At 35.4% G+C, this 71,459-nt stretch overlaps 6 protein-coding genes, 1 long non-coding RNA gene, 3 other non-coding genes and 1 pseudogene across 11 annotated transcripts; 6 read left to right on the top strand and 5 right to left on the bottom strand.

Annotated features, from left to right (window-relative positions):
• Window positions 1-6,883: 6,883 nt before the first annotated feature.
• On the top strand, window positions 6,884-12,562 carry LOC141656519 (cellulose synthase-like protein G2). Its single transcript, XM_074463431.1, has 8 exons — window positions 6,884-7,648; window positions 8,241-8,348; window positions 9,007-9,141; window positions 9,695-9,907; window positions 10,630-10,723; window positions 10,901-11,079; window positions 11,171-11,518; window positions 11,791-12,562. Exons 1-8 carry the CDS (start codon window positions 6,998-7,000, stop codon window positions 12,334-12,336), a joined length of 2,274 nt encoding a protein of 757 aa, XP_074319532.1. The 5' UTR covers window positions 6,884-6,997; the 3' UTR covers window positions 12,337-12,562.
• On the top strand, window positions 8,834-8,920 carry TRNAM-CAU (transfer RNA methionine (anticodon CAU)). Its single transcript is given in 2 exon segments — window positions 8,834-8,871; window positions 8,885-8,920. It is a non-coding gene; the product is annotated as a tRNA-Met (tRNA).
• Window positions 12,563-16,024: 3,462 nt separating the features above from the next.
• Window positions 16,025-17,514, bottom strand: LOC141654726 (secreted RxLR effector protein 161-like). The gene is made up of 3 exons (XM_074461842.1): window positions 17,184-17,514; window positions 16,949-17,131; window positions 16,025-16,041 (listed from the first exon to the last, which is right to left on the bottom strand). The coding sequence occupies exons 1-3, from the start codon at window positions 17,512-17,514 to the stop codon at window positions 16,025-16,027; spliced, it is 531 nt and encodes a 176-aa protein (XP_074317943.1).
• An 11,613-nt stretch (window positions 17,515-29,127) lies between these two features.
• LOC141654725 (cellulose synthase-like protein E1) lies at window positions 29,128-35,083 on the top strand (annotated as a pseudogene).
• Window positions 31,003-31,089, top strand: TRNAM-CAU (transfer RNA methionine (anticodon CAU)). The gene is given in 2 exon segments: window positions 31,003-31,040; window positions 31,054-31,089. It is a non-coding gene; the product is annotated as a tRNA-Met (tRNA).
• Window positions 35,084-42,089: 7,006 nt separating the features above from the next.
• On the top strand, window positions 42,090-46,034 carry LOC141656516 (ethylene receptor 2-like). 2 transcript variants are annotated; one of them, XM_074463429.1, is made up of 4 exons: window positions 42,090-42,281; window positions 42,480-42,589; window positions 42,887-44,777; window positions 45,243-46,034. In XM_074463429.1, the coding sequence occupies exons 3-4, from the start codon at window positions 43,032-43,034 to the stop codon at window positions 45,774-45,776; spliced, it is 2,280 nt and encodes a 759-aa protein (XP_074319530.1). In that variant the 5' UTR covers window positions 42,090-42,281; window positions 42,480-42,589; window positions 42,887-43,031; the 3' UTR covers window positions 45,777-46,034. The 2 variants fall into 2 exon arrangements, with proteins under 2 accessions (XP_074319530.1, XP_074319531.1); XM_074463430.1 differs by lacking the exon at window positions 42,480-42,589 and having other exon boundaries at window positions 42,110-42,281.
• On the bottom strand, window positions 42,487-46,030 carry LOC141656518 (uncharacterized). Its single transcript, XR_012548520.1, has 2 exons — window positions 44,879-46,030; window positions 42,487-44,825 (listed from the first exon to the last, which is right to left on the bottom strand). It is a non-coding gene; the product is annotated as an uncharacterized LOC141656518 (long non-coding RNA).
• Window positions 46,035-52,057: 6,023 nt separating the features above from the next.
• Window positions 52,058-52,188, bottom strand: LOC141658350 (U11 spliceosomal RNA). Its single transcript, XR_012549241.1, has one exon. It is a non-coding gene; the product is annotated as a U11 spliceosomal RNA (small nuclear RNA).
• An 830-nt stretch (window positions 52,189-53,018) lies between these two features.
• On the top strand, window positions 53,019-54,209 carry LOC141656515 (enoyl-CoA delta isomerase 2, peroxisomal-like). Its single transcript, XM_074463428.1, has one exon. The coding sequence runs from the start codon at window positions 53,053-53,055 to the stop codon at window positions 53,776-53,778; it is 726 nt and encodes a 241-aa protein (XP_074319529.1). The 5' UTR covers window positions 53,019-53,052; the 3' UTR covers window positions 53,779-54,209.
• Window positions 54,210-54,431: 222 nt separating this feature from the next.
• LOC141656514 (actin-related protein 9) lies at window positions 54,432-64,222 on the bottom strand. Its single transcript, XM_074463427.1, has 20 exons — window positions 64,037-64,222; window positions 63,868-63,940; window positions 63,613-63,731; window positions 63,044-63,103; window positions 62,438-62,500; window positions 61,622-61,724; window positions 61,170-61,381; window positions 60,502-60,622; window positions 59,853-59,917; window positions 59,087-59,176; window positions 58,043-58,093; window positions 57,578-57,709; window positions 57,309-57,398; window positions 56,487-56,557; window positions 56,173-56,369; window positions 56,026-56,069; window positions 55,648-55,697; window positions 55,419-55,464; window positions 55,214-55,264; window positions 54,432-54,882 (listed from the first exon to the last, which is right to left on the bottom strand). Exons 1-20 carry the CDS (start codon window positions 64,037-64,039, stop codon window positions 54,739-54,741), a joined length of 1,785 nt encoding a protein of 594 aa, XP_074319528.1. The 5' UTR covers window positions 64,040-64,222; the 3' UTR covers window positions 54,432-54,738.
• A 534-nt stretch (window positions 64,223-64,756) lies between these two features.
• LOC141656513 (uncharacterized) lies at window positions 64,757-68,879 on the bottom strand. The gene is made up of 6 exons (XM_074463426.1): window positions 68,678-68,879; window positions 65,953-66,067; window positions 65,778-65,867; window positions 65,450-65,548; window positions 65,018-65,140; window positions 64,757-64,987 (listed from the first exon to the last, which is right to left on the bottom strand). The coding sequence occupies exons 1-5, from the start codon at window positions 68,743-68,745 to the stop codon at window positions 65,039-65,041; spliced, it is 474 nt and encodes a 157-aa protein (XP_074319527.1). The 5' UTR covers window positions 68,746-68,879; the 3' UTR covers window positions 64,757-64,987; window positions 65,018-65,038.
• Between the last annotated feature and the right edge of the window lie 2,580 nt (window positions 68,880-71,459).

The raw sequence follows: 71,459 nt of genomic DNA, 5'->3' as shown, positions 1-71,459 counted from the left end.
GGGTTCGAAAGTCGGTATCCCAAGTTTAATACCCAACTACCCGAAAACACATGTAATTCTCAAGGTAGCCTAGTATTGACTAAGGTCATTAAGCTCACGTCGGTTTCCGGGTCATCCCTCTCCTTCTCTCGAAGGTTGATTTCAAACACAAGATTAGGGGTGCCCTCCCTTGGTTCTCCCTCTCGGTCTCAACCTAGGTCGGCAATTAAACTTAAATATGGTAGTCCGAATCCCAACCTAATCGACTCCCGCCAATGGACAAGGGTCAAGAGTCAATACTTACCACAAATAAGCCCAAGACAAATCAAGTCCCTTAATCAACCTTTACTACACCTCAACAACTAATTAAAATAGGATTTAATAAAGTAACTTACACATGTCGGTGTTAAATCGAATCCTAGTGAAAATACTACTCACTAATCATTACTAATCCAACATAAGACACATTTATAATCATTCTAGACATAAAATTAAACAAAGTAAAATGATAAAGATTGAAACTTTAACAACTAATCTCAAGACTAAACATGAATAAATTAACACTAAACATGTTAAGAGTAATAAAGACTAAAACTTTAACTAATTAAAGAGATTAAACCAAGTAAAACATAACAATAATTAAATAACAATAAGAAAAGAGAGAGAGAGAAGAAATTAATAGCAATACTTGAATTTAAATGGAATTGAAATGATAGATCTTTATATAATTGTTGTAAATCATAATTACTAACTAAATTAAACTAAGAAAGGTAAAGAAATGAGGGATTTTGGATTATTTAGAAGAACAAAATTGAAAACCCCTAAAACAACAACAAAAATTGAAGGCTTTCTCTTCTCCCCCCACGTGCCCAGCACACCACCCCTAAATGAAGGCTCCGTCTTTTCCTTTTGTTGATGAATACAAGACAAACTTGAGATTGCCACTTGTTTCCACTAATTGTTGTGGACTATTTGTTGTGAAAGCCCACGTGAAGAGTGAACAAATGGCATCACAAACAATGCATCGTGGCCCAAACTCATTAGCTTAATTATTGACCCATCACTCGACTGCTCTGTTTTGTTTGCTATACTTGACTCGGGTTCACTTCGTTTAGTACCTACAAAACGAAGTTATGAAACGTCCAAAAGCAGTACCAATTTCCAAAAAGTAATATAAATTACGGTATATAAAACTAGATGACTAATATTTTATATAATACTAAAATGGGTGAATTAACTTAACTCGGGTTATTAATTAGACTAAATAAGAGATAAAACATGGGTTAAAAGTGCGTAAAATATTGAGTTATCAACTGTCATTTTATTCGTGATGAAATTCAAAAGGCGCCATTTCCACCAGCTATGTCCATACGACGCAGCAAATCGCCGACATATTTACGAAAACTCTTAATTCCTTATTTGATATAATATAATTAATAAAATTAAGAATTAGAATTATTACTTATCGATACGAGAATTTACATACATAATTGTGTAATATGATGGATTTGAATAATTTTGTGGATTTGAGTAATTTTGTGAGTGAGAAAATTAGAGAGAGTTTTTTTTTTTCTAAGCACGCAAAGGGTATACTATGGAAAAATAATGAAAAAAAGTACATGAATGAGTAAAAGACGTATATAAATGAGCAACTACGTATATATAGGCTAACATGTATGATGTACAAGAAAGATTTACGAAATACAATAATTGATAAATATTTCACATATACTCGATTCATAATAGGATTTTATGTCAAAAGTAATAATTGATCGAAAGAGAGAGTACAAACGGAGTATAATTTAGAAGTATAACAATGACAAGAAAACCATGAAGCCATACATGATGTCGTCCGAAATCATCCCCTAATAATTGGTAAAGACCCAAATCGATCAAGTGTTGGGTATACATGTTATCTTTGACACAAATTCTCATTATAAACAGGCATATCCATCTATAATAAGAGACGGTCAGATACCTCTCACAAAGAAGTAAGTAGATGGGTAAGTGGAAAACCAGGTGGGTTACCATTTGACCTCCCATTTACCTCTTTCTAAGAGAGATCCGACTCATCTCTTATTATAGGCGAATATCCCCATCTTCAATGAGACTTAATTATATTATGTAGTACGTAATCTTTAAAGTCCTTCCGATTGTAATCACGCTATCAACATATATCATGCCTGACGTAACGTAATTATATTATGTAGCACTTGTGTTCCAAGCATGCAGCATCCACAATTCCACACATTATTGACTTGTTCCTCTTATCAGTTTAGACCCCGTTTAATACATGCACGATACTTGAAGTTTAATACTTTTATAAAATTACTTACATAATATTGGTATATTTTAATTGTTTAGATTTCTCATCAATGTATTTTGCTTTAATAAATCAAAGCTGGAACTAAAAGTTAGGTAAAAGAATTGGGTAATGAGTTGAAATATATTTTAGCCAAAATATTTTTTATCATAAAGCTAATGAGTTTGAATTTATATTTTCTTTCAAATTTTTTTGTCACGAAACTAATAATGATTTACAGTTTTGTATTTATACAGATAATGAGTCAACTTATCATCTAATAATAGCATCAAGAGTTAATTAGCAAGTTATAATTTTATATCAATTTTATTTTATTTTTAATTAAAATAACATAATTTAAAGTTTAGTGAAAATAATATCATTTGATGAAAAGATTAATTTTAATAAAAATATAATCGATGAATTAATTTTTTATTATTAGTTTCCTTATTTAGTGAATGAACATAAATATCATTAGTTTCTTTTTTTGAGAATATCATTTTGGCGGAAAAATAGTAACAATCACCTATTCTTTTAGTAAATAGGAGATTTAACATCTTACTAATACTTCCCACAATGCTAAGTTGCTTTGTACACATTCTCTTGGCATCATTACACAAAGTTGCTTTATACGGAGTTAATCAGATTGCAATTCAAGACTGAATTGTCTTGACATTTTTCTTTCAATTAATTAATACATTATTTCATACATATGAATATAGGATAACAAGATTTGATTGGGGATGATCGACTATAGTCGTTGGTTGGCAAATGTAGTATGTCGATCTTTGGTGGGTGGGGTCTGGGGTGGTTGGTGGTGGTGGAGTGGTGGGGAAGGGGCAATTGTTTTTTTTTAATATTATTAAAAATAAAAGGGATAAAAAGGTAATTTGTGTATGTAAAAGAGTAAAATGCGTATGTGAAAAAGTAATACCCTTTATAAAAAGACTGACTAGGATACCCTTATTATGAAAAGTAGTAGAATGTGGATATTAGGCGAAAGTAGCAATTGACCCCCATAACCTTGTCTAATCGTGAGATTAAGCCCCTCAAGTTTCAAATGGAGTAATTAAGCCCCATTAGTTTGACAAAAAGTGTAATTAAGCTCCAATAGTTTGACAAAAGGTGTAATTCAACCCCTTATCCAAAATATCATGAGAAATTGAATATCTCATACTACAAAACAAATACTTAACCTAAAATATAATCAGATTTTGGGAAATAAATATATATATTTTTAATTTAAAATTGATAGTTTCGGAAAAAAATTAATAAATAATGTAAAAATATATATTTGAAACTAATTCACAACATATAATTTTTTATAAAAAAACTAATTCTTAAAAAATGTCTTTCTTTTGTAAATAATGAGTTTTTCTTCTAAATTTTTAGCAATTTTCAAAAATTGTAAAAAAAAAAGGAATAATTAAATTTGCCAAAACTCGAAAACCCCTTATAATAAACTTTATTTAGACTACAAAGGTGTTTCTTTTTTGGTTTAACTATTTTGGAAAAAATAAATAACGATCTTTCTATGAAAAATATACATTAAAAAAAAGTTGACGGTATAAAACATAAATAACGTGCTATATATATATATATATATATATATATATATATATATAGAGAGAGAGAGAGAGAGAGAGAGAGAGAGAGAGAGAGAGAGAGAGAGAGAGAGAGAATTTTTTCAGAGGTTTTAGAATTTTCATTTTATTTTCTAAATTTTTAGCATTTTCTCAAAGATATGATTTTTTTTCTAAATAATATTATAATTCTGTTATTTGTATTATTTTTCGTAATTTGATTATGTAGTAGGTTAAATATTTGTATTTGTGGTATGAGATATCAATTTCTCATGAGATTTTGGGTATGGGGTTGATTTCACTTTGTATGTAACTTAAGGGGCCTAATCACTCCAATTAAAACTTGAGGGGCTTAATCTCACGATTAGGCAAAGTTATGGGGGTCAATTACTACTTTCGCGGTGGATATTATTTTAATCAGGTATTTAGATAAAATATAGCTTAGTTTTACAATAACACATATATAAAACAATTTATTTTCATAGTACTTGCTTACAATAATTTCATAAATCTATTACTTTTGTAAATCTACATTTATGGCCTGTTTTTGCCTTATTTTTAAAAATTTTGTTTCTTAAAATGTTTTATAGGGTCCCATATTTAACATTCGCACAGAGGCCCCTAAAATCCCGAGACGGCCCTGATATAAAACAATTTATTTTCATAGTACTTGCTTAAAATAATTTCATAAATCTATTACTTTTGTAAATCTATTCCTTCAAATTGTCTTGATCGATTATTTGATAATAATTTCCAGTAACTTCAAAGACATTGTTTAAAATCAAATTATGACTCATATTTGAAAAAAAATAGTGATTCAAGAGTTGTATTGGGTAGGGAATGATCGGAATTCCGTTTTCATATTTTTAGACAAGGGTAGTAGGTAAGTAGAAACTTTAGTGAAAAATGTACTGCATTGGGGATTTTACCTACTACGAAATTAAACTACGTTAATTTATAGATTTACAAAGTCGAGTTGAACATAACCATAATAAAGACCAAACCTAGTGTAGGACTGTAGGATATTTTTATACCGCTAAAATACAATGTATAAGAGATTGTCCAAATCATAAACATATTGGACTGTTTCGAAAATTATTAATAGCGTTTCCAAGGGTAGAGTTCTACCTACAAACGTCTCTGGCTGATGTAAAGTGCCCATTCTTTTGTCGATGTTAAGATTATACTGAAAATATAACATTTTAAGACGACTGATGTCCGTCTTTAAGTAATATAACTGAAAATATAACGAGTTACGATAAAACGTTAATATTTTTTGATAAAAATTTACCACTAGTTTTATTATTAGTAAGTAATAATTTTAATTCTAATTTTTTTTTATTAAATGATCATTTTAATTATAAAATTATTATTTTTCTCGTTTTAAATTAGAACCGTCTTGAAGTGAGAATCTGTAATTTTACAAATTAATCACCTTACTAGTTTAGTTCCCGTGCAATAAATGCACGGTATAGAGAGTTTTTTTTAATAAATTACTTATATAAAAGTGGTATCTTATTAATTGTTCATATTTCTCGTCACGGTATATAACGGTTTTAAATTTTTTATAAATTACTTATATAATAGTGTTATTTTATTAATTTTTCATATTTCTAGTCATTGTATTTTGTTTTGAGGAAAAAATATGTAACTAACAATTAATCAAAAACACTAAGTAATGTGTTGAAATGTATTTTAAACAAAATAATTTTTTATACCACAAAGCTAATGATTTTAATTTTTAAATTCTCTTAATTAATTTTTTTTGTCACGAAAGTAATAATAGCGATTTATAGTTTTATGTTAATTTTTTTTGTCACGAAAGTAATATGGGGTCAACTCATTCTCAAATAATAGCATCAATAAAATATGTAGAAATTTATAGATTTTATATTAATTTTATTTATATTTAATTAAGATAATATAGTTTAGAATTTAATGAAAATAATATAATTTGTTGAAAAGATTAATATTAATGAAAATATAATTTAATGAGATTAAATATAATTATTAGTTTTCTTATTTAGTAAATGGACTTAATTGTAATTATCTTCCTTATTAAAAATAGGGTGCTGATTTTCGCAGTACACATTTTACTCATCGCAGTACACTGTTGACAATTATACCCTTCTCATTTCTCCTCCCATTTTCCCTCTCTAACTTCTCTCTAATTTCAAACTTCCATCTAATCCCAAATCCCTCTCTCTAATTTACATCGTTTTGCATTAACCTACAACATTGATTATTTTTAATGTAATATGTTTAATAATTCACCAGAGAAATGAAAATTCAGCAGAGCTAGTGGCCGACCAATTGTTACACTAATGTACTGCATCTTCATCATTGTAAATTGTACGGAGTAATATGTTAAATAAACCAATTATACGTAGAGTACTACACTAATTCAACAAGAAGTACGTACAACGCTTGATCTCCTACTCTAATTCAACAAAATATGTACTACTCTATTAATCACCAACGGCGGTTAACTGTGCCGAGTGCCGACCAATACTCGTCGACCACCACTACCGTCGCCGACTGTTGTCTACACTAATAACCCAGGCCACCATCCCACATCAATTAACAATAACTAATTTCAATATAAACTCTAATTAAAAAAATACAAAACAATAACAAAAGGTCAATTTGATTACTAACAATGGATTTGTGAATTAAATACATGTTCTATATTCGAATAATCATTCATAATTAAATAAATTGAAGGAGGTGGAGAAAGCTAAAATTTAACAATAGAGATAGAGAGAAGGTAGAGAAAATTAGGTTTGATGTTTTTTTGGTCAAGGGCAAAAAATGGAAAGTTTGGTACAAAATGTACTGAATTGAGTAAAATGTGTACTGCGAAAATAAATTACGTAAAAATATGCTTTTTAAAGGAAAAAATTTAGATCCACCTATTCTTTTAGTAGATATGAGATTAATATTGTTAAAAAAAGAAATGATCGTTAATTATTTAATTAAGACAACAACAAAATATCTTTTGAACTTTCAACATTTACCTCCCCAAAAGTGCAATTGTTCCTTGCACCCCACTCAATTATTCCAATTAAAAAATTAAAAATATCATATAATAATTTTAAAATACATATTGAGCCAAACTATATATGTTGTCTATATGAACCTTAGGGATAAAACATCAAAACCAACCATTAATTTAACTATGGAGAGCTCAAACATTCAATCTCTCCAACAATGTCATGTCCTAAACTTTAGGGCAACTCTTAACAAAATATATTCATTTTCACATTTCTTAGCATTAATTGCCATATTCTACTATAGAGGGTCCTTTTTCTTTAACAAAAATGACCCTAAGTTCTATAAAATTCCTATATTACCATGGCTAATAATAATTATAGCCGAATTATCTGCATCGACCTTGTGGCTCCTTAGACAACCTATTCTGTGGCGGCCTGTTACTCGGGCCGCCCTTATAGAAAGGTTGCCTAAGGATGAAAAATTGCCTGGAATTGACGTGTTTATATGTACGGCTGACCCAAAAAGGGAGCCTACTATCGATGTTATGAACACGGTTATTTCGGCCATGGCCTTAGATTACCCTACTAAAAAGTTGAGTGTGTATTTGTCTGATGATGGAGGTGCTTCTGTGACTTTGGATGGTTTGAAAGAGGCTTGGGAGTTTGCTACATGGTGGCTTCCTTTTGTTAGGAGGTATAATGTCCAAACTATTTGTCCTAGAGCTTATTTTGAGCTTCCACAAGAGGTTTCTCAAAATTTGGAGTTCTTAGAAGAAAGAAAGTTAGTCAAGGTAAATTTTAATTTAGCTTATTTAACTTGATTAATTTTCTTTGTTTTAGGTAATTGGTTCATAACTTAATTGGTTACAATTACGTACTGGTAATAAACAAGTCTCCTGAGAGACCGGCTAACATTAATTAGTAAAAAGTAAAATAGTAAATATCCATCATGTGGTAGCTCTCACGGTAATAGTATTGTGAGACTGTTTGGGGATAGATTTTAGATAATAATGATAATGTATGATTATTAATTTAAAAATACATTTGAAGGGTTGAAAATGAATTGGAAGATATTTTGAAATTAGAAACAACTTTTAATATTTGCGGAGTTAAAATGGTAGAGGTCATCACTAATACAGAAATATAGTAAACTTGAACAAAATTCAATAATTACTTATTTTTCATTGTCGTTAAGTGACAGTCCCTATTAACCTCTCAATTTGCCACTAGTCCACCACCACTTATCGATAAAAAGAAAATAATTATTTTACAATAAAATGCGACTAACTACGAGTAAAATATAAACTAGTCTACTTTTAGTATACTTTTATTTTGATATGATTAGTGTCCTTTAATTGAGAATTGGGATGGATAATGTTATAGGAGAAATTTGACAACTTTGAGTACCGAGTGCGCGAAAGAATGCAGAAAGATGAGGTTGATCAAAGTAATGCAACTACAAGTCCTTATAATCATCCGGCACTTGTACAGGTTTTCTTCTTGTCTTCTTCTACTAGTTACTTCCGTTGGTAATAATAATAGAGCGTTATTGGGTGCCTGGGTGGTATCGAGTGTTGGTACCACCCTCTCACATACTTCTTAAATGATTTATCATTTTAATGGAACCTGTAAAAGAATTCAATGACACTATCTCATTTACTTTACCCCAAATATACCCAATGCACATGTTATTAGAAGATTTTAATTTTTTAATTTTCTTGTGATAGATTTCGTTGATACAGAATATTACCGTAAACTCTATACAAACTTCAAAGGGTATACAAATAAGGAGTAGTAATTAGTAATTAGTTATTTTTGGGAAAATAAAGTTAGCAATCATTGGTGTTGAGCCAATGATTGTGCATAATACTCCAAAATGGTAATGACAAAGGTCTAACCAAAATGAGTATTGAGCGGAGTATGTCTTTAACATTAGCTCATGTGAAATACAGTTGGTAAACTAGAAAGTACAATAAGGGGTGGTGGCGCAGTTGGCTAGCGCGTAGGTCTCATAGCTTAGTTGAGTGATCCTGAGGTCGAGAGTTCGAGCCTCTCTCACCCCATTTACTTTTTGTTTTTCATTTACCGTTTTCTAATCAAAGCGAATTAGTAGTAACAATCAATCTTGTTTGCCATGGATTTACACAAGGTGGTGAATGAGACTTCAGTACAAAAGGTTGCATTAAATCCTGAACAAATCGATATGCCGTCACTCGTATACATTGCTCGGGAAAAAAGACCGTCTCAACCTCATAATTTCAAGGCCGGAGCCCTCAACGTTCTGGTACGTCTCCCACCAATGTTGTCAGGATCGGGATTCTACTTTGGATCGATGGGGAGGATAGGATCGAATCGGTAGAATCGGATCGTAGAATCGCAAGATTCTACAAACTCACTAAATATAATTTTTAATTTGGTAAAAACATATAATTGAAAATCAAAACACTTATTTATTAATACTTATTCATAAAATATTGGTAATTAATGATTTTAGTATCATTGTATGAACAACTTACACGAAATTTGGGTTTTACGGTGTCATTATATAAAAATATATATTAATTTTTTTATTATGGAATCGGATCGTAGGATCGTAAAATCGTAGGATCGTATTATGATCTCATCTCTAGAAATTTTCAAATTAATAGGATCGTAAGATTCTACAACTATGATAAAATCGTAGGATCCAGGATCGGTCAAGCATTTTTGGATCGTAAAATCGTAGAATCGCGATTCTGACAACAATGTCTCCCACATTACAATTTATATGCATAATACATTAATACGGAGTACATGTCTACATGGCCGACGAACTAATTTGTTATGTCGTTTTGCAGCTAAGAGTTTCAAGCACAATGTCAAATTCACCTTATATTCTAGTCCTAGACTGTGACATGTACTGTAATGGACCCACTTCGGCCCGTAAAGCAATGTGTTTTCACCTTGATCCTAGCATGTCTTCATCTTTGGGATGGGTTCAATTTCCTCACACCTTTCATAATATTAGTGACACCGATATCTACGATAGTCAGATGAGATCTACATGGCCAGTAAGTTGTACCGACCCCTTCTTTCTTTATGTTTTCCTTTGTGTCGTAGTAGTAGGATATGGGGTCGACTTGGTGAATGGGTCGATACGTGTTGAAAATAGTTTCTGTGCTCCACTGTAGAAACTGGACCGGGCCATATGTGATTGTGCTTGGCTTCTGAGTCCCATCACTCCACATAACTTATATGAGACAGTTTTACACGTAAGACTAACCCAATAACCTTATATGTATAAATTATGGAAGGAGAATTACTTACGAATTTGTGTTGGTCTCACATGTAAGACTGTCTTATTCAAGACTTGCTGAATGGCTGAACCAGCTTAATGGGGTGAATTCCTGAGCTTAAAATTACAAAAGCTCATTTTTGAGAACTTTGGATTGAGGTAATAGGAGGAAATGAATAGGGGAGTAATATGTGAGGTGTATTTCCCATGTTTTGGTATGCGGGTAATTATTCACCTCCTAATTATTACCCTTGTGAAGGGGTAATACATTACCCACCCTCCCCCCTGGGTAATGATTAAGGGAGTAAAAGATCTACTCAGTAATCATTATTCTTATGCCAAACATATCACCAATGAACTCATTACCCCACTAATTAATTTCCCCAGTAATTATCGCCTAATAAAACTTATTACTGACTTACCATAGGCCTGTCTTATCCGAGTTTTACCACATATCGTACAATACCAAGACATGGTTTATTTACCTTGGTTTTGCAGATACTTTATCCAGGGATGGACGGACTTCAGGGACCGGTGTTGTCTGGGACAAACTTTTTCATCAAGAGGCAGCCTTTTTACGGTGTTCACTCTAGTGCGTTTCTCACTTCCACATTTTCTTTCGGTTTTCCTTTTCCATAATGACCTCTCTATAACTTTACCGACTAATCTAGTTGTACTATCATCGTATGCTCTTAACAATTGATACCGTGGAGATCATCATGCATGTCTTTTGTTGAGTAATATTATTCGTGGATCATAATTCATGCAGGTAATGATATGAAAGAGTTGAAATCATTTCTCGGTTCTTCGAATGAGTTTATTAAATCAGTTAGCCAAATCAAAAAGCATGATTCAATGAATGGCAGAGAGATATCCTCTGTTTCACTACAAGAGGCTCATTTCTTAGCATCTTGTACTTATGAACGAGACACGAAATGGGGTGAAAAGGCAAGTACCAAGTTCGACTCTTCCTTCCTTCGTTGTGCCCGTATTCTGAATGAACCGATCTATATATAATGTTCGAATTCTTAAAATGCAGGTTGGTTTCCGGTATAAATCAGTGGTGGAAGATGTGATGACGGGCCTCAGCTTACAACACCAAGGGTGGACATCAGTTTACTTGAACCCGACAAGGCCAGATTTTTTAGGCTCGGCGACAACTAATCTCAATGATCTATTGACTCAAGGTTCAAGATGGACTGCTGGCCTTCTTCAAATCGGTTTATCAAAGCATAATCCCCTTTCTATCATTCCTTCGAAAATGAGCATTCCTCAAAAGATGGTTTGTTCTTGGATAACCTTGTTTCCTCTCGACTTCGTCTTTACGATATGTTGTGCCATCCTTCCACCCATATGCTTCTTCTACGGCATTCCCTTATACCCTTCGGTAAGTAGACGAAACAAGCTGTCTAAATGATGAGTGTCATACGAAAGTGTCTTGATGTGAGACCGATTATGATATTAATGGAATTGGTCTCACATGTAAGACTCTTTCAAGTAAGATTTTTTAAAAACAAAAGTTTTGTTACTCCTGGGTCGCACCCTTGGGTTATAAGCTAGATCATTCTTCTCTATTTCTCTGATGTGGGAGACCTACATGTGATTCTTCACAGAACCTTACTGACTCATTGTATCGTGTTCATTTGATTATTGATGCAGGTACTAGACCCATTATTCATACCATTTGCATTTGTTTTCATCTCATCAAACGCGAAGCACCTCCTTGATGTGATCTTTGTTAGCAAAGGGTCACTGAATTCATGGTTGAATGAAGAAAGAATTTTCATGGTGAAGGGTGTTACATGTTATTTCTACGGGACTCTCGAGTGTGTAATGTCGAATTTGGGGATTCGAGAGGCAATGTTCATTCCTACTAATAAGGCCAATGAAGAAGATACAACCAAGTGGTATCAAATGGGGAAATATGACTTTCGGACACCAACTATGATCCTTATTCCTCTTGTGACATCGGTCACATTGAACTTGCTTTGCCTTCTCGGAGGAGTTACAAATATGATTGTCGCCGGAGATTGGGACAAATTGTTTGCTCAAGTGTGCTTATCTATTTTCGTGTTGATGATGAGTTTTCCGATCATTGATGGCATGTTGTTGAGGAAGGACAATGCTCGAGTTCCATACTCGATTAGTATGATGTCTACCTTGTTGTCTATGGTTATCTTGAGCATAGGATATTTCATTCTTTAGGGTACGAGTTGTGTCAATTGAAATTATTGAACACAAGAGCAGTTTTATCAAAACGGGTATATAAGCTGCATTTAGTGCAAATAATGAGCTAAGTTTTAAAGGAATAAAGAATATTGTTTTCTGTTTTTGACATGAATTGTTCACCTTTAGTCTCCTAATTAGTCTAGATTGGAAATGCTTAATTGTTCTCATTGGCTCATTGGGTTATCAAAATTCAGTATTTCGATTACCTTGTAAGGGTCATTTATAGCTTAATCAGAGGTCTCGAGTTTGTGCCCAAGGAATGAAGTAGTGATAAAATTCATGAAGCGAGCATAAGTCGTGTAGTCCTACCTGACTCAAATACGAATTCAACCAGATGATATACGCCAAAAATCTGTTATCAAAATGCCGTGGTTGATTAAAAAAAAAAAAAAAAAAAGCTCAATAGCCCAAGAACAGATCCAAATAGCCAATAGCCGAAGATTCAGAAGTTCTTTAGCTGGGCCTTGTTTTACTCTAGTGTGTCTTATGATGGCAATTTGGCATCCAGTTTCTTATATCACATGACCTCTCTATATGGCAATTTAGCCTCAGAGCAGGGTACAACATGAGTTTTCCGATTATTATATTTTAGTCCAAACAGAGGTAAACAATACTTCCTCCTATTTATTAACATCTTCCACATTTCTTAAATCGGCAAGTCATAATGATCTTCCACTTTTCTTATTTGTCTATCATTTGTAGTTAATATAACATGTAACCCTACATTCTCTCTCCCACTTTCATTTTCCTCCACATATTTCCATCCCACTAAATATTTGTCTAAAACTAATGTCGAAGAAGATAGAAAATAGGAGGTATACCCATTCACGGGTAATTTAATTTTATACATTATTAATCATTATTGTAAACATCATATTGTCACGATATAATTTGAATTTACATAAATACGAGTATATCTAAAGGACTCTTTATTAATGGACTGGTCTGACTCATAAGATCGTCCTATAAAATAATAAGTGATTTCTTATATATTATGTGAAAAAATTGCAATGTTTTTTAACTATAAGAATGATTTCGAGTTCCGAGTCGTCAGGCTAGTCGATAAAAAGAAGTGCATAGCTTTTTTTTTTCTTGATTAGGTAATAAAATTAGATTGATCCTCTAAGGTAGGACCAACTTATCTCATCCTTTCGAATGATAGATAGAGGTAAGTTGAAGTCACCGGCTTTCAAACCACCTCAAAAGAGTTGGACATGAATGTCCAATAGAAGCCATAAAATCCGTATTCATTTCGTTGTCTTTCATTGTAAAATTTTGTGTGAAGATTTGGTTTCCCACAAACATAGCATACCAGATTTGGTTTCTGGATCTTTGAGGTAGGTTTGGTGAATTTCCCTTGACTAGCTTTCTTGGCATTCTGACCCTTCGATTGACCCTGACCAGCTTTAGCCTTTCCCTTACCCTTGAACCTATCTTCTTTTGAAGACCCACCAGTTTCAACAAGATTGGCTTTGACAGTAGTAAGAGACAATTGGACTGACTTATCTTTCAGACGATTAGCTTCTTCAGTCCTCATGTGGCCTACTAGCTCTTGAAGGGACAAATCTTTCTTCTTATGTTTCAAATGGTTCATATACTCATTCCAGGAAGGGGGGAATTTTTCTAGCAAAACATTAGCCAAGAAAATTTCATCTAGTTTCATTCCCTCATTAGTGACATCAGCACACAAGTTCTCATAAACATGAACTTGCTCCATAATTGGTTTGTCATTTACCATTTGAAACCCAAGCCACTGCTCGACAACATATTTTTTCTTACCCGCATCGTCAGCCCCATATTTTTTCTCTAACAACTCCCATATGGTTTTAGCAGATTTATGGACCGAAAATAAATCAAAGAGGGTATTCGACATATGAGTAAGGAGATGGAACTTAGCAGTTTGTTATCCTTATCATGTTTCTTAATAGACTCCTCGATTAACTTAACGACAAAGAATGACGAAGGTGGGGTAGTTTCTACACTAGCGGCGTTCTACGAATGGGGAGGGTCGAAAAATAAAACATAGTCGATTTCTAACTGTTCAAAATACATAAGCGAGTTTACGAGACCATCTTTTGTAGTTCATACCGTCTAAGGGTTCCAATTTCGACAATTCGCATGAAATTTTGTTTGAGACGCACACCATTGTTACGACAGAAATTATATTGTTTTCAAATTGTTGGAATTAAATCGTAACAACGGATGAAAGACAAAGTGTAAAACTCGAAACAAAAACAGGAGAAAACTTATCGAAACGAGAATAGCATTGTCGTGGTAATGAAGCCACCGACTTGAAAACAATATCGCACGACTCGGTGGTTATCGCCTACACGCCGTACGTTTCCCAAGGTTAACACTGCAGCTTTCGAGCCGCACCACCAAGCAAGAAAGCTTTGGAACAAATGATACCGTGCCCGGAAAACTTCGGAACGTAAAGAGAACATATTTGAGAGGAGAGAAAGAGAAGAGAGTTTGTGTTGTGTATATTACTGAGAGTGAACAAATTTCATTTATAGGGGAAAATAGAGCTGTTACACAGACAAAATCAGAGTAATTAAGGGACGGTCAAACGTAATTAAGGGATTAATTACGCTCCCTTAATCTCTGCAATTAATAGGAGTCCGTTTTTAAAATAATGTTCAAAAATAAAATATTTATCGTTTTGGGTTGGTTTTGAAAGTATTTGTCAAAATGGTGTCCACGTAGGTTCGGAAAATTCCGAACTTAAAACACGGGATAAACACGCCATTAAAAATGGCGTGTTTACGGTAAAACTAGAAATTGGAAAAAAAATAAATAAATTAAGGAGAACACGCCGTTCAGTGTGGCGGGTCTTCTACATTAAACACGCCAATTAGACTGGCGTGTCTCTAACCCCCCAAAAAATCTAAATCTCTGGAACATTGAAACACAAATCTCTCTTCGTCCTTCTTGATTTCATGTTTTATTTGCAAGGTACAAACCCAATTTTCTGGTTTTAGTTTTATTAATTGATTACATGCTCCATTGATATCAATAATGATTGCTCTCCTCTACCGTTTCCGCACCACAAGATCCGAATTAATCACCTTCGTCCTTTGCTCACTTCAACAACAAACCTGGGCACTACACCGACAAAAAATAATTCGTGAAACACCTCACCTTACACAAGAGCTTAATTAGTGATTGATATCAATGGGTTAACAACTAACGGTAATCGATTGGTGATTGAATTAGGATTACGTAGTGCGGAATCGGTAGAGGAGAGCAACATGAGGTAGTTTTGGATGATTGGGTCGGTGCCGTGCTTTGTGGTGAAGGTGGTGGAGTGGGTAGTTAATTGAGTGAGGTTGTTTTGTGATGGTGTTGGACGATGCTCCATGCTATTCAAGAGTTGCAGGATACGTGAAGAGGATACGTGAAGAGAAACTCAGAAATGCAATGAAAAGAGACACGCCATTCTAAACGGCGTGTTTTCTTATTTTATAATTTTTTTTTCAATTTCTAGTGAACACGCCATTCCTAATGGCGTGTTTATCCCGTGTTCCAAGTTCGGAATTTTCCGAGCCTACGTGGACACCATTTTGACAAATACTTTCAAAACCAACCCAAAACGATAAATATTTTATTTTTGAACATTATTTTAAAAACGGATTCAATTAATAGTCATAAAATATTTTGACTATCACAGATACACTGAACCTGGACAAAGACCAAAAACACACAGCCCAAAAAGAGAATAAAAGAGGGCCTTTGGCCCGCCCCGTAGGGGCTATACCCAAACCCCAACCCGAGCCCGAGCGCGAGCCGGCGCGCGCGTGTGTGTGTTTGGATTAGACTCACAGGCCCAACACTCTCAACAAAAGTCTCTTTGGTCCAACTCTTATCCACTTGGGGAGAAAGTAGATATATAAACATCATAAAACTATTTTTCCCCACCGATGTGGGAGGATGGCAAAACTCCTTTTGACTTTTTGGCTTTACTTGAAGCCATTACTACCAACAATCCCCCACTAATGGCGAAGAGAAAGCTAAAGAGATATTCCGGGTAAGGAAGGATTGGATACTTAAACGTTCAATGTCTTTCGACTTGAATTGACGTATTAGTGAAATGAGGCAACAACTTACTTTCAACAAGTGAATATCTTTCGATTTGAATTCCTCATCGGACTTCGGCCGTTGTATTCCCCACACTCCCAAAGGTAGCTCAAGTGCTTCTCAGTAGCACTTCTCACAAGAGCTATTAAGGACAAAGTCCAACCTCAAATAAAAACACAATCCATCAAGTGCGTCTCGAAAGCACCACCAGAATTGACTATGGATATCAAATGCCATAGGAATGAGCTATAGAGTCCATCAAGTATTACACTCAAACTTGATTCAAGGACTTAAGCCCCATTCCCCTCGACATATCAAGGACTACTCTCCTTGTTAACCCTTTAGTAAGGGGATCAGCAAGATTGTGTTTTACCACACCGTGCCTGATCCGAATATGTCGTTTCTTACCATTGTAGACATTATTCTTAGCAACACTGATAGTTGCTTTACAATCACATAGAAGGGAGACTGGTGCAACCTGTCCCCCCCCCCCCCCCCCACACACACACACACAAAGGCACGTCTGCTAGTAAGTTCCTCAACCAATCTGCTTCTTGACCTGCCAACTCAAGAGCAATGAACTCAGATTCCATGGTGTAGCTAGCTATACAAGTCTGTTTTGCAGACTTCCACGATATAGCTCCTCCACCCAAGGTGAACACATAACCACTAGTGGAATGAATTTCATCATTACCTGCAACCCAATTTGCATCACAAAGATCCTTCTAATACAAAGAGAAATTTACCATAATGCAAGCACAAATCAATTGTTCCTTTTAGGTATTTAAGTAAACGACGAAGTGCATTCCAATGCTCGGCATTGGGGTTATGTGTATATCGACTCAGCCTACTAACAGCATAAGCAATGTCTGGTCGAGTACAGTTCATGAGAAACATCACACTTCCTATAATTCTAGCATATTCTTCTTGTGAGACACTATCACCCAAGTTCTTACACAAAGATATACTAGCATCATAAGGAGTTCTAGCAGGTGTAACATCAAAACTATTAAATTTCTTCAACACTTTTTCAACATAATGTGACTGACTAAGGGATATACCACTCGGGGTTTTCATAACTCTAACTCCAAGGATAACATCAGCTTCTCCTAAGTCTTTCATCTCAAAACGTGATGACAAAAATTGTTTGGTTTTATTTACAACAAATAAATTATTACCAAGAATTAACATGTCATCAACATACAAGCATATAATCACACAATCTGACCCAAACATTTTAGAATAAACACATGAATCAGAATTGTTAGTTATATAGCCATCATCAATCAAAGTGTTGTGAAATTTCTCATACCACTGTTTAGGTGCTTGTTTAAGACCATATAGTGATTTTCTCAGTTTACACACTTTACTCTCTTGACCCTTTACCACAAACCCCTCGGGTTGCAACATATAGATCTCTTCATTTAGGTCACCATTCAAAAAGCGCTTTTACATCCATCTGATGTACCACAAGATCATGAATAGCAGCCAAAGCAATAAGAGTTCTAATGGTGGAAATTTTAGTCACAGGTGAGTAAGTATCAAAATAGTCAATATCTTTCTTTTGTGTAAACCCCCTCACCACAAGTCTGGCCTTGAACCTTTCTATTGTTCCATCAGGTCTCATTTTCTTTTTAAAGATCCATTTGCTACTAATGGGTTTACTACCTTTAGGCAAATCAGTTAACTCCCAAGTCTGATTAGAAACAATAGAATCTAGTTCATTTTTAATAGCTTCTTTCCAAAAGACAACATCTATAGATCTCATAGCCTCATCATATGTTTTTGGATCATCTTCTATTAAAAAAGCAGAAACAAGCTCATCAAAAGCACAAATATCACCTGCGAATTCAGATAAGTGAAGTCTGATAGCATCAGTTCTGACGAAATCACTCCCGTAGCTTTTTTCAATTCTGGGCCTTTTGCTCCTTCTTGGTTCAACTGCATGATCCACAGAAGTACTAGTACTCGCATGTATAGAACTGTCGGTAGGGTTAACATGCACATTAGAAACAACAGGGACATCTGGTAGTGATACCATTTCCTTCTTCAAAGGAAATACCTGCTCAAAAAACTCAGCATCTCTAGCCTCAGATATAGACCTGTCACTTAAAGACATGAACCTATAAGCAGAACTGTTTTTAGCATAACCAATGAAAACGCAGTCATAAGTCTTAGGTACAATGGTTGGCCTCCTAAAGCTACGTAGACCTACTTTAGCCAAACACCCCCACACTTTAAGGTAACTTAAGTTAGGAGCATAACCTTTCCACATCTCATAGGATGTCTTGTCTAGTTTCTTATGAGGTACCCTGTTAAGAATATGACAAGCTGAAAGCACCGCTTCCCCCCACATATCATCAGAAAGGCCAGAACTTAAAAGCATAGCATTCATCATTTCTTTCAAAGTTCTATTTTTACGTTCAGCTACTCCATTCGATTGAGGTAAGTATGGTGGGCTCTTTTCATGTATTAAACCATTTTTCTCACAAAAAACTACTAAATAACCAGAGCCATACTCTCCTCCTCGATCGGACCTGACTCTTTTAATCTTCCTATCAAGCTGATTTTATACCTCAGTTTTGAACTTTATAAACATGTCATCAGCTTCACTTTTATTTCTAAGCAAGTATACGTTGGTATATCTAGAGAAATCATCAATAAAAGTGACATAATAATGTTTACCACCTCTACTCATGGTGTTTTTGAAGTCAGCTAGGTCGGTGTGAATTAACTCAAGAAGACTCGTTTGTCTAGTTGTAACAAGTCTACTAGGTTTCTTAGCAAATTTGGCCTCGACACAACTAGGACACTTCTCATGAGTTTCTGAAGATAACGAAGGAATAAGCGACATAGATTTGAGCCTTTTAATCGAATCAACATTCACATGACCTAATCTACCATGCCAAACATCAATAGACTCAGCAATATAAGCAGAAGTAGAAGCATTATTATTAATGATAGGAGAATCAACATTCAAAACAAATAAACCCCCACAGAGATAACCCTTGCCCACAAAATCCCCATTGCGCGACATTACAACCTTGTCAGCCTCAAAAACAAGTTTCACACCAGCTTTGTTTAGCAAGGCACCAGACACGAGGTTTCGACGGAAAGTAGGAACATATAAAACATTATTTAAAGCAAGAATTTTCCCTGAGGTTAGTTTGAGAAAGATCTTGCCTTTGCCGGTGATAACAGCAGAAGAAGAGTTACCCATGTAGACACATTCACCATCAGCAACATCTTCAAATTCAGCAAAGAGATCCTTGTTAGCACAAAGATGCCTTGAAGCCCCTGTATCCAGAATTCAATCACTAGCATTTGCAACCAGATTAGCCTCAACCACTACAAATTTTTGAATAATATCATCCTTTTCAAAGAACATTAGCTTCAAGCAAAACTTTCTTTTGAGGACACTGATAAGCTTTGTGACCCATTTTCCCACAAAGATAGCATACCAGATTTGGTTTCTGGATCTTTGAGGTAGGTTTGGTGAATTTCCCTTGACTAGCTTTCTTGGCATTCTGACCCTTGGATTGACCCTGACCAGCTTTAGCCTTTCCCTTACCCTTGAACCTATCTTCTTTTGAAGACCCACCAGTTTCAACAAGATTGGCTTTGACAGTAGTAAGAGACAATTGGACTGACTTATCTTTCAGACGATTAGCTTCTTCGGTCCTCAAGTGGCCTACTAGCTCTTGAAGGGACAAATCTTTCTTCTTATGTTTCAAATGGTTCATATACTCATTCCAGGAAGGGGAGAATTTTTCTAGCAAAACATTAGCCAAGAAAATTTCATCTAGTTTCATTCCCTCATTAGTGACATCAGCACACAAGTTCTCATAAACATGAACTTGCTCCATAATTGGTTTGTCATCTACCATTTGAACCCAAGTCACTGCCCGACAACATATTTTTTCTTACCCGCATCGTCAGCCCCATATTTTTTCTCTAACAACTCCCATATGGTTTTAGCAGATTTATGGACCGAAAATAAATCAATGAGGGTATTCGACATATGAGTAAGGAGATGGAACTTAGCAGTTTTGTTATCCTTATCATGTTTCTTAATAGACTCCTCATTCGACTTAACAAGAATGCATTTGGTGGGGTAGTTTCTACACTAGCAAATGATTCTGAAAGAAAGGAGGGTCAGAAAATAAAACATAGTCGATTTCTAACTGTTCAAAATACATAAGCAGTTTCTGAGACCATCTTTTGTAGTTCATACCGTCTAAGGGTTCCAATTTCGACAATTCAGACAGAATTTTGTTTGAGACGACAGCCATTGTTACGACAGAAATTATATTGTTTTCAAATTGTTGGAATTAAATCGTAACAACGGATGAAAGACAGTGTAAAACTGAAACAAAAACAGGGAGAAAACTTATCGAAACAGAATAGCATTGTCGTGGTAATGAAGCCACTGACTTGAAAACAATATCGGCACGACTCCGGTGGTTATCGCCTACACGTCGTACGTTTCCCAAGGTTTACACTGCAGCTTTCGAGCCGCACCACTGAAGCAAGAAAGCTTTGGAACAAACAGATACCGTACCCGGAAAAACTCAGAAGCGACAGAAAGAGAACATATTTGAGAGGAGAGAAAGACAAGAGAGTTTGTGTTGTGTATATTCTGTGAAGTGAACAGCTCTATTTATAGGGGAAAATAGAGCCCGGGCCGGGTCGGGCCGGCGCGCGCGCGCGCGTGTGTTTGGATCAGACTCACAGGCCCAACACTCTCAACAAAAGCCTCCTTGGTCCAACTCTTATCCACTTGGGGAGAAAGTAGATATATAAACATCATAAAACTATTTTTCCCCACCGATGTGGGAGGATGGCAAAACTCCTTTTGAGTTTTTGGCTTTACTTGAAGCCATTACTACCAACAAGAATCACATGTTGGTCTTCTTTATTGGAGAAGAGAGGAAGAATGATCTACATTATAAACTAAGGAGCTACTCCACCTATTGCCAATTGGTTTTGGGATGAAACCTTCTTGGACTTGTAAAGTAGACAATATCTCCTCCTTGACGGGCACAACCCAGGTCCATGTACTAAATTTCATCCCCATCAATAGTTTACACTTACTTTATTTTAGCTTTTTAAAATTGAAAATTTGTGAGGCCTTGTTCTCTGAACTGAACTGAAATTAAGTCTAAAAGAACAGGGCCTAACAACGGCTCCACAAGTTCTCTTTGCTATGAATATTTATATTTTGAAAACTTTAATCGAATGTAGTAGAAATGTACAATGTAGTATACCGTATTAGATACCGTAAATATGAAATATTTATGCAATAGTGTATTTCCTTTTATTATGATAGAATGTATATCGTTGATATTGTTTCGTGTATTACGTTCTTATTTGTAACTAGCCTTGTATCTCAACTATATATATACTACGCTCAATAGAATGACCCGATCAGGAATTCAGTTATTCACATGGTATCAGAAAATTAGGTTAATTTCTCACAAGCAGCCTCTTTTTCGATTCCGCAACCGTCACCATCTTTGTCATCTCCCTCTCATGCTACGGCCAAAAGATGCCGACAAATCTCAGAATTTCGGTAAGTCCGGACTCCACCCTGTATACTCTATCAATAACATTTTTCACAAGGTTCGTATGTCAGTCGGGGTGAAACTCATGTATTCTTCGTGGGTCAAACTGTTTACACTTGATGCTCGCGGGTATAAAGTCTCTCATCACATCGATGGTACCCGCCCTCTTACCAAGACTGATCCGAATTATGAGGAATGGTGCGAAATCGACGCACACATTTTTCAATGGATTTACGGATCCATATCAGACGACCTCCCCCTTCGAAGCCTTCAAACAGAGTCCACGGCCCACGAGGCATGGACACGCCTCAATAATCATTTCCACAATAATAAGGGGTCGCACACTGCAACCTTGGAGCATGAGTTTACGAACCTGTCACTTGCCAAGTCCGCCTCGCTGGATGAATATTGTCAAAAGTTGAAAGACGTCGCCATCGAACTCATTGATGTCGGAAGCACGATCATTGATCAGCGTTTGGTGCTCCAATTAGTTCGTGGCCTGCTAAGCAATTGGGACACAATTGGGGGATATATCAATCAAACGATGCCCACCTTCGGAAATGCTCGAAGTATGCTACGACTCGAAGAACAACAAAGGTCTGCTCTTTCTGACGACTCTAGTGCTACGACGCTAACCGCCCCTGCTGCATCATCTTCGGCTCCTCCTTCGAATTTGGTTGACGGATCTGGTAGTTTACTCCGCCTCTTTGCAACAATGGTGGTGGTGTTGGGAATTGGAACAAAAACAAGCTTGGCAACAAGGGAAAAGGGAAAGGCAATGGCAGTGGTTGGAATCGCGGTGGTAGCAACAATTCGGGTGGTTTCCAGCCTGCTTAGACATGGGTCGCATCCCCTGTTCAAATCTGGTCGTCTCAGAACTTGAATGTTCCACGGACAACACCACCGTGTCCCTACCCCACTCCAGCCGCAGGTCAGGTATTCTTCACCGGTGATGGCCTTGAGTCGTCTCAACGCGGTCAAGCATTTCAAGCTTTGGCTCTCTACCAACACGAGGACAATAATTGGTATATGGACACGGGCGCCTCGTCACATTTGACGTCCGAGACAGGTATGCTAACCCCTCCCTTTAATAAAGCAGTATTCGGTCAATTTATGTTGGCAATGGTAAATCTAGGTCTATTTATGTTGGCAATGGTAAATCTATTTCGGTTCACGGTTAGGGCCAAACATCTATCGCCAAATCTAACCGACATTTGTCCCTTAATAATGTTTTGTACACCCCACAAATAGTTAAAATTTTGACTTCCGTACGTCAATTCACCACAGTTAATAACATGTCTGTTGAATTCGACCCCGCTGGTTTTTCTGTATAGGATTTACGGACTGGGACAATGATAATGAGGAACAATAGCACCGATACTCTCTATCCCGTATCAGCCACATCGTCAAGTGAGCCGCCCACTGCCTTCCTTGTTGAGTCATGTCTGACCTTTGGCATCCTCGCCTTGGTCATAATAATCTTGCATGCTAATCTTAGGATCAAACGTTTTATTACTTGTTGATGGGGCATATTCTGCACCCGCTGACCGAGTCAACATATTGAGCAAGGTCAAAGATATCCACAGCAAGTCAACACCTTGGACAGCCTAACCGACATAGCCTGTCGGCCTGTCACTTGGGTCTCGGCTAGGCAACTAGCCAGCCGGGAAGCATATCCGCGTACTCACATCCAAGACCCCTCGGCATGGAGTCAACAGGGCCCGCCGGCCTGCCATGGGTCCCTCGGCCGAGGGTAGAACAGTCTTTCCACCTGCTCTGCCACTTGGCCACTACGTGACAAAAGATGAAAGTCTATAAATACTCCTCAACCCTCATTGAGGAAGGGATCTGAAAATAAGCTAATAATCCACAACTAATCTGGTATAAACTCTCTTATCTCTCTACAATATACTTGGCCAAGTAACACACAACTTAATCCTCTTAAGTTTACTGACTTGAGCGTCGGAGTGAGTACGCTCGGTACAAAGCCGAGCCCTCAGTTTGTTCATTATTTCAGGAGAGGCCGAAAGGAAGAGTCAAGCAAAATCATCATTCTACAAAGCTTACGTGGTCATAACACTGCTCCGTAATCACACCCGGAACAATTGGAGGAAGAAGCCGGGGAAGAAATTTTTACTTGCGCAGAATAACAATCAACACTCATCGAAGGTCCATACCACGGCATAGACTACGCTGGGGGCAAATTGATGGGGCATATTCTGCACCCGCTGACCGAGTCAACATATTGAGCAAGGTCAAAGATATCCACAGCAAGTCAACACCTTGGACAGCCTAACCGACATAGCCTGTCGGCCTGTCACTTGGGTCTCGGCTAGGCAACTAGCCAGCTGGGAAGCATATCCGCGTACTCACCTCCAAGACCCCTCGGCATGGAGTCAACAGGGCCCGCCGGCCTGCCATGGGTCCCTCGGCCTAGGGTAGAACAGTCTTTCCACCTGCTCTGCCACTTGGCCACTACGTGACAAAAGGTGAAAGTCTATAAATACTCCTCAACCCTCATTGAGGAAGGGATCCGAAAATAAGCTAATAATCCATAACTATTCTGGTATAAACTCCTTTATCTCTCTACAATATACTTGGCCAAGTAACACACAACTTAATCCTCTTAAGTTTACTGACTTGAGCGTCGGAGTGAGTACGCTCGGTACAAAGCCGAGCCCTCAGTTTGTTCATTATTTCAGGAGAGGCCGAAAGGAAGAGTCAAGCAAAATCATCATTCTACAAAGCTTACGTGGTCATAACACTGCTCCGTAATCACACCCGGAACACTTGTAATAAGGAGCGTCGCTTAAAGTTGAGTCATGCTTGTCAAATTGGCAAGCATAAGCGTCTTCCTTTTTATAGCTCAAATTCCGTCTCTGTGTCACCATTTGATATAATTCATTGTGATTTGTGGACTTCTCCTATGCTTAGTAAATGCGGTTTTAAATATTATATGGTTTTAATTGATAGGTATACTCAATATGTTTGGATTTACCCGCTGAAATTCAAGTCCGAGGTGTTCGCAAAATTTATTCAATTTCGCACCTTTATTCGCACTCAGTTTGAACGTGAAATAAAGAGTTTTCAATGTGATATGGGGCGCGAATTTGATAACTCCTCGTTCCATCAATTCGCTGCCAAACACGGTCTAACACTCCTTTTCTCGTGTCCACAACTTCCCCACAAAATGGTACGGTCGAGCGCATGATTCGAAGACTAAATGAAATTATTTTAGCCTTACTATCTGTAACACCCCCATAAGTCGGGATCCTTTCTCAAGGCAACCCCAACCGATGAGAGTGCGAACAAACAAGTAAAGAGTAATTTAAGACAACAAACTAGTTTCATGATCTTCTATACAGAGTATATGGCAGGAGTATTGTCCACGCAAACCAAAACCTCATAATATATTAATATTTTTTTCTCGTGTAATTATTCGGAATAATTAATTACATATAATCATAGTTATCTAATATACCATCTCTTCTTTATTTGGATTTTATGTCAAAAGCAATAATTGATCGAGATAGAGGAAGTACGGAGTTTGATTTAGCAGTTTCTTAATACGAATATATATCCATCTTAAAAATAAAACCATGAAGCCATGATAAAGTTCGAGATCATTCCCTAACGATTGGTAATTATTTGGTACAAGTAATTTGGTAAGGATCCAAATCATTAAATCAAGTGTTGAGTAGACATGTTATATTTGAATTCCATCCTATTATATTCTAATGGCGTTATCATGCCTGACGTAATGTAATTATATTACTTCGTATATCATGCCTGACGTAATGTATTATAGTACTTGGGGGCCAAGCAGCATTAGACATTATTGACTTGTTTCTCTTATTTGGCATATTACTAACAAAAATTCTTATTTGTAACAACCTATTCATTCCAAGTTTATGACCAGTCAACTATGAGTATCCCCCCTACTACTAAGAGAATAAAAATTCTCAAAAGTTTTCCCTCCAAACTCTACCTACTTATATAAGGAAAGAAATAAAATTTTCTCATTAAACTATAATTTTTTTCTTAAAGCATGACTTTTTTTATTAAATTCTAAATTATAATTATATAATGTTTTAATCAAACTAAAATAAAAGGAATATAAAATTATAAAATACAAAATCATTAATTTTTCTTCGAAAATGACTTAATGCATACTTAAACTATATAAAACAATAAAATAATATTATTAGCTACGTGAAAAAAATTCATTAAGATAATTTAAGCAAAGTTATAAAATAAATTCATTAACTTTATGTTAAAAAAAAATTCATGACATACTACGTTTTTTTTTTCTCATATTAAAATACAATTAGGTGAAATATAAAAACTTGAAGGTATAAAATTTGGAATGAATCCTCCTATATACTAAGAGAATAAAATTCTCCGAAGTTTTCCTCAAAAAGGTATCAAGCTAAATAAGAAAATAAAAATACTTCTTTCTTTAAATTATTATCATTTCATCAAAATATAACATTTTAATCAAATAATAGTATTTTCTTTGAAAATCTAAATTATAATATTTTAATTAAAGAAGATAAATTCACTATAATTTTATAAACTCTAAATTTCTGAATTTTTGTTATGTATTATTACATATGAGAGAATGACTTGACATATTTTGTATAAAACAAAAAATTAAACTGATTTAATTAGCTTCATCACAAAAAAAAAAAAAAAATCATTAACATAATTTGAGAAAAATTATTATTTGTAATCATTAGTTTTATGTTAAAGAAAAAAATTATTAAACATATTTTTTAACTTTACTAAATTCTCTTGATTAGTTCATAGTTCATTTTTTTCTCATATTAAAATACGATGAGGTATATGAAAAATATGAAAAATTAATAATGTATCAATTTAAAATATTTAAATAATAACTAAAAACAAACCTCTATATATACCGCAAATGTGCGGGATTTACACTATTAAATACCAATAGTATAATTGTTACATTCTCTAATATCCCTATTTAAAAAACCGCGCATTTGCGCGGGATCTATACTAGTTTTTATATTATACCACTAAAATACAATGTACTACTCTATAAGATTGTCCAAATCATAAACATATTGGACTGTTTCGAAAATTATTACTAGCGTTTCTAAGGGTAGAGTTCTACCTACAAACGTCTCTAGCTGATGTAAAATGAGTAAATGACCACTCTTTTAACGTTAATAAGAATATTTTAGCAATTAATCACTTTACTAGTATAGAATATAGATCCCGCGCAAATGCGAGGTAAATATATGCCTTTTAATTTTTAATGTATTAGTTATAGATTTTTCATTTATATCTCACGAATTTTTATAAAAAAATAACGAATATTAAAATTAATCAAAAGAATTGAATAATTTCATAAATTGTGTTTTTTATGAAAATATTCCAACTACAACAAATTATTTAAAAAAAAAAAATCTTTTTTCATCACGAAGTTAATAATAGGAGATACAATTTTTATGTATAGATTATTTTAAATGGAAAATTAGTTTAATAAATGAGAATCTAATTTGTTTCCATATATAAGTTTGAGCACTTTGAAGGAAAAACTTTAGAAAAGTTGTATTCTCTTAGTATTTTGATATGAAATAAAAAAATTAAAATGAAAAACTAATAAAAAAAATTATGTAAGTTGTGAATTTTTTTTAGTGAATGTTTTTTTTTTTGTCACGAAGTTAATAGTAATCATGTGTCAAGTTATTCTCTACAGTAAAAATTATTGCATTACTGAAAAATTTAGAAACTTATACTTTATAGTTTAATATCAATTTTATTTTATTTTAATGAAAAAATCATAATTATAAATTTATTTTAAAAATTAGAGTTTATTTATAAGAATATATTTATTGAAAAGATGATAATGTAATGAAAGAAAATTTTATTTATTTACTTATTTAGCTAGATGTTTTTTGGAGGGAAAACTAAGAGAATTTTTATTCTCTTAGTAGTAGGGAGATTAGTGGTAAAAAAAAAGAAATGATCATAGTTATGAGAACTTGGATTAACTTGTAACTACCTGTAAGAATTTCTTTTATCTTAGGATCAATTAATTTTTACACCTTATAAAATCAACTTTTCTAAATTTACACCCTTATAAATTTTTTTTAATATTTTACACCCTTATAAAACACTTTTGATCAAATTTTCCCCCTTTACACAGATTTCGGTGTAAAAAATGTTGAATTTACGATATTACCCCCATTTATTAGTTCATTTTCATACTTTTATTTTCTTTATCTTATATTAGGCGAGATTTGATATTAGTTATTTGACCAATTCAGTAGTTTGTCGTTGTTGATCAAAGACCAACCGTGGCTTGTTAACTGCTTAAATGCTATACTTGATACTAATCAACTAACCTGTTCATTTGCTGAGACGTCTCTTTATCAAGCCTCCCTTCAATATGGTATGTTATATTATTTCGAAATTAGGGTAGCGAGACCCTCGTCGTAGTCATCAAAAGAAGGAGAGAGGGGGTAGATAGAAGATCGATAGAATAAAAGATAAAGAAGGTAGAAAAAAAGAAGAAAATAAGTACAAGAGAGAAGGAAAGAGAGGTAGAGATTGAAGAAAGAAATAAGGATAGGGCCATTTTCGTCACAAATTGTGGGTTTTATGATGGAAAATTAAAAATTTTGACGGAATATTTCATTTTTTACACCGGAATCAGAGTAAGGGGTAAAAATTTGTTCAGAAGTGTTTATAAGGGTGTAAAATATTAAATTTTTTTTATAAGGGTGTAAATTTAGAAAAGTTGATTTTATAAGTGTGAAAAGATTAATTGTCCCTTTATCTTAATAAGAGATCTTCGGATTAAGTCCTGAAAATGTAATAGTGTCAAAACTCCTGATGGAAAATTTTATCGTCTTATTAATCATGTCCGATTTGATCAGAATTAAATCGCATAGTGTATGCGAAAAAAACGATCCAGTCGTTACTTTTTTAATCAAAGAGAACAAAAATCTTTTGAACTTTCAACAAACATTTACCTCCTAAAAAGTGCACTTGTTCCTTGCACCCCACACAATCATTCCAATTAAAAAATATAATAATTTAAATATTCATAATGAGCCGAACTATATATATATGTTGTCTATAGGAAGCTTAGGGATAAGACATGCATCAAAGTAAACCAACCAAACTATGGAGAACTCAAACATTCAACCTCTCCAAGAATGCCATGTCCTAAACTTTAGGGCAACTCTTAATAAAATTTATTCATTTTCTCATTTCTTAGCACTAATTGTCATATTCTACTATAGAGGGTCCTTTTTCTTTAACAAAAATGACCCTAAATTCTACAAAATTCCTATATTACCATGGCTAATAATAATTATAGCCGAATTATCTGCATCGACCATGTGGCTCCTTAAACAACCTATTCTGTGGCGGTCTGTTACTCGGACCGCCCTTACAGAAAGGTTGCCTAAGGATGAAAAATTGCCTGGAATTGACGTGTTTATATGTACGGCTGACCCGAAAAGGGAGCCTACTATCGATGTTATGAACACGGTTATTTCGGCCATGGCCTTAGATTACCCTACTAAAAAGTTGAGTGTATATTTGTCTGATGATGGAGGTGCTTCTGTGACTTTGGATGGTTTGAAAGAGGCTTGGGAGTTTGCTACATGGTGGCTTCCTTTTGTTAGGAGGTATAATGTCCAAACTATTTGTCCTAGAGCTTATTTTGAGCTTCCGGAAGAGGTTACTGAAAATTTGGAGTTCTTAGAATATAGAAAGTTAATCAAGGTAACTTTTAATCTCATTTTACCAGATTATTTCATTGTTTTAGGTAATTGGTTCATATATAAGTTAATTGGTCAATTGTTTTGCTCACGATTAGTGTTAACGAGCAAGATTTTCTGAGAGACCGTCTAACATTTATTAGTAAAAATAAAATAGTAAACATCTATCATGTGAGAGCTTTGACGTTAACATTATTGTGACAACGCCTTACGATAGATTTGAAGGCCAGGATTAAATATGCATTTGAAAATGTTTTGAAATTAAAAATATCTTTTAATATTGGCCGAGTTAAAAATTGTATAGGTCAACTAATACAGAAATATACTCAATAATTTCATATTTTTCATTGTCGATAATATAAGCAATCGGCCCTATTAACCTCTCGCTTTGCCATTACCACTTATCGTTAAAAGAAAAATATTATTTTACAATAAAATGTCAAAGTACAATTTTATTTTGATATTATTAGTGTCCTTTTAATTGAGAATTGGGTTGGAATGTTGGATAATGTTATAGGAGAAATTTGACAACTTTGAATACCGAGTGCGCCAAAGAATGCAGAAATATGAGGTTGATCAAAGTGATGCTAATTCAAGTCCTACTAATCATCCGGCACTTGTACAGGTTTTAATTTCTTCTCGTCCTCTTCTACATTTACGGTAGTCAATGGTGGAGCTAGGGGGCTAAGCTAGCAGGGGGGCGGTCGTCCCCCTGACGGATTAAATTTTTGAAGTTTTTAGTTAAATTTCTCGAAATTTTTTCAAATGTACCTTATGAAATTAGTCGTCCCCCTCCCCACCTAATTCAAATCATGGCTCCGACACTGACGGTAGTTATTATCATGAATGATAGTGTGTCATCAGATAATATCCAGAGTGTTAGTATCACCCTATCATATGTAGTACTTTTTATATGGTTTATCATTTTAATACACATGCATGTTCTTGAAAGATTCTCATTTTTGTTATTCTTCGAACGAAAGGTTTAGACTTTAGAGTACTATAGTTGACTACAAATTACAAATGGTACTCGTATAGTGATGAAATGGACGTATCGAACCATTTGTTAATTATGGGAAAATTTAGTTATCAGTCATTTATGTTGAATCAATGATTGTGCATAATACTCCAAAATGGTAATGAGAATGACAAAGGTGTAACCAAATGAGTATTGAGCGGAGTATGTCTCTATCCTCGGTCGTTGATAAATACATTTGGTAAACGCCAAAGTATAACAAGGGGTGGTGGCGCAGTTGGCTAGCGCGTAGGTCTCATAGCTATATTGAGTGATCCTGAGGTCGAGAGTTCGAGCCTCTCTCACCCCATTGTTTAATTTTTTTTTCAAATACTAACAATTTTGTAACCTTTTTTTCCATGAATTTACTCAAGATGGTGAATGAGAGTTCGGTACAAAAGGTAGCAGTAAATCCAGAACAAGTCGATATGCCGTTACTCGTATACATTGCTCGTGAAAAAAGACCGTCTCAACCCCATAACTTCAAGGCCGGAGCCCTCAACGTCCTAGTACGTCTCCCACATTACAATCTATGTGAATACCGAGTACATGTTCACATGGCGAACGAACTAATTTGTTCCAATTTATGTCGTTTTGCAGCTAAGAGTTTCAAGCACAATGAGCAATTCACCATACATTCTAGTCCTAGACTGTGACATGTACTGTAATGGACCCACTTCGGCCCGTAAAGCAATGTGTTTTCACCTTGATCCTAGCATGTCTTCATCTTTGGGATGGGTTCAATTTCCTCACAAGTTTCATAACATTAGTGACACCGATATCTACGATAGTCAGATGAGATCTACATGGCCAGTAAGTTGCACCTACTACCTTCTTTTCTTATGCTTTCCTTTGTGTCGTAAGGTAGGCCTGTAGTAGTAGGACATGGGGTCGACCTGGTGAATGGGTCGATACGTGTCGAAAATAGTTTCTGTACTCCACTGTAGAAACTGGACCCGGCCATATGTGCTTGGCTTCTGAGTCCCATCATTCAATGTTGTCGGGATCGGAATTCTACTTTGGATCGATAGAGTGGGAATCGGTAGAATCGGATCGTAAGATTGTAAGATTCTACAAACCAATATAGAAGCGTAAGATCCAGGATCGGTCAAGCATTTTTAAATCGTAAAATCGTAGGATCGAATTGGAAATCTGATAAACAATGCCATCACTCCACGGGTTTGGCATGTGAATTGAGTATTGCTTCACGTCGGGTTTGGCATGTGTATTGAGTATTGTTTCATGTAAGATCGCACATGGGTTTAGGAGGTTCGACTTTAATACCATGTTAGAACACGCATGGGCATGGAACCATGCCGTCAAGAAAGAGAGAGAGTCCACTTTTCAAGTTTAAGGAAGTTCCATCCCAAAATCAATTGTGAATAGGAGTAGCCCCTTAACTTATAAAGTAGATTACACTTCTCTCTTTCTCCGATGTGGGAGACCTGCATGTGATTTTTCACTTCACATCCACATAACTTATATGAGACAGTTTCACACGTAAGACTAAACCAATAACCTTATATGTATAAATTATGAAAGGAGAATTACTTACGAATTTGGGTTGGTCTCATATGTAAGACTGTCTTACTCAAGACTCGTTCAACAGCTGAACAAGATTAACGGGGCAAATTCCTGAGCTTAAAACTACTAAAGCTCATCTTCAAACTTTGAGTTTTACCTTGGTTTTTTCAGATACTTCTTCCAGGGATGGACGGACTTCTTGGACCTGTATTGTGTGGAACAAACTTTTACATCAAGAGGCAGCCTTTATATGGTGTTAACTCTGGTACGTCTCTCTATAACTTTACCAACTAAGTTAGTTGTACTGTCATTGTCTGCTCTTAACAATTAGTTTCCAAATGCTAATTGTAAATCATAATTCATGCAGGTAATGATGACGTAAAAGAGTTGAAATCATTTCTCGGTTCTTCGAACGAGTTCATCAAATCACTTTGCCAAATCAACAAGCTTGACTCAATGAATGCTGGCAGAGAAATATCCTCTGTTTCACTACAAGAGGCTCATTTCTTAGCATCTTGTACTTTTGAACGACACACGAAATGGGGTGAAAAGGCGAGTAATATATACGGAGTACATACATTTATGCGAATTTTTTGGCAAATAGATGTTGATTAGCAAAATAATTAGGGAGTTGGGGTTATTTGAAACTATTTTGTCCAATAGTGTCCATGTCATATTTTTCTTTTTTTTTTTTTTAAGAAAAAAAAAAAAAAAATTGAATAGTGAAGCCGCTAAGAAAACTAACGGCTTAGTACTGTTTTCAAAAACTTTCACCTTCAAACATAGATGACAGCCTATTCTAGAAATGAACAACCACTGAAGCCGCTAAGAAAGTTAGCGGCTTCCCTATTTCTTTATTTTTCGTAAACTTGAACCCGACAAGGCCAGAATTCCTCGGCTCAGCCACAACGAATCTCAATGATCTATTGACTCAAGGCTCGAGATGGACAGCTGGCATTCTTCAAATCGGATTATCGAAGCATAATCCACTTTCTTACACTCCTTCAAAGATGAATATTCCTCAAAAGATGGTTTCTTCTTGGATAAGCTTGTATCCTCTCGACTTCATCTTTATCTTATGTTGTGCCATCTTTCCACCAGTTTGTTTCTTTTACGGCATTCCCTTATACGGTTATACCCTTCGGTAAGTACACGAAACAACCCGTCTAAATGGTGAGTCTCATACGATACTGCCTTGATTTGACACCCAATAACATGTCACTCATTTGGTTGTAGGGGTAGGCAACATCCGGTCCGGACCGTAAAAATGGACCGGAACTAAAAATTCCAGTCTGAAACCCGGTCCATAATTTTTAAATATTCCGGTCTGGTTCAGTCTTGGACCGGAAAGACCGGAATTATTTTATTTTTATTTTTTCGGTAAAATATTAATTAAAAATACATTAAAGGTTTACTTAATCCGGTCCAACAAGTCCAGATTTATGGACCGGAATTTGAAAAAGTGGGTATGTAAATTAACACAAATTCTCATTATAGACGGACACTATCCGTCTATACATATAGACGGATACCATTTCTCCTCACGAAATACCCATTTGCCATAAAATGGGAAGCACATAGGGGTACCCCACCTTGTCCCCCCTACCCATTTTATTAGAGGTCTTTACCCGTCAATACGTCACACCCGTCTATACCAAGACCTATTGGTAAATTAATTCTAGTTCAACCGATCCGGTCTGGTCTTGGACCAGAATTTTTCAGAACCGGTTCCGGTCCGGAATTTATATAATCCGGTCCGGTTCCGATTTGAGATTTTTGACGATTCCGGTTCGGTCAAGTCCGGTTTTGGACTGGTGTCCAGCCTATTTGGTTGTCTTCGGCGGCGGATCTAGTAAAAACATTTCGGGGTGTGCGGACACTGAAGACAGAATTTTTTTTGCGTATTTTGTCTAATTTTCCAGCTAAAAAAATAAATTTATAATAACTTTTTTATATGTATATAGATTTTAAATATTAATCCGAACCCCAGAAAGAAATTTTTCTGGATTCGCTATTGATTGTTTTAATGAAATTGGTCTCACATGTAAGACGTTTTCAAGTAATTGGTTTTACGATGAAACCTCACTGACTACCTATATCGTGTTCATTTGATTATTGATGCAGGTATTTGACCCATTATTCATACCATTTGCATATGTTTTCATCTCATCAAATGCGAAGCACCTCCTCGATGTGATCTTTATTAACAAAGGGTCAGTGAATTCATGGTTGAATGAACAAAGAATTTTCATGATAAAGGGTGTGACATGCTTTGTCTACGGAACACTCGAATGTGTAATGTCGAAAATGGGGATTCGAGAGGCAATGTTCATTCCAACTAATAAGGCCAATGAAGAAGATACAACCAAATGGTATCAAATCGGGAAATATGACTTTAGGACACCAACTATGATCCTTATTCCTCTTGTGACATCGGTCACATTGAACTTGCTTTGCTTTCTTGGAGGAGTTACAAAAATGATTGTCGCCGGAGATTGGGACAAATTGGTTGCTCAAGTGTTCTTATCTCTTTTCGTGTTGATGATGAGTTTTCCGATCATTGATGGCATGGTGTTTAGGAAGGACAATGCTCGAGTTCCATACTCGATTAGTATGATGTCTACCTTGTTGTCTATGGTTATCTTGAGCATAGGATATTTCATTCTTTAAGGTACGAGATGTCGTACCCTCGAGTCGTGTCAATTGAAATTATTGCACACACCGCAGTTTTATCAAAACGGGTATATCATTGTAAAGGAAATGTATATCATTGTTGCCAATTACAAAATAATGAGCTAAGTTTTAAAGGAATAAAGAATATTGTTTTCTAATTTTTACATGACTTGTTCATCATTTGTCTTCCTAATTAATCTAGATTTGGAGCGAGTTAACAAAATGCGCTACTTAGATTAACTAATAAGGGTCATTATAGCTTAATCAGAGGTCTTCGGTTTATGCCTAGAAATATACTAGTAGAGTTAAAATTCATAAGGCAGAGCTTAACTGCATAAGTCTTATAGTCCTACCTGGCTCAAATACGAGTTCAACCGGATAATATACGGCAAAAATATTGGACTGGGCCAGTTTAGCTCTAGTGCCTTGTGATGGAAATTGGGGTTCCAGTTTTCTACTTCACATAACCTCTCTATGATTGAATTGGTTGATAGCACAAATTTTAAACCAAGAATAGTAAAAGTCCAAGTAGAGGTAAACAGTAAATACTTACACTTGTTTCACTTTTATATTTTATTTTAGCAATATTATATTTATAAAGGTGGTAAAGCTAATCATACTCCCTCCATCCCGGTCATTTATTTACTTATTTCATTTTTGGTGTCTCATTCATTTATTTACTTTTTATATTATGTAAGATTTTATTAAGAATTGCTAATTATTAGATATTTCCGTCTTGTGAATATATTGTGCTTGTCCTCCAAGGTTGTAATCTTGTGTTATCTAATAATTAGCTATCCTTAATAGATTTTTGGATAATTTACTAATTTCATCATCAATGAAGTTCATTTGTCCTCCACGAACAACCACCACAAATGGTTTCGTCCCCTTGTCTTGGTTTTTATGCCAAAACTAAAGGTAAATGAATGAGCGGGATGGAGGGAATATATATTGGTCATTATTGTAAAATATCATATTATCACGACAGAATGTTAATTTACATAAATATGAGTATATTCTAAAGAACCTCTTGTTAAGCTTTATTTGGTGAAACTAGCCGAAAACTATAAAACTAGCTACAACTTGATAAGGTAGCTAAAAATTAGGAGTTGATTAGATGGCTGATTCTATAAAAAAAATGTTTAGCAAACTAACAGAATAAATAATTACTATAAATATCATAGAAAGGAAAGATAAAATAGAACCATGTACCTATTTCTAAAATGCTAGCTTAGCTAGCATTACATTTCACATAAATTATTTGGTTAAATAAGTTATTTGTCAATAATCTTATTGAAATTTTGGTCAAATATGTCACTTAAAACGTCTTGCTAAATAGAGCATTAATGGACTGGTGTTACTCATAGGATCGTTGTATAGAATAATAAGTGATATATTATTTGCGAAATTATTTTTTCGTGGCGTTTTTTAAGCATAAGAATGATTGATCAATTCTCATTTGTGACGGTCGGTATCCGTCACAAACTTGTGACGGGTCAAATAAAACTCACACTGGAGGATAAAGACAAGTCATTTGTGATTCCCTATATATGCATTCTACTCTTTGTCTTATCTATCCATGTGGGTGATACTTGACCCGTCACAAACTAATGACAAATATATCCATCACAAGTAAGACCTATTGAGAATGATTTCGAGTTCCGAGTCGTCAGGCTAGTCGGTAAGAAGAAGTGTATATTGTATCTGTGTATGGTACTCCGTGTTCATTTCGTTATCTTTCATTGTAACAATGACATCGTAAATTTATGATCATATACTCATAAGTCATAACTCATGTATACTTGTATGGTTGTATATTTGACGGTAGCTATTTAAAATTGAAAATTTGTAACAATGGTTCCACAACTTCTCTTCTTTTTGCTATGAATATTTTGAAAACATTAATCGAATGTAGTACGGAGTACAATGCAGTAAATATACGGATTGACATTCTTGACAAAAAAAATTCCAATTGGTCTCCCTTGTGACAGGTTACCATTTGTGGCGGATATTTTGTGAGATAAAATGGTAACAAAATGGGTTAGTGGAGAAAGGGGACCACATAAATAGTGTTGCAGAGAGAAAAAAAGTGGGTACTTTGTGAGATAAAGTGGTATCCGTCAGAAGCTTGTGACGAATATGTCATGTCTTCAATGAGAATTTGTGAAAAAATTCAGCCGACAGTGACATAGTTAGGAAATTGAATATGCTAGATTGGTGTGTAGACTATAGTGGACTAATGGTTTATAATAAGTCTCTCTTAAGATGATATTATTTGTCATTATCCGTCTTAAGTTTAAGATAAGTCAATTATATATCACTTGTACATATAAAAATATTTTTAAAAAAATTAATATATTTATCTTATATACACAACCACACAGGTGTTATAATATTTAACCTCTGTAACTCTGTTAAACTCAACACGAATAGCGTCATCTTAAATGCTAATTTTGTTGCATGTAAAACGTTGGACGAAATTTCGTGAATGAAGCCTAGACATGACGAGGTACAAGTACTTAAGTACACATGATATTTTCTTTTCATGTTGCTCAAATTAGATGCAATGAATGTTAGTATGTACCACATTTCTAACACTTTTGTTAGTTGAATGTTGAAAATAGGGAGTATCCATCTTTATGTGGTGAAATTATGCCTACCCTTGATAACAATTTTGCCAACAAAATAATAATGTTTTACTGTTTCATGTTTTCTATCAAAGAGCTCTTAAACTAGTAGCTTAAGAGTTTTGACCTATTATTATAATAGATGACGGGTTTGAATCTTCCCTCCCACATCAACAAAATAATGTTTACTGTTTAAAAAAAATCATCAAATTAGATGACAAACAAAAATTATACTCGTACTCTTTATGAGTAACATGTCTGTACAATCAAAATATTTTTGATGTACACAGTTTAAAAAAAACACATTGAAAATTTATATAAACGATCCGAAATCCCAAATAATGTTTTTGACACAAAAGTAAATTAAATACTCCCTCATATTCGGAATAACTCTCTCTATTGGAGGGTGACACAGGAATTAAGGGTGTTTGAATTAAATAAGCTAAAGTATTGTGGTAAAGTGAGATAATTGGAGAGAGAGAGAAGGTATTGTGGCGTATTATTGTGGGGTTAGGTGATTAAAATAAATATTGTTGTGAGGTGAGTTGATTAAAATAAGATAAAGTATGGTATTGTGGGGTATTGTTGTGAGGGCAAGGTGATTAAAAATAAGTATAAAATTTTACTAAAAAAAGAAATGAGGAGAGTTATATGAATAAATGAAAAAAGAAAAGGGGAAGAGTTATTATAAATAAGAGGGTGTGTTAGGTAAAGAAATATCATAATTGGTGTTAAATATGAATATCTTTTGAAGACTAATAGGTCAATTAATCATTAAAATGAATTGAAGTACAAACTAATTAGATCTTCTTCATTTTTTTCCTGTATATTTTCTTTTACAAATCCATTTAATAATATTATCCTCTTTATTATCTATTAACCATTTATTTCTATATATAAATCATGAACGTTTGATATTGAAGAATATAATTTGAATCATTAAAAGAAAATGAACTCTCTATTTCTTTTTAGAAAATAAACATGACGTTTAGGAACTTAGGATTAGATCAAATATTAATCCAACACACTAAATCTTCTAGTCTAATCACAATTCATAAGTGTCATCAGCCATCAGTAGTAGTACAAGTTAGCTACTGTATGGGGTACCATTTTTCATTTTTATAATCATAAAAGCAAACATTATTCGTGTTTTTTATCATACTCATATCGTTTTCACCATGTTTCTAAACTTTTTTTAGTCAAAGGTCATACACTCATACTACAAGAATATAATGGTGCTAGTTATATCATTTTCGCCAAATTATTTTTCAAACCCGATTATGAGCAGTACTTTTCATGATTTCACCTCGTCAATATTGTAATCGTCCTTATTATATGCCTTTACACACAAAAAAAAATGTTTTCCGAATAAATTAGTTCATTAACAAAGAGGTATTTACATAATCAGGATATCGATTCCTTTTTACTCCCTCCAATTCATAATAAACCTCCCATTTTATTTTGGCACAAAAATTAAGGAAACACACTACCCCACCATATAATTAAATTTGGACCACACAAATACACTACTCAACCATACAATTAAATTTGGACCACACAAACACTTACCAAAAAAGGAAATAAGGAAGTTATTGTGAATAACCGAAAAAGGAAATAGGGAGTTTTATTGTGAATTGGAGGGAGTACCATTTTTAGTTCTCATCTTATATTTCACTCCCATTATATTTTGACAAATTACATACAACCTGATTTTACATTTGAGATTGTGAAAAGTAGGGTTGGTCAACCATGTTGATGGGCTCAAGTCAGGACAGTGAAGGTGAACACGAAACTGGCTCAGGGAGATGTAACGACCCGAACCGCAACCATCATAACACAATCCCAATAAGATGAGATGTGTACCTTTTGGCTCGTTATTTGTCATCATTTAAATCCAAAAGAACAAGAACTTGTTAATCTATTAAAAGTTTCTCAGGATCTCCTTATTCTTTACTTGTGGAACAACTTCCCGCACATTTCATGGGGTGTTACAGACTTATAGGAGGGGTGACGGTTCTAAGCGGGCTAGGCTTGGCCAATTCAAGGTCAACCTGAAACCGGTTCGAGGGGGGTTGAGATGGGCCTATAGCGGGTTAGGGTTGAGGCGGGCCAAGGACGAGCCAAGTATGTTTCGGCAGACCCGAACACGGACTGAGGTAGGGGACGGATCTGGTCGGGCCTAAAACGGGTCGAGCGGGCCATGCTAATGTTAACCCGAGGGCAAACCGGTTAGGGATGGACCGAGTTGGCCCGCATGTTTGACCAGTCTTAGTGAAAATATCTTTTTTTAAGACAAGTATTTTGCAAATAGTTTATTTAGCCAAAAATTCCAACTAGCTTATATTTTGGGCAAGTGTTTAGAAAGTACGTCATTTTACCAAATTAGCTAGTTGAATTAAAATGTTTTTTTTTTGGTCAATTAGTTGAATTAAAATGTTGCTAATTTGTTTTATCATCCATTTTTACCTCGTTAATTTATTATATTAAAATATTCTTAATAGTAAATCATGTCTTTTTATGTCATTTTACCTATATCAACTACCTTTTCACTTAGTTTGTCAACCAATTTTAATAAAGTCAGCTAATTTATCACTTTCAGTTGTCTTTTCGGGTTTTAGTTAGCTTTTTGGGTTTCAGCTACCTTTTTAGGTTTCGGCTCTATTTGGTAAAATTAGCTGAAAAAGTGATTGAAACCTGAAAAGAAAGCTGAAAACTGAAAAGTTAATTGAAACCTGTAAAGGTAACTCATAAGTAGGCCTGGAAAACGAGTTAATCTGGTCGTATTCGGGTTGGATTAATTTCGGGTCGGACCATTTCGGGTCTGTAGACTTCTGGTCGGGTCGGGTCGGGTTATTTTCGGGTAAACTATTATCAAGTTATTTGTGGATAATAATTATTTTGCAACAATAAAAATTCAGGTTGAGTTATACTGGGTTAAGTCAATTCGGGTTTGGGTCAAGCTTGGGCCTTGAATTCGAGTATCGGGTCGGATTCTGGTCGGGTCCATTTTGGCAGGTTTACTCAAAGGTAATTGAAATTTAAAAGCGGATAAGGTAGATGATTACATAAAAAAATGACTCGCAAACTAGTTGAAAATGTAGGTGTTATTTGCTAAAATTACATAAAATTAAGGACATAATAATTATGTAACATTATAAATTAAAGGGCTAAAAATGAAAGATAAAATTAGATCAGGTACCTAATTTCTCATATGCTACATTTGATAGCATTGTATAAGATAACATTTTTTTTAAATATCTTATTTGGTTAATTACTTGTCAAACACTTGCAACAAAATAAGGTACTTAAAATTTTAGTCAAATACTCCCTCCTATTCAATATAAATTCTCTATTTTCTTTTCCGTTTATTCACAATAACTTCCATATTTCCTTTTTTGGTAAGTGTTTGTGTGGTCCAAATTTAATTGTATGGTGTGGTTGTGTATTTGTGTGGTCCAAATTTATTTATATGGTGTTGTAGTGTGTTTTCTTAATTTTTGTGTCAAAATAAAATGAGAATTTTACTGAGAATAGGAGGGAGTAAGTTAGTTTGGTCAAATAAACTACCTGAGATGTTTGTCAGAGCATTCAGTTGTCTTTTAAACTAGTTTTACCAAATATAGTCTAATTTTAACATATGAGAAATAATTTGTTTCTATTTTATTTTTTTTTCGCTTTATTTTATTTATTATTAAATACTTATTATGTTCTCTTATGTCATTTTACAAAATATGAGCTAGCTAAACATTTTTATATAATTAATTGTCTTATATGTTTCAGGTCAAAACAATCAAGTCAGCGTTGTTCGAATCCGGGTCGGATCAACGCGCTTCTTTCGGATGAAGTCTCGGATTGATGCTCACTCATCTCGGAAGGTGTTTGCACACACAGCAAACAGAGCGCTGTGGACTCGCAAGGGGTCTCCCTCTGATACTTAAGTCAATACGATACTGGAGTATTGACGGGGAGTCCGGGACCTCGCTTGAGGCTGTGGTCTCAGTTCTCTCTTAGTTGCTTAGATAGGCTTATTTCTAGAAAGAGAAAGTTATAGGTGAAAAGTCTCCTACGATGAAGTGGTGTGTATTGTGTAGAGTGATATGTAGAGGAATCCATTTTACCTTTTGGTGTGAGGTGACAAGTATTTGGACATGTGCGACCAGTGTTTAGCACGTGGGTCAGGTCAGCTGCACATGCTCCGTCATTGTCAGCTCTTAATTTTCAGCTAATTTTTTATTTTTTATTTCGTTTTCAACTAATTTTATCAAATAGGACTTTTTACGATAGTGATTTTTTTTATTTTTTCCTAAAAAAGAACAAGTTGTAATTGTAATTAGTGGAGTAATAATAGCATTGTTATTGGGGAGGGTGAGATTTTAATACCATACCAAATCTGTCAAAATACGTTTTAAATCCAAAAAGTGACCAAATTCTCTTCATCTAATTTATTACTACTACTTGGTCCCACTTTTTCCTCCCTTTTTTCTCTCTATCTCCCATTTCTCCTTCATTTAAATAAAAAAACATCATTCCTTGTCCTTTTTTTTTTTCTATGTACTTCATTTTTTTGGTTCATATCTATACTACTACTACCTTCATTTTCATGTACTCTTTACTCTAAACCGCCCGGTTCTTCATGCAGCGGTCCATGGTGTCCGGTTCACTCTCTTGTTCTATTAATGTAAGACTATATAATAATAATAAAAATACTTATAAATTGAGTGTCCAATTGGGATATGTATATAAATTTTTTTTGCATTTTTTATTGAATATAATATTTGAAATAAATGGGTGATTGAAGATTTTTGTGGGTATTTTTTATTTATATTTTTTGTACATTTTTTTGCATGTTTTTGATATTTAAAGAGTAAATGTTCAGTGAGCAGGATTTGTATTAGAAGAAATTGAGTGAAAGATCCAATTTTGATGATGTTGATGATGATTGGTTGTTTTAATAAGATTAGAATTTGGGTTTTCTCATAAACCAAGGTTAGTTCTTTCAATAATTTCTTAGTTTTCATTTTAATTGTATTATTTGAGTTGATTAGTTAGTAATACTTTTGAAATTATGTTAAATTAGTAAGAAAGTTTTGATTTTTAATGCATTTTAGAGTAAATAATTTAATTAGAATTTGCTAATTTGGGATTGGCATTAATCTTAGATGTAAAGAGCACCCCTGCTAACCCCTTTGCTCCACCACTGTGTGTATATTTGTAATTTTTGCATTGCAATATTAACAAATTAATTGGGTTTGGATTTATTTGGGAATTTATTGTTTAATGCAGGGGGTATTGTTTTAATGGAGGAAGGAGCATGCAAATGGTTGTTGTGTTCCCATGGAGGATGATCTTGGTCTTGTATATTCCATGATTATTAATGCATTCATGATTTGATTGAACTAATTGTGTAGAATTGATTGTTTGAAATACAATGAAGAGGGCAATAGCTTTTGGATTGTTGATCTGTGCTCTTTTTATATCGGTTTCTGCCCTTGAAAACGGGCCGAGATGTAATTGTGAGGATGAAGGGTATTGGAGTATTGAGAGCATTTTAGAATGTCAAAGAGTGAGTGATTTCTTGATTGCGGTTGCATATTTTTCGATCCCAATTGAGTTGCTATACTTTGTTAGTTGCTCCAATCTTCCATTTAAATGGGTCCTCTTTCAGTTCATTGCCTTCATTGTACTTTGTGGCATGACACATTTGCTTAATGGTTGGACGTACGGGCCACATGGGTTTCAATTAGCCGTTGCGCTGACCACATTTAAGTTCTTGACCGCTTTGGTGTCTTGTGCTACGGCTATTACTCTCGTAACCCTAATCCCCTTGCTTCTCAAGGTGAAGGTGAGGGAGTTGATGTTGAAGAAGAAGACTTGGGATTTAGGAAGGGAGGTTGGGATTATCAAGAAACAAAGTGAAGCGGGATGGCATGTTAGGATGCTTACCCGAGAGATTAGGAAGTCGTTGGACCGACATACAATTTTGTACTCTACAATGGTTGAGCTTTCAAAGACATTGGATTTGCAAAACTGTGCTGTTTGGATGCCTAATGAGAATAGGACTGAAGTAATTTTAACCCACGAGTTAAAAGGGCGTAATTTTCCAAATTTCAGCAATCGTAGGATGCCATATGCTAATCCCGATGTTAAAAGGATTAAGGAGAGTAATGAGGTACAATTACTTGGGATTGATTCGGCCCTTGGCCATGCTAGCAGTGGTGGGTTAGAAGACCACGGAGCTGTGGCGGCAATACGAATGCCGATGCTTAAAGTGTCAAATTTTAATAGTGGTACCCCTGAATTAATCCAGACTTGTTATGCTTTACTAGTCTTGGTTCTGCCTAGCGGGCAAGCAAGATCGTGGTCAAACCAGGAACTTGAGATTATTAAGGTGGTTGCCGATCAAGTGGCCGTGGCTATCTCTCATGCTGCTATACTTGAGGAATCCCAGCTCATGAGAGAGAAATTGTCCGAGCAAAATCGTGCATTGCAGCAAGCACAAAAAAACGCAATGATGGCAAGTCAAGCCAGGAACTCATTTCAAAGAGTTATGAGTCACGGGATGAGAAAGCCTATGCACTCAATTTTGGGATTGCTGTCAGTGTTAAACGAAGAGAATTTAAGCAGTGAGCAGAAACTCATTGTTGATACCATGATGAAATCGGGCAATGTCCTCTCGCTTCTTATAGATGACGTTATGGATGATTTACCGAAAGAGAGTGGGCGATTCCCGTCAGAAATAGGATCATTTGGACTTCGAGCTTTAGTAACTGAAGCTGGCTGTTTTGCCAAGTGCTTGTGTGCCCAAAAAGGCTTTGGCTTTAACATTGAAGTCGATAGAGCTCTCCCAGATAATGTGACGGGAGATGAGAAGAGGGTATTTCAGGTAATCTTGCATATGGTAGGTAATTTGGTGGAGAACAACAATGGCGGGGGATCATTGATGTTTCGGGTTTCCTCTCAACATGGTAGTCAGGGGAGGAATGATCAAAGATGGGCAACATGGAGATCAGGCTCTTCTGATGGTTATGTTTACGTCCGATTTGAAGTTGAGATCACCAGTGACACTGTCTTCTCTGACAATTCTGTCTTACTGAAAAATCGCAGTGGTCAGAGAAGCAATGATGAGATTGTGGATCGCGATCTCAGCTTCACTGTCTGCCAGAAGTTAGTTCAGGTGAGCTAACTACCTCTTCTAAGTGATCACTAAACCCTGCATTTATTTCTAATTTTTAAGTATGCACATGCGTGAACGAGTGGCAAAGATTAGAAATCGACTACTTGCAGAAGTTGTCAACTTTCCTTTCCGTATAGCGATGAAAGAAGGTCAGATGTATGCACCCTAGACTAGACCTGTCATTTTCGGATTCATCCTTCCGAGAATGGGCTCAGTCAATTTTGCCACGTCTATAATTCTATATGTTGTCTTATCTCGTATTTCTGGATGAACCATTATAAAAAAATTCATATCGAGTCTAACTGTCACCCGTAAGTCCATAACGGATAAGGTGCAAATCGTTTAGGAGTCATTTGGCTTTATTCCGTCATATTTTCGAGTCAAGTCAATAGCAAAGTCGGTGTGCAAAGAATTACGTAGTAGTAATTTATATTGTCTTCAAACTTTTACTTTTACATGTTACAGTTGATGCAAGGAAACATTTGGGTGGTACCAAACCCACAAGGTTTCCCTCAAAGCATGGCATTGGTCCTCCGTTTCCAACTTCGGCCATCTATTGGAATAGCGATCTCTGAATCAGGCGAATCATCTGACCCCTCAAACTCGGCTTTCAAAGGCCTTAATGTATTATTAGCCGATGATGACGACATGAATAGAGCAGTAACCAAAAAACTTCTTGAAAAGCTCGGTTGTGTTGTTACTCCCATCTCATCTGTACTCGACTGTCTCACTGCACTTGGGCCTGGATCCTCTTCCTACCAAATTGTCATCTTAGAGCTCCACATGACAGAGGTGAAGGAGCTCGAAATTCCAACTCGTATTCGTAAGCTCCGGAGTAGAAGCCGGAGCTGGCCTTTGATCATTGCTTTAACGTCAAGCGACGATGAAGAATTTTGGGAGAGGTTCAAGGAAATCGGAATAGATGGGGTTATCAGAAAACCGGTTGTTTTGAAGGATCTCGGAAATGAACTTCGTAGAATTCTTCCGGCGAATAAGTGAATGATCAGAAGCTCCTATTCTTCTCTTATATACAGGATTGATTAACAGGTAGATATAGAAAAGTATTCCTTGATAAATTAAAATTCTTGTGTGGGAAAAATACTTGATTAAGAGAACTAGAAATTAGTAACACATTTATATCAGGAATTTTCATTTTTCAGTAGTGAAGATTTAAGCAGAATTAGGGGTGCATTGTAAATGTAGTTTAAAAGTACTGGATTGTGCAAGATTGATACAAATTATATTGTTTGCAACCGATTTCCCATGCGTCGGTTTTTCAGTTTACGCTCTCCGAAATCCTTTCGAATCTGAGATCAACTCGATCGGCCTGGCCAATCCAAGTCGTCTTAATTTGGACCATCATTTCTTGGTTAAGATCGTGTTAACGGTTAACTAAAGTTGATTCTAACACCGACGAAAAAAAAAAAAAAAAAGATTGTGAGAGGTCTTAAGGTAAGGACGGTCTTGAGCAAGACCAACTGTAATTTGAAAATGAGCAAATGAACAGCCCTTATGGCCTTATCTCTTAACTTTTTTTCACAATTAAACGTACTTTTGAACTTCATTTTTCTGAATGAACTTATAGGAACTGAGCTGAATTAAACTTAAAAAATGGTGATTTTTAAATCCATAAAAACAAGGCCTTAGACTGAAAAAAGCGTAATAATCATGACTTGAGTTCAAACCCGTCTAACATTAGTAGTTTGGTACTAAACTTGTAGTACTAGATTCATAGTAGTAATTACTATTTGGAGTAATGAAATCTAGAGCATGTGATGGGTTTGACAAAAGAGAGAGGGGCGCCCACAAGAACAAGTAGGCTAGATCTTAGAGCACGTTGTGAAGTAGTGATGTGTAGTCCAAGGTTGGAGCTTCGAAAAGGAAAGGGAAAGGGAAAGGGAAAGGGGGTCTGCATTTGGTCATACACAATGTCAAATTCCTACCTCTTGTATTTATTCTATTCCATCTCTTACTTTATCTATATCTTCCAACTTGAGCTATTTCATTTTATTTTTAATACTAGTACGTACAAAAAGAAAGTAGAAATTAGAAATAGAAGCCTTCTGCAATTAGCTTCATTTTATTTTTAATACTAGTACGTACAAAAAGAAAGTAGAAATTAGAAATAGAAGCCTTCTGCAATTAGCTTTAGTTCATTTTAAATCGGATAACAAAAACGTGTAACATAGTATTAAAAAAAGCTAGTAAAGAGTTCTAGTGCGGGCCACTTTTCTTTCTGTGCAGTCTAATACTTAGATCCACAATAACAAAAGAGGGATCTTCTAACTATTTTCTATCCTAGAAGCTCAAAATGTAAGAGACCCCAATTCTATATAAATCACACAATAAGCCTCCCACAAGAATGATGTGGGACTCATGTCTCATACCATGCAATGGATAATATCATTTTAAATAGGTATAAATTGTTACTCCCTTTAAATATCTATTTTTGCCCCATTTCCTCTTAATGGCAAAGTATTTGTTTTTGCCCCATTTCTAAACTTTCTATTTCGAGACACCTTTTTGACATTGTTTATTAGTTTAAGTGAGACCCACAAGGCCACAACCAACTTTTTCATTGTTTATTAATTAAAGTCGTAAACAGTACAATCCACTATCAACTTTAGCATTACTTTTTTTTTTATTGTTTATTGGTTTCCTTATTCTTTGTGCCCAATGAAATGGGGCAAAAATTAATATTTGGAGGGAGTGTTTTTTTCTCTAGTGCATATTGTTTCTTCACAAATTATCACTAACAACCACCGTAATTTACAACAAGAGTATCAAGAGTTTCTCTCCATTTATTCCTCTCTCCATTTTCTTCTATTTCCTATTAATGGTCTAGATTCCGTCTCAAAACGATCTAACGGTCAGTTGAATGAAAAGGTTGAGAGTGGATAATGATTAAATATTGTTCTATTAGAGGAAATGAAAGGAAATGAGGAGAATAGGAAATGGAGAGGATCCCCTCTCCAAGAATATGACGCTATTTAAACACATTTTTTTTTTCTGGGTGATGAAGTGATGGTGGATATATCACCCTCCAATATAAATACCATCAATTATAACTTAAAAGTAAGAGTTATTATAGTTTCTTCTCCTTTTATAAACTCGGATTTGCTAAAGTTTACACCGTTTCATACTCTCAAGAACTTGTTCTTTCTATTAAAAACAATTATAAAGAAATAATCAGAATAGAGCAAGTATAAAACATAATTTTACAATTTAAAATTTTCTATCTAGTCTAAGCATCAAATGTACCTAAGAATTTCTCATTTTACAATCGAGTTGAACGACTTTTTAAAAAAAAATGCTTTAAAAAGTCCCAAATAAGTAAATTTGAACCGGGTGCAACATCACAAAATCTCATTGAAGACGGGCGATATCCATCACAAGCTTGTGATGAAAGAGTGTGTGTTAGTTAGGTGTGCACTTCGACACTCATGTGAGGGCATGAGGGTTGTTTTTGTTGTTACACTATTAAGTAATTAAGTCCAAAACTAAAAAAATTTCATCACTCACACGAAATCGATATAGTTACAGAAATTTTGGCCACTTAAAATTCGTAAAGAGAAAATAAGTTGGTCTTTATGAAATTTGTTAAATTCTGAACATAAGTTTGTTAATATAGAAGTATATAATTATTGGGAAAATGATATATAGAACTGTAAGAACCATATTTAAGGTTTAAAAAGAGAAAATAAAAGTTTAAATCAAAGATTAATAACATTGATATATGCGTAAAATATGAACATAAGATTGTTACGTTTTTTTTTTTGTCTAAAGTGTACGCTTTTCTTTCTAGCTTGTTTCACAATAAAATTCATGTTTCATTTTTTACTTTATTCCCTTTTCGTCTATTATTTTCAACTGTTATAATTTCTGATCCCACATATTTCTCAATTTTAATTCTCTCCCCTTAAATCTTTTGATCAAGAAGATGCAAGAGACAAGAGTTATTAAGTATTTGCGTTTGTATTCCATTGCACATTTGCAGAGTTATTCTCCTCCTAGGATTTTCACTGCTTTGGGGAGTCGCTGAGATTAGACCTAGCAAAAGCAATCCAGCCTGATTGACCCGACCCGAAAAGGCTGACCCGAGACCCGAACTACATCACTCGAATGTGACCCGAAAACCCGAATTGACCCGACCCGACCTGAACATGACCCGAGCTTTCTTAACCCGAACTGGCTTGACCCGAAAATGACCCGATCCGAAATCACCAAACCCGAAAATAACCCGACAAAATATAACTCTAATTTAACCGAAAAGACTTGAAATGACAATTTCTTTATTATTCATTGACCCGAAAATGACCCGACCCGAAACAACCCACCCGCTTGACCCGGAACTGATCCGACCAACAAACCCGAAACAGACCCTAAACCCGAAATGACCCGACCCGACCCGAGTTAACTCGGAAGCAATGAGAAACCCGATCCGACCCAAACCCAGCCCGTTAACCCGTTTTGCCAGGTCTAGCTGAGATAACACAAAGAGACGAGTTAAGAACAATTTGGATTTGGAGGACAGCCCATATGGTGGTGAGAAGAGGGTTACGATCCAATGGGCTAAATCTAGCTATTAGTGGGCTTATTAATCATACAAATGAAAAGTTGTTGGAAACATAAAAAATTCCATCCTAAAATTTATCTAACCCATGATAAATAAATATTATGATTGTTTTGTAACAAAAAAAACTTTTATATTCACGGCACAAATTGACCTAAGACAACCCAAAATTTAAATTTTATAAACTAGTATGTTTTGTATGGTCTAAATTTAAATTTTATTTCTTATGAAAAAAGAAATGTGGATAGGAGGGTCTAGTAAACCTAGGCTATCAACATCGACATAAATTCTAAAACTTTTTTCTATCTAAAAATTAGCTTAAAAAGTAATAGAGCCAAATCTATATAAACCTCACATCAAGCCTCTCACCCGACCGATGTGGGAATCATGTCTCATACCATGCATGGACTATAACATTGTTTTTTTTTTTAAAGAAAAGATCAATTCATTAATAAATAGTCATACGACATCTACAACATGTATCAAATTTGACCGGATACAACTCGACTAGAACCAAATAAAATAAAATCTCGTTCAAAGAAAGATCTGTAAACTTGAGTTGTTCCAAAGCACATCCTCTATCATATCGCCGCATACAGCATTTCACAAAAGGATCACAAAATCTTGAGGCTTGACGAGAGACGATTTCATCTGACCAAATTGAGTACAACCAACAAATCGACAACATATGTAATACCATATGTAATACAAATGAGTGTAACATTGTTTTAAATAGGTATAAATTGTTAGTTTTTCTCTTGTGCATATTGTTTCTTCACAAATTATCACTTACAACCATCGCAATTTGCAACAAGAGTGTAATGCTATTTAAACAACTACTTTTTTTTCACAAAATCTCATTTGTGACGGCACGTATCCGTTACTTTGGAGTGACGGATACCATTTTCTCTCACAAATGACCCAAAAAGAGGAGAGATGAAAGCACATGGGGTGCCCCACCTTATCCCCCCTATCCGTTTTGTGAGTGGCATTACCCGTCACTTGCTCCGACCCGTCTTCAGCAAGACTAATTGCTTTTTTTTTTTGGGTGATGGACTGAGGGTGGATATCACCCTCCCAATATAAATACCATCAGTTATAACTTATAAGAAAGATTTACTATTGTTACTTCTCCTTTTATATACCCGAATTTGTTAAAGCTTTACTCCGTTTCATACTCTCATAAACTTGTTCTTTCTATTAAAAGCAACTATGACGAAATAATCAGAATAGAAGAAGTATAAAACATAATTTTACAATGTAAAATTTCTAGTCTAGGCATCAAATGTATCAAAGAATTTCTCGTTTTGCCAATCGAGTTGAAAGACCTTTTTTTTGTTAAAAAAAAAAATCTTGCAGGAGTCCCAAATAAGTAAATTTTAACCAGGTGCGAATGTGTTAGGATGATAGTTTGAGTAATTTGCACCATAAAGAATGCCAAAAGACGTGTGTTTGGTGTGCTGTGCACTTCGACATGTGAGGGCATGAGGGGTGTTTTTTTTTGTTACACTATTAAGTCCAAAACTAAAAAAATGTCATCACTTACACGAAATTGATATAGTTACAGAAATTTTGGCTACCTAAAATTCGCAAAGAGAAAATTAGTTGGTCTTTATGAAAGTTGTCAAAATATAAATACGAGTATAAGGTTGTTAAGTATACAATTACTCCGTATGGGTTAAAAACTAGTATTCCCTCGTATTCATTATTGATGTTTCCCGGAGAAAAAAGAACATACATAAAATGTACTACCTCCAACTTTTTTGTTTTTGAGCATATATGTATATTTTTTGAGCTTATTACTTCAAACTTTATTTGTTTTGAGCATATGTATATATTTTTTTTAAGCTTATTAAAATTTACTTTATAAGTTAGATTTTAATTTTTTTTTTCCCATCAAAACTCAAATTTTACTAAATTTATATGTAATGTTTTTGAGTTTTATTGTAATTTTTTAGAGCTTAATATTTAAGTGAATAAACTCAAAAACTTTATAATAAAACTCATAATTTTTAAAATAAAACTCAAAATTTTTATTATAATGCTCAGAAACTATATATAATTTGTGGTTAGACTACTAAAAAAGTGAAAAATGTTAGTGAATTTATCATTTTAAGAAATGTGGAAGATATTACAGAATATTTAAGAGTTTTTTTTTTTTTTACGGTTGGTGTATAATAATCACAGATAGGAGAGACCATATGGAAGTGAGACAATAAACGAATCCATTTTTGAAATAATGGTCAAAAATAAATTATTTGTCGTTTTGGGTCGGTTTTGAAAATATTTGTCAAAATGGTGTCCACGTAGGCTCGGAATTTCTGGACCTAAAACACGCCACTACCAATGGCGTGTTTATGGAAAAAAAACTTCATTAAAAAATGGACTAAAACAAACACGCCATTGGGAATGGCGGGTTTCGGAGGGGACGCCACCCCCTATGGCGTGTCTTATGTAATTTTTTTTTTTTTTTTTTTTAAGTTCAGTCAATTGAGGAAAAAAGTGTTGTAAAGACACGCCACTGCTAATGGCGTATTTCCTTCACAAAACACGTCATTAGTAGTGACGTGTTTCAGGTCTAGAAATCTCAAGCCTACGTGGAGGCCATTTTAATATATTTTCAAAACCGATCCAAAACAACAAATAAACTCGCAATAAACAGAAGAATTAATCTCAGGAAATAATTAAAAGAAGTTGGAATTTTAATTGGAGGGTCGGCCAAGCGAGCCAACCCTATGAGAGTTTCCACAAATTATGTCGGCCATATGTCTTGATAGCCATACAGCACTCGCCATTGTAATGGGCAAGCATGGCATATTTAGCCAACCGACCCTTTTAATTTGAAACCATGGGTAGCCAGACGTATTTTATACAGAGTGGTTTCCTGTAACTATCTCTTCTCTCCGATGTGGGACTTTCTCATTTTTCAAGCTTACAATTACCAACACTACTCTCAACTCTCATCCAACAACCAACCTTTACCATTATTAAAAGCGCCCCTCCCCCTCACAGCCTCACACCACAAGTTCTTAAGATCAGTCCTCAAAAAGTCACACAAATCACACAAATCACCTTCCTTTATTAAGATGTCCACCATTGAAAAACGCGACAACGAACACCGCCTTCAACAAATAAGGCCATGAACATTTATTCGTATTCTGATCTTAACCTGATTTATAACTCGTATAATCAGACGCATATTCAAAACCTGTCACTTATCTAACCTAGACATGGGCAAATGGGTCATTTGGGTGGGGTCATTTTCAGATCAACAATTTATCGGGTCATTTTTAGGTTGAGTCATTTTTGGGTTAGGTAATTTCTAATCAGGTAATTTTGGATCGGGTTTTGTCATTTAGAATTTATCAGGTTACTTTCGAGTCACTCTCGAGTCTTGGATCAACCTTATCATGTCGGATCATTCAAATCGGGTAAATTAATCAAGTCCAAATTCTTACCTCATATAAATCAATGAGTTCATGACTTAATTATGAGTTTACGACCAACCCTGAACTCGATCCACCCGACCCGTTTAACATCTGTACCCTTATCCATTATCAAATTTTCTAGCCTAAAGGTACCAACAATTAGGAAATCTCACCAAACAACGCACCTTTACCTTTAAAGCACCTCCCACCATAAGATCAATCCTTAAAAAAGTCAAAACACATCACACACCAAACATTTCCCACCTCCGTCAAAATGTGCACCGTAGAAAAACGCGGCAATTTATTCATCCTAACCCTAACCGGCGACGACGAACACCGCCTTAATCCAACCCTAATCTCCGCCATCCGCACCGCGCTCGCCGATATCAAATCCCAATCTCTCTCCTCCCCCGCCGTCCCCTCCGCCCTCATCACCACCACCACCGGCCGCTTCTTCTCCAACGGATTCGACCTCAAGTGGGCCCAGTCCGCCGGCGCCGGGTTCATGGACCGGCTCCACGGTATGGTTGAATCCTTCAAACCGGTGGTGGCGGACCTAATTTCCCTCCCGATGCCGACAATCGCCGCGGTGACGGGACACGCGGCGGCGGCGGGGTTTGTGCTTATGTTAGCGCATGATTATGTGATTATGAGGGGTGATAAGGGAGTGTTGTATATGAGTGAGGTGGATATTGGGATGACTTTTCCTGAGTATTTTAATGTTTTGTTTAAAGAGAAGGTGGCGTCCGCGGTGGCGCGGAGGGATATTTTGTTACGTGGGAGGAAGTTGAAGGCGGTCGAGGCGGTGGAGTTTGGGGTGGTGGATGTGGTTGGGAAGGATGAGAAGGAGGTGGTGGCGAAAGCGGTGGGATTGGGTGAGGAATTGGTTAAGAGGAAGTGGAACGGTGAAGTTTATGGTGAGATTAGGAAAGGGTTGTATCCTGTATTGTGTAAGGAGCTTGGGTTGGATACGAGGACTTTGGTTGTTCCTCGGCTTTGATCGATCGAGAGCGTATTCTCTGACCCATTTTGTATCCCATCTCGTGTCCATTGCCATTTTTTTAATTATGTGAATGATGATGTGTCGGAAGATAAAAGCAATGAGGCAGGAGATGGGACACAATTATGGGACATGTGATCTCAACTCGCTTTGATCTTATTGTTCTAGGTCGATTTGATAGTTAAAATACAGGTCGTGTTGTATTACTCCCTCTGTCCCGATTAATAGGTAGCATTGTTTGAAATTTGTCCGGAAAACTTCAAATAATGATGATAACTATTGATCGGAGCAGACTTAGTTGTGTCACTTGTGTGTAATGTAATGTGATGACTGATGATGGAGTGATGTTTCTTCACTTTGTATTGTAATTTTTAATTTTTTTTTCGTTTGTAATTGGAATAAGGACTTGTATATGAATTCATGATGTTTTTATTCATTAGGAATGAGTGATATTTGGCTAGTTTCTATTGATGCAATGTCATTGATTTTGGAGTATTCATTTCCGACAGTTGGGACAATATCTTTCGAGGTACTGAAGGCAATTTAATGGGTTGACCCCTCTAAGTTTGGCTTTTTCATTCGCAAGAGTCAGAAATCGAACCCCTGACCACTTGTTTAAGAGATGATAGCCTTTACTAGTCAATCCAGCCAACTTTGGCAATTGCAAAAAAACTTGTATTAAAGTGGGATAAGCAACAAAATGATTTTGCCAAAATACATTCTTGTCTCGAGGATTCGTAGTGACATTAAACTTATGGTGAGAGAGAGAGAGAGCATATATTTGCAAGAAAAAAGGCATGCATCAAACAAAACTAACTCAACCCGACCTGAATAACCTCCCTACATTTGATAAAGATATTGAACGAGGCTTGTAGCAGTGATTCTCCCCTTCCAGGACTTGCAGATATGCTCGATCGTGATATATTAGTGTCAGAAATTCAGAATAATTGATTTCGACCATCAGGAATTGATATAGCACAATGGCTGAGCTTGGATATAATAGGAATCTTTATACTTGCGGTTAGTACCGATATACAATCCCCCACGGATCCAATCTTCCCTGTGTATCCAAGCCTCCCGGTTGAAATCGAGAATCCCAAGAATCTGTTGATCACAGGAGCACAGCCAAAAACCCATCAACTAATATCAGTAAATTATACTGACTGCTGTGCTAAGCATGCTGCAACAGTAAAGCTACTACTGCGGGTAAAGAATGTTGTGGACTGAAATTGCGAGGAACTCGCATGATAATGTGTATGCATATAGCCAAGCAACTTAAAGTCGTATTTCACATTTAATAGTAGGTTATTTAGTCACTTGGTTGTATGCATACAACCGTCTCACCAGACTCGCTGCTAAAATTGACACTAAACATTATCGATTGTATTATAAATGTTATCTTGCATCTAATTAAACAAGTTATTGTCGTACTTACCACGCCACCTTTCCATGAAACATAGAGTGGGTTATTTCTTGATGGTAGAACCTGCAAACGAATAATGTGATCATCATGCAGTTTAAGAAGAATGCTAAACCACGGGTACAAAAGCTTTAACCGCCTAAAGAAGCCAAGTTAAATTCAGTAATTCAGATATTAGCCATAGCTATCAACAAAGATTAGAGACGCTTTCTGCACTAACCTCAACCATGTCTATTGCTTCATTCGAAGGAATCGCATGCAAGACCCTGCAACACCCGCAATACTTGAAGAGTTTACTGATAAATTAAAGTCGTATAATTGCGAAAAAAGAACAAGACAGTGTTCAGCAGGATGGGTGATTGTTAAGTTGTAGGATCAGGTTGAAATATTTTCTAGTCTAACCAGAAGTTAAGTTTGAGGAACATAGTTTCAGTCGAACAGAAACAAACCTATCTTCCACAGCGGCAACAAGACCATTTGTCAGAGCAACTCCACCGCCCTAAAACAAAATACTAATTAGCTTTACCAAGCATTCATCTATGTAATTCTCCCTCCATCCCAATAACATTGTACCCATTTGATTTTGATGGTTAACGGATGTCAACTTTGACCAATTTCCAATAAACAATAGCTACCAGTTTCAAAAATTTAATATAAAAATAATTATTTTTATAAATCAAACATGAAAGACATTACAACGTACATTATATTTAAAGAAAGTAATAGTGTAAGTTGACATCGATTGACCACCAACGATAAATGGAGAAATATATTTTGGATGGGAGTACATTATACATTTATTTATACATCACAGGTTGCAAACTCACCAGTTGTATGCTAGCAAACAATTTTCTCTGGAATTCTATACGCCCTGCCAAAGACAATAGAAACCAGGAACTTAATACAATGCTTTTTCAGTTTTTTGTGATGTACAATTAACAGTACGAACGCAACATTTAGACACTTCAACTCACCCGTTAACATAATGCTTTTTGTGATGGCTTCAGCAAGGCCAATTTTTTCTTCCTTTTTGGGCTTATTAGTAAAAGCTGGATAATTCTCCCACATAGGAATTCCAGGATTGAAGCCAGGGTACAAGTCTGTCACATCAGTTCTCCTTGGAAATTCCATTTGAAAGCTATCTTCCAGCATATCCTCATAATCATTAAACCTGTAGAGTAAACGGTAAATTCGCCCCAATGAGTAAACTAGAGAAACTTCAAGAGACAAGTTGACAATGCCTAATTTAACAAGCTCAGGAAAATGTAATGCCAAGATAGAGACACACCATTTGCGGGGTGGCGGAGGATAAACTTCTGGAACCAAAAGTCTGGGGTAAAACAAACCCATAGGAGGAACCTGATTGAAGAAAGTATTAATTTTCCATTCTGCCCACATTGTACAATTTCAGTGCTGGAAATCAGAGGCCTAGATGGTGTTGGGAAATTAATGATGAAAAGAAATGTCGTGAATTTTTTCATTACCCTTCGACCAGTAAAGAAATAATTTGTAAACGTACACTTAAACAGATAGATAGTAAATAACCGGAAAAGAAAATATAGCATTATCATTTGTCAGATGATTATATATCTATGTACAACCGATTTATATAACCAGCAAACCAAAATAGATCAGATGCTGATTGCTGACACATGAATAGGACCGAAATCGACAGTGCTAATAGCAAAACCAACTGCAAGTCTGCAACTCCTAAAAATCATTCAAGAACAGAACAAATACAACTGGAAGACATTACACGCAGGAAACAATTGACAGCAAGTTCATTGTAGATAATTGTCTGTACTATAGATTCTGACATAGGTTAGAGCTCATTTCCTTATAAATCATAAAGGCGTTACATTGTGTTCTACACCATGTTACTTTGACATTTCACTTACCCATTGTGTCACAAGTCCGACACAGGATATGTCATACATGTCCGACATGCCATGTGACTGTTGATATCCCATATTGTATTTCAAGGGTGTCTAGTAACAAGAGAAAGGAAAAGGCAAAAGAATGTAACAAAGAACACTATGAAGAAGAACAAAGAGGAGAGAGACATGGGCAAGATAAATATAAGCTGATAAGATATACCAGAAACACCTACATTAAGAGCTGTTAGCTTTGTCTTATGAGCTCCAGCAGGCATGCTATCCTCATATGAATGAACTGCAACTACGGCATCAGTCTCACCATCCTGCATATGGAAGTCAAATTGTGACGTGAATTTAGGAGTAAAAACATTTTAGTCATATGCTGTGCAGTAATTCACCAGTAAGAAAATATCCATCTTAAGGAACTTAAAAGCCAACATAACTTTCTGTTTTTAAATGGATATTAATTCAAAATAGTTCGCTAGTAAGTGACAAGAATTACCTTAATCTGACAATTAGATTCCTTTAGCCGATTAAGCATCAGCAGATCAATAGGTTTCGCTAACGCATCTGTTCGAATTGGAGGCCATGTCTGGTGATGCCTTTGTGTCCACAGTAGGCATCTTGATATGTCCTGAATAAGAAATATTCAAGGAATAGAAGAAAAACTTAAATTATGAAAATTATGATAGAATAGAGAATATTGGCTCATTAAACTAATTGCGCCTCTTTTATTTTGAAGTAAATGCAATTCCCGCTGCGACTTTCATTCCGTGTCTCAGAAGCCTCTTCATGTTGTTAAACACAAGGGCAACACTATGTACATCCAAGTATCCAACTTCCTACCTCGCCATTTGCAGGAGCTCTTGGTGTACTGGGTGGGTGACATTGTTGTTGTCAACAACTTTAAATTCTTATGAGACTAAAATCATTAAGAGAAGCAAATTTATCAGGGACCAAATCATACCTCTCCGCCAAATGACAGTGTAATTCCCGTGGCAGGTAATGTAACTCCATCCTAAAGTTGAGGCCCAAGAAGAGTCAGTTATAAAGATATTGTATAGTTGTTTCTTCTCATCACTAGCGAATTTATTGTCGCATTAAGAAAGCCAGCACCCAGCAAAGCAACTTAACAAAATGGGATTTAGATAACAGCATTAATAAGAGCAATTAATGAGGATAAATAAAAGCTGATAAAATATTTTTAAGGCAAGGTAATGGAAGTGTTGGATTACTTGGAAGCATGTGATGGAATGTTACTCTTTTTAAATACTTCCTGAGGTTCAGAAGAGACATTGGTATACTATTCTTATTATCATACATCAAATGTTTGGGTGATACATCTGCTTGTCACTTTCTTTTGTCTTTCCTTTTCCTCTATAGAACCTATAATGTTGTTCTGAAGCTTAGTGGCTTATTAGGTGTCGTATCATAACATTGATACATCACTTTTAGTGTCATACATCAAATGGAACACTCTCGTGTGATACCATATAGTCCATATAACATAACTGCCAATAGTGGATACCCTGAGCCATAGATGATTGGAGAAAGGATTTCTGACTTGTTGGTTGGTAACTAATGGCTAGCAAGTAGCAACCAATTTATGTTCATCTGGATTTTAGTATCCATATCCCTTTTCAAGCTATTAATTACTTTGTATTAGTATGTTGATTATGCACCTTAGTGAGAAAACCAAAAAACAGAACATGTTCAGAGAAAGATACATATGTCCCACCAGGGTTACCAAATTTTAAAATAATGTAATTCGCTAAATTGAGCGAATCGCGAATTAGAATTAAGAAAGCGAATTGAACGAATTGCGAATCCGGCAACCCTGTGTCCCACCATGGAAAAAATTGTGTTCTAAGATGGGGTAGATAAGATGACTGATGTGAACTGGGCACCAATAAAAGTAGATGAACCACTACGAACTGTCTTATTATTTCTTTTCTCCTACCTCTGACGGATGCAAATAGGGAAGAAAAAAACATTCATGCAAGTCTCATACCTCAACACAAATGACTGATGTCACTTGGGCGCCAATATTTACGACACATGCGGTGGACAAACCATTCCCAAAAACTGTTGCAAGAGCTTCCTGCAGCCAATGTGCCCAAGACATAAGTAATGATTAACTGATCAGTAGTCATGAATATTTGCTAGTAGCCAATGACACAATTGTTTATCATGATGATATAAAATCAAAAACTGATATCAGATACAGGACTTGCTTAAAATGTGTCCTATGTAAGTAACGATTAACTAGACAGTAGTCGGGAATAACCGCATAAGAACATACAGCAAAAAGAGGAACAAGGACCAACTAGTTTCTATATTGATGTTGGTGCAGGGATTAAGCGACAGATCCCCTAATAAATACAAAGATATGCCAGAATTTGCTAATAGTGTCCAAGAATCAAACATGACCACACAGATGAGACAGTGGAAAATCCTTTTTGATAATAGAAATGTACATAGAAATTACAGTTGACATGTCCTACAAAGAAAAAGCAGGCGAAGAACAAAAACACAGTGAAGAACAAATGGTTACTTTGATATGCTATGCCGTACTCCATTACACTGAGTTCGTTTCAGTTTTTCAAAATAATTGCAAATGAATTTGAAAAGTGTATTGTAGCAAATGGAACGGAACAGTCGCAATTTACAAATGCATACATTAAACAACACACAATCTATTCATGGTCAAGTCTACAAAACATATAGACTGGATTGCAGTATAAAAACTAAAAAGCAACATGAAAGACTTCTCTCACCTGATGGACAACTGCCACACCAAAACACAGATCTCTCAATACAAGGGACATTAACTCCTTTATTTCTGCAATAACAGCATTTAAGGAATTCAATATTTCGTTGTCAAGGAGTATTTGAGTATCATAAATAATTTCTAAGCCTCAACTTCTGTATTGTAGCCTTGTAGGACATGTAAAGTTATCACCAACAGCCTAAATACAGATGCTAAAGACATCATTGTCTTGAAATATATAACAAACAAAAATCAGAAGGAACGGTAACAGAAATTACAGCCTCATTGGTAGTTTGGTACCATAATGCCACAGAATGCAATGTTCTTATTAAGACCATCTCTACTCGGAACTCAGTACGAATAGTCAGGAACACGAGCAAATGAAACAGGATTGAAAACATGCTATAAAGACATAATAGCTACTTTAGCACAAGGAAAAGAAGTACTCCCTCCTAGTCTGATTGTTGGTTCCCCTTTTTCATTTTCATGCTAGTCGGGTGTTGGTTCCCCTTTCCTTTTTTGGTAAGTTTTGTGTGGTCCAAATCCAATTCCATGTGGGGTAGGGTGTTTTGTGTGGTCCAAATTCATTTCCTTAATTTTGGTGCCCAAAAGAAAGGGAACCAACAATCAGACTAGGAGGGAGTATATTTTAATACCTCGAGTATCAAATGTTTCTGGCACAATAAGCATAGCAGAATACATTATTCTTTCACTTCTAGAGATGCGCAGTTTCTCAGTCAAAATCCACTCCCATATAGCATGTAGGTCTTCAAGCACCTAAGGAAAAAGAAAAGAATGTATCAGTAGAAAACTTGGCAAAGTAAAAGAGAGAAGTTTTTAGATGTTACAAAACTCTACTAGAGTATCAGCATGTGCACATGTCTTCTTATGAAGAAGGCAAATGATTATCTTTGATAGGCTACAGCAATTACTCCTACTCCTACGGTCCTAGCATAGGATGTCGAGGGGTGTTTTCTCCCTCTCATACTGTTCATTTTGAAATAAAATGGGATGACAAAGATGGCTTCAGCTTGGAAAGGGTACATTCAACATAACTTCCTAAAAATTCCATGATAAATAGGAAAAGTCCATACGATTACAAAGACAGTCACATGCCAACTTCGCCTTATAAGTTATAACCTGCCATAGGAACTTATTTTGTCATATTGAAGAACAGATGCAGTTTTGAGTAACAGAACATAAACAGAGCAATGACATGTCGAGTTTGCTAGTGTCATATAGTGATAAAATAAGCATTCAGAATCAATAAAAAATCCTAAAGGATCATTTGCCTCGATCACTATGCTTTGAAATCAAAGAATACCTGCTCTGAAGAATAATCTGGAGAAACATTAAAATGACCCCTGCGGATAGGCCTCCTTAAGCAATATGGTTCACTTGGTGAAATTCTTAGTGATTCTTCACCAAAAATGGACTCCCTATGTTTACATTCACTAACGGAAGCGGCGCCCTTTGTGTCTGCATCTTTGGTCACATCAGAGGATGGTCGCGTTTCATCAAGTTTCATTGAAGCTTCTGCATTTATTTTTTTACAAAAGAAAAAGTGTGATAACGCCAATTAGCAAGTAAAATAAGCTCATCAAATGAACTGTAATATCTAGGGAATGTAATATTAGGAAACAAGTGTGATTCCGAAAACTCAGTTATCAGTCATCACATGACAACTGCAGGAATATTCATCAGAAAGTGCAGGGGAAACAGAAAGAAGATTACAAAATATATATAACTGCATTTGAAAGAAGCTATCAAAGATACCTAACGTAGAAGAAGATCCTGGTTTCTTCTCAAACACATCAGTCCAACTTAATGCAGGTTCCTTCTTGGTAATCTGAACGTTAGGTCCATCGAGACGAGTCATCTGCACAAAAATATGCAACCATTGTAGAGGCAAATTACTTGAGAAAGAGAACTCCAAACCAATTACAAAATCAATTTCAGGATTCAATTAACAGCAAAAAATTAGAAGCTGCAAAGAAGTTCAAGATGAGAAATCCTCTGTACAATCCACTATCAGAAGAACACAAGTATTTGATCAATTGAATTACAAAAACTCAGTTAGACTCTAACGACAGTATCTGTATCAACTTTAAGAGGAACTCTTCCAAGGAAATAATATGAAACCTTATTAGATCCGTTTTTAGCCTTTTACCATGAATAAAAAATAAAATAGAAACCCAAATGTCCACCAAAACTGTAGATCCATCTGCAGATTGAAGGCAGCCTAGACTCGCTAAATAAAGAAGTATGCAAACAATTATGTCATGATCCCACTTGCCTACTCCAAAAGTTTGTAACGAGCATTAAGGAATAAGGATGAACATTAGTGCACTCATTAATTGGAGTCTAGGGCTAAGTTTAAAAATAAAAAAAATTACTTAGTAAAACAACTGGGTTTACATTGATCATACATAAAAGAACTGATTCAAGACAAATAAAAAAAAGCTTTGCTTTGGGTGAAACTTGAAAGTATAAAAATCACCTTAACTCTATACAACAAACGAAACCCGTTACCATAGAATAAAAAAATCCAGCAATTACTATGAAACATAAATGCATAAAAATAAAACTCGCCTTTCTCGAATATGCATTGGCTACTTCTTCACCAAGACACGGAACCTTCAGAAAGGAAGCAATCTACACAGCAGATCAAACGCATATCTTAAGAAACCGAAAAACTAAACAATCCTCAAAGAGTAACAAAATAAGGCAGCACAATACATATAGGCCTTGTTTGGATGGAGGGATTTGAAGGTAACGGAAGGGGAGGTAGAGGAAACTCAGGAAAGGATACAAATTCACTTATTTGGTTAGCAAATAAGGTGGGCGGGAAATGGAGGGATCCATTTTCCCCTCCACCAAGCCTAATCAAAATCACTTGTCACCCGTCAGAGGAAGATTTGACGGAAAACAATCTTGATTTACTTCCCCCCCCCCCATCCCCCTCCCCGACTTTTCTCTCCTATTTTCGTATCCAAACACACCCATAATGAGAAAACTTCAACATGACATCGATTGAAAAATGAAAATTACCAAGAATCAGTCTCAAGTTTCCATGTCTAAACAAAATTATCAAAATCGAGCACATTTACAGTCTTTAAACTTAGCATGAGGCATGAGCTCAAGAAATCCTCCTGACCAAACATTACATAACAGAAAGCTGATTGCAAGCAAACTCACAGTATCATACGCCCTCTCACGCTCCACATGTTGAGCTGTCGTAACCTGAGAATTCAGCGTCTGAAAACCACCACCATCACCCCATCATTAATCAGAATTCAAGTGCCACATAAAAATTACATCTTTAAGATTAAATCAAGGTCACACCAATGAAACACTGCCATTCTGTACAGGGTTTTTGGACATCACCATTCACCACGAGTCTGCGACTGTATCTTACCACGTTTTGAGTTAATATACTGACCGCATTTAGCAAGTTTAGACCACAATACTGTGGCCAAAACCGGGATTCAATACTACCGAGTATGTTTTTAAGCAAATTATTTTTTTTGGTGTTGATCAGGGGTATCCCCTACCGACAGATGGGGCAATCTCCTTCGGGGTACTGAAGGCAATTTAATGGGTTGACCCCTCCCAAGTTTGGTTTTTTCATTCGCAAGAGTCAGGAATCGAACCGCTGGCCACTTGTTTAAGAGATGAGCGCCCTTAACACTCACACCAGCCAACTTTGGTAAATTATGAAGACAGTAACATGAACAATTTCCAAAAAAAAAAAATTGAAATAAGACCTGATCAATAACGTTTTTCCTAGGAGGTGTATTAGCTCCGGTTGTTCGGCGCGCAATGCAGTGAGGAATAATTAATGGAACATCTTGATTAGCTAATCCAATCTTTATATTCGCGGAACCTAATCAATTGTACAATTCCGAGCACTGATTTCAGCAATTAAGTACATAATCAACAAACTAACTTCAAATTCGACCTAAAACAATTCAAAAAGGGGGAAAAGGGGAAGAAATTAGGGTTTTACGAAGAACAAAAACCTGGATTAATAACGACTAATTTAGAACCTCGCTCAGCAATTAGTTGAGAAGGTACAACATTTTTCAAGTAATCCTGCAAAAATAACGAGTAAATATTGAATATTATGAATAAAATTTGAATTTGATGTGATTTTTAGTAGCCATTAATGGAGGAAATAGGGAGGTTTACCATGATGATGGATGAACATGCAAGCTTCACTGTTTTAACAGTTGCAGGATTGTTGTAAACTCTGTGTATATGAAAGAGCAATTCCGTTTTTTTTAAAGCAAGTATGTGAAAGAGAAAATTTCGTGTGAAAAAGTAATTTTTTTTTTTTTTTTTTTTTTTAAGTCAGTAAAGGATTTTTTGGTAGTTATCTTGGAAAGAAAGAATTGTGTTATATATGATCGAATTTCCAATACTTTGGTTTTAAAAATTGATTTAGAAGCGTCATTTGAAGTCGAGAAGTACTCCGTCGCCACTCGCCCGTATATTTTTTCAAGCTTTTGGAAGGGATTCGCGAGAAGCTATAGTTGGTATCTATGTCCACAATACGCCTGTCTCAATCGCTAAGCTAAAACACCTCGGTTGGATTTGAAAGTAGCAGTGAGTATGAAATATTACGACTTTATTAGCTCAAGGGATATTAGACGGTAGGAGAAACTGGTGAGTGACAAAGACGAGAATGGTTAGTCTGATTACTCGGCTGTGGTTTATCTCAAGGACGATTGAAGCTCTATTGACATATCGCCGCCTCCCTGAACATGGGTTAGACAAAAAAAAAAAAAAAAAAAAAAAAAAAAAAAAAAAAAGAGCGCAGTTGAGCATTGGGAAACTTGCATACAAGAAAAGGTAAAGCCGTATATCTACCATCTGCAACCCAATCTATTTGGAAACAATTTATAGATGTGGAAAAACTGTTGCGATCTCTAGTTACTGAAATTCCCATACGTCTTTTAACATAGCGGGTGATTCAGGAATTGCACCCCAAATAGTTTAAAACGAGGTACTGGATTTTCAGTTGCCGGAGAGTATTGAGACTCAGAAAGAACAAGTGGAGCTATGTTCTGAACAACATCCTAAAATCGTAGCTAATGACAAAAAACTGCTAGCTGATGTCCTACAGTATACCACCAATATAACAATACAACCTTCTGCACGAGATCATGTGCTTCTCTCTACCCTGCTAGCTTAGACGGTCTTGGGCTTTGGAGCTTTTTTCTTCATTTGTCTCCTTGGCAAAGAGTTCTTCATACCCAGGAAGAATAGCAAGGCACCAAATAGCGCCACATTCTGCAAATAAATGAACATTTAAAAGTTTATTTCCGCATGGAAAGATTTCTCGTGATGAACAAAGTCAGGTCCAAGGGCCATGAAGCTGTGCTCGAGCACGCTTTTAGTTAGGTGTTCTGGTTGTATAATTTATGATTGTACTTCCGTTTCTTTTAAGATTTTGGTTATTGTTGGTTGATGCCCTCTCTATTTATAAATGAGTTGATTAATATTCCTTGACAAAGAAAGATTTTTATTCACACGAAAATGAGCCAAAATGCATGCCAGAGCATAACGTAAATGATAGACGCATATAATAAATGTGTTTACCTGCAAGAATTCATGCAAGAGACTGAAGAACTCGGGTTGTGCTGGGCCGTAGTTGTAGAACTCATAGAGGAAAGGTGTAGAGAATAAGAGGTGCAGAAGCTACATTGCAAGAATGTTGAATCAGCATTAGTTGGCTACAAAAACTTATCTGAGACGGAATCACATGTGAGACACAAATAGGACTGTCACTACTTCATACAAGACTCAATGAAGTTATTTCTATGCATGTAGTTCTAAATAACAATTTGTCCAAGTTAAACTGATGTCAATATATGACGCGACAAAAAATGAGGATAGTGCAAAATAGCAACAGATCCGGAGTACTAACCAAAAGATATGCTCCAAAACTGCTGCCAAAAACGAAGAGGACTCCCCCAAGTCCTTTAATGACCATTGAAGTAGCAACTAATTGCCTAACCTGGACATAAAGAAATGTCACAACGGATAATTTTTTAAAAAAAATAACACAGTCCTCCCCTTTTGTGAGAGAAGTGTACCAGTACCTCAATTTCGGGCAATTTGACCCCCAGTTTTGAGATCAAAATATCTCTGACCTGACCGACTTTTGGGGCCAATTCTTTAGCAGCTGGTCCACCATCCACGCCAAATTCATTGAACCTGCGGAACCAGGCAGTTGTCATCAATGAGCAGAAATATACACTAAGCAAGAAATGAATGCTGAATAAAATGCAATTAAATCTGAGAATCTTGAGGTAATAAACTAAGAATGACAAGTTTTTTATGACGCAAAAGAATATTTCTTGCATAGCCGAAAAATAACTAAATTGTAACGCAAAGGATGTATCAAATTCAAGTCATAAGCACGAAGCTTTAGGGCTAAAGTGCTAAACGGAAGACGTGGCTGAAAGCCTGAATGTATATTGAGAAAAAGAGAGAAAATATCTGCATTAATGAGAAAATATCTTGTAGGCTTAAGCTTTAAAGCCACAAAGCAAATCACAAATACTTTCCTATGAAAGAAAAAAATTCTTTTGCACTGTTAACGCCTTGTTTATCTTTGTCCGATTTGAGAATTCGTCAAACTGCACTTAATTTGGGACATTAACTGACACTCTAATAGTGATTCTTATAGCCACCAACAACTTCTCCTGCCCCCGCCATCCAAATGATATCAGCCCTGCAAAAAGACTTTCGTCTGTGATCCACAAAAGTTTTTTTTCTTTCTAGGGCCACACTAACATCAACGAGTGGAAACACTAAACTTGCTTCTCACAATAATAATTTGAATTGAGATGGATGGATATGATTCATTTTTTGTTACGGATATGATTGAAAGGAAACGGAGGCATCAATTTCCTTCTACAAGGCAAACTATATTTTTTCCAAGATAGGAAATTTTGCAAGGAAAACTCCCATACTCCACCTCCTCCTTGTTCCCTTTCCATCTCCACCGCTATCCCCCTCCTCTCCTACTATTGTATCCAAACAAAGCTTTACGAAACAACAGGTCATGAACAATATGGACTATAATTTATGCGCGATCAGAAGTCAACATCTTGAAATCCAGTGATTATCCTTGCAGATGACACTCTTACTAGCTAAAGATCGTCTAAATACAAATCCAGAAGAGACGACTTCTTTTTATGCTCAAAGGACTTGGCTTTTTAAATCAAGGAAGTGAAGGGCGTTTACTGAGAAGCAGCCAAATCAAGGATTTAGCTTTTTCAGATTTCGAATCTAACCAATCAAGAAATGAAGAGTGTTTATGGATAAGTGGATTTGAGGGAAAGGGGGGAGGAGGGCGAAGGGAAACAAATCCTTCGTTTGGTTGACAAACAAGGTTGGAGGGAAATGAAGGGGGAGAGAAACGGAGGATTAACACACCCTGAACGTCGTGGAGAAGCACCCGAAATCATCAATCAGAATCTAAACTTATATTCCTCAAACTAAGAAGAATTTCTCATCATATTGGTCAATATCCGCTCACCCCGCCAATCGACCACCATCCCTTCATCAAGCAACACTAATCCTAACCTAGTCACCTCTTGTTCAGTTAGCGAATTTGACAAGAGGGAAATGGAGGGATCCATGTACCCCCTCCAAGTCAAATCAAATATAGTTTTATCACACGAAAGATTTCGAAGAAAAATGTCATTGCTCCATTATCACTTATCACTCTCCTAACCCTCCCTCCCTCCCTCTACCTCCGACTCCCTAACTCCACTCCCCCTCGTAAACTACTATCAACAACAAGAAAAGTGACACCAAAAAAACAACAATTCACTTTCACTATTGTTTTGATGACGAGATCGTATCAAAGGCAGCTCATTAATCCCAACTAAATGATAAAAAAACTCGTATTATCCCATCGTATGCATACTACGATCTCATTTCATGTCATATTAGTTGGTTCATAATCGCGTAATGACTTGTCATGTACAAACAATAGTCTCACACAAAACTAACTACCACTAAATAAACTTTATAAACTATAAATGCTAGCTCATCAACCAAATTAAATTAGATATATGTAATAACTAACCACAAATAGAAAAAACACACACCAAACTTTCAAGTTACCAAACAATAACTAATTAAACAGAACCATTCCAACATCAATAAGTCTTGCTTCATACGGTCTGAAATAAGACGGATCAAATATCACCATTTTTTTAATAGAATGTAACCATTTTAATGACAAAATGTTATAACTAAAGTTGTCACTTTTTACACTGAAAATGATGGTAACATTTTATCAGAAAATAGTACTCCTAACATTTTATTGTAAAAAGGCTACATTCGATCCGTCTTATTTCAGACGGAAAATAGCCCGTCTGAAATAAGAATTTGCGTTCCGACATAATACGAAACCAAAATATACCCAGATCAGAATCTTTCATCCACTAATCATATTCATTAAAAAGTACATTCATTCACAAACTCACACATCCAAGCAGAAAAATCAAATCTTTAATCATCCCAGATAACCAAACCGCTGATCCAAAGATAGAAATCCCAACAACAACATTACCCCAGTGCCTCAATGGCTCCCACAAATTGAGGGGTAGGCCGTAGGGGGTCTGATCACGGATGTACGCAGCCTTACCCTTGTATCGAAACACAAAAAATTGACAAACAACATTACGGCAGTGCCTCAATGGCTCCTGTAAATTGCGGGGTAGGGGAATAGGGAGTCTGATGTACGCAATCTTATCCTTGTATCGGAACAAAAAAATGGCAAACAAAAAATGGAATTGAGAAGCTTACATTTGCCAAGCAGAAAGGATGAAAATGGATGCAAAAAGTAGCCTTCCCATGAATGAAAAGAACCCCATTTTTTCTCCCTACTCAATTTTTTTAGCCAAAGTAGAGAGAAGATGAGAAAGATCAAATCTTTGTCTAAGTTCTCTTAACTAGTGAAGAAATGCAAGAAGCCAAGTGTAAAAAGTAAAAGGATGGTTTTTTTGTATTCGGGTTCGGGTCAAATCAAAAGGGTTAAATTTTGAAACCCCACACCCAACAGACACCTACCACTGTACCACTGACCAGTGTAGTGTACAACTAACCATCCCTTCATTTGTCAGGAAATTTAATTTTAGAAGGAAAATAATGAGGATCTATTTATCAAAATTTGGTAATAAATCAATTGGATCTTTTTTTCATTTTGTTTCAGCCACTTTTTTTTTTTTAGAATTTTTTGTCAAACACAACCTTTAAAAAAAAAATTGCAAACACCACCTTTAAAAAAAAAAGTTTGTAAAACACAACCTTTAATAAAAATTTTATTGTCAAACACGACTTTTTGGCCGAAGGATTTAACATTTTATAATGGGGTAACTTTCAGTCGATGTTTGAGATAGCAAACAATGTCAGTTTGAGGCGTTTTTGGACTCGTTGGAAAGATAGAAATACAAGCTTTCCAAGGGTTATCAATACGATGGTCAAAGGCGGTCTTATGTGGGGTCTTTTGATGTGTAAAGTAAGGATGGTCGGAGAGATTAACGGGTGATCGGGGATTTTAGTGGGTCTTTTAAAGAGGTTATGATGCTTTGTTTGGTCTGAAAATTGGTATGTAGGTAGCGGGGAGTGTAAGGTAGGCCGTAGTTGTGTTGGTTTTTGTGGTTGTTTGTTGTAAGTGCTGGTTTGAGGTGAGTGAATTGACCTACAAAAAAGAAATCCAACTTTGACGTTCTTTTGAATGTTTTTTACCTTCAAATTAACTCCCCTCGAACCACCACTTGTAACCAACAACCACCACAAACAGCACAACTAAGACCTACCTTACACTACCCGTTACTTACATACCAAATTTCAGACAAAAAAAAAACATCATAGCCTCTTTAAAAGACCCACAAAAAATCCCCGACCACTTACTAATCTCTCCGACCAGCCTTACTTTACACAATAATAGATCCCGTATAAGGCCACTTTTGACCATCGTGTTGATAACCCATGGAAAGCTTGTATTTCCACCTTTCCAACGAGTCCAAAAACACCTCAAACCGACATCGTTTGCTATCCCAAACATCGATTGAAAGTTACCCCATAGCAAAATGCTAAGTCTTTCAGCCAAAAAGTCGTGTTTGACAACAAAATTTTTATTAAAGGTTGTGTTTTACAAACTTTTTTTTTAAAGGTGGTGTTTGAAAGATTTTTTTTTTTTAAAGGTTGTGTTTGACCAAAAAAAACCCCTTTTTTTTATATGGAAACAAAATTAAGTTGATTTTCTTGAATAGCACCAACTTCGGCCACTTTTTTTTTATATGGAAACGAAATTAAGTTGATCTTCTAGAATAGCACCAACTTGTTTCATCAACTTCTAGAATAGCACCAACTTGTTTCATCTTTTCGGATGGCTGTCAGCCCACCTGACAAATTCTTGCTCCAGACGGATTTTTTCGTGTTAAATAAGTCGTTAAAATGTGTCCATTTTAAGATAAAATGTATATATTCCTTGATAAAATGATATCACCAAGTTTATGTTATAAATGTTAACTTTAATTATAAAATTTTATTGTTAAATAGTTATTTTCTATCAAAAATATTAATATCTTCTCGTCAGACCGTTTCAAGGAAGACGTATTCATAGGACACATGACATATAGGGCAAATAACCAAATCTACATAGTATAAAAGTCAGGTTTTTTCTTGGCTTTTGATTGGCTGCTGAAATTAAGGGTTTGAGAATTTCTTTTTGGTGATGTAGGGTCCCCCATGATCATTGAGTGAATTAATTACCGTCTCTCCTACCTTATATTCATTACATTATTTCACTGATTATTATAAGCAATTTCCCTCCTCCTTTCTTTTAAACTCCAACTAAATTAGATTAAAATCTCAAAATTACATTACCATGAAAATTAAATTATGAGATATTAAATACAAGATTAAATTAAAAAATCAAATACTACGAATATATTACCTCAAACAAAAAAAAATACAAAATAAAAAAAATTATAAACTATAACAAAATTAGCTTAAAATATCAAGAAAAACACCTTTCATAAAAATTGAAATCATATATACTTCAATTCTCAAAACTTAATATTTCTCGGATTTATATATAATATTTTGCAAGTATCATTATATATAAATATTAAATATTAAATAATAATACTAAATTACAATACGAACATAATTTAAAAAAAATATTTTTAGATCTATGAAATTCACTACAAATCCAGAAATTAAAAAAATTAAAAAATTTGGGCTTTAATTACAATTTGAACATAATAAAAAAAATCGAAACAAATAGTTGGACAAAAAGAAATTAATCATAAATGTATAACAATCGAAAAAATGATATAAAGAGTCAAATAAATACGATATCAGTAAAATCAGTAAAGTAATCATATATATAAATTGAAAAAAGTCGTCCTGATAACAGTAATTTTTTTTTATAAAATAGTATATTTATTTAAGAAAATAACAATATTACGATCATAATTATCTGCAAATCTAACAATTTTAAATGACATGCAAATGAATTATTGCTTTGAAAATTGATTTTAAAAACATTTGAAGTTATTACTTACAGGAATCTTTTTAC

The sequence above is a fragment of the Silene latifolia genome, chromosome 5 (genome assembly GCF_048544455.1).
Source record: "Silene latifolia isolate original U9 population chromosome 5, ASM4854445v1, whole genome shotgun sequence".
In the NCBI taxonomy this organism is placed as follows: Eukaryota; Viridiplantae; Streptophyta; class Magnoliopsida; order Caryophyllales; family Caryophyllaceae; genus Silene; species Silene latifolia.
Note: the sequence above shows the minus strand (reverse complement) of the source record. Positions and strands in the feature narration are given on the sequence as shown.

Coding starts and splice junctions, on each gene's coding strand:
- LOC141656519 (XM_074463431.1), top strand. CDS start 6,998: ATGAACCTTAGGGATAAAACATCAAAACCAACCATTAATTTAACTATG. Junction 7,649..8,240: donor AAGAAAGAAAGTTAGTCAAG/GTAAATTTTAAT, acceptor ATAATGTTATAG/GAGAAATTTGACAACTTTGA. Junction 9,908..10,629: donor AGATGAGATCTACATGGCCA/GTAAGTTGTACC, acceptor TTGGTTTTGCAG/ATACTTTATCCAGGGATGGA.
- LOC141654726 (XM_074461842.1), bottom strand. CDS start 17,514: ATGAAAACCCCGAGTGGTATATCCCTTAGTCAGTCACATTATGTTGAA. Junction 17,132..17,183: donor TGATTTGTGCTTGCATTATG/GTAAATTTCTCT, acceptor ATTGGGTTGCAG/GTAATGATGAAATTCATTCC.
- LOC141656516 (XM_074463429.1), top strand. CDS start 43,032: ATGAAGAGGGCAATAGCTTTTGGATTGTTGATCTGTGCTCTTTTTATA. Junction 44,778..45,242: donor TCTGCCAGAAGTTAGTTCAG/GTGAGCTAACTA, acceptor TACATGTTACAG/TTGATGCAAGGAAACATTTG.
- LOC141656515 (XM_074463428.1), top strand. CDS start 53,053: ATGTGCACCGTAGAAAAACGCGGCAATTTATTCATCCTAACCCTAACC.
- LOC141656514 (XM_074463427.1), bottom strand. Junction 57,710..58,042: donor CACTGTCATTTGGCGGAGAG/GTATGATTTGGT, acceptor TTTCTTATTCAG/GACATATCAAGATGCCTACT. Junction 56,370..56,486: donor CCTCCGCCACCCCGCAAATG/GTGTGTCTCTAT, acceptor TTTACTCTACAG/GTTTAATGATTATGAGGATA.
- LOC141656513 (XM_074463426.1), bottom strand. CDS start 68,745: ATGGGGTTCTTTTCATTCATGGGAAGGCTACTTTTTGCATCCATTTTC. Junction 66,068..68,677: donor ATCCTTTCTGCTTGGCAAAT/GTAAGCTTCTCA, acceptor CTGGTTCCGCAG/GTTCAATGAATTTGGCGTGG. Junction 65,141..65,449: donor TCTTGCATGAATTCTTGCAG/GTAAACACATTT, acceptor ATTTATTTGCAG/AATGTGGCGCTATTTGGTGC.